At 37.1% G+C, this 72,089-nt stretch overlaps 2 protein-coding genes across 3 annotated transcripts in view; both read right to left on the reverse strand.

Moving 5' to 3' along the window:
* Positions 1-8,712: 8,712 nt before the first annotated feature.
* Positions 8,713-58,393, reverse strand: GDPD1 (glycerophosphodiester phosphodiesterase domain containing 1). 2 transcript variants are annotated; one of them, XM_078437370.2, is made up of 10 exons: positions 58,132-58,393; positions 44,917-44,959; positions 32,140-32,275; positions 29,775-29,820; positions 23,248-23,366; positions 22,659-22,748; positions 17,064-17,197; positions 10,728-10,787; positions 9,476-9,527; positions 8,713-9,036 (listed from the first exon to the last, which is right to left on the reverse strand). In XM_078437370.2, exons 1-10 carry the CDS (start codon positions 58,271-58,273, stop codon positions 8,914-8,916), a joined length of 945 nt encoding a protein of 314 aa, XP_078293496.1. In that variant the 5' UTR covers positions 58,274-58,393; the 3' UTR covers positions 8,713-8,913. The 2 variants fall into 2 exon arrangements, with proteins under 2 accessions (XP_078293496.1, XP_078293497.1); XM_078437371.2 differs by lacking the exon at positions 58,132-58,393 and adding an exon at positions 56,512-56,592.
* An 8,404-nt stretch (positions 58,394-66,797) lies between these two features.
* SMG8 (SMG8 nonsense mediated mRNA decay factor) overlaps positions 66,798-72,089 on the reverse strand; it is a 5,916-nt gene continuing 624 nt past the window's right edge. The window contains exons 1-4 of the mRNA XM_060647749.3: positions 70,931-72,089; positions 70,015-70,160; positions 67,921-68,793; positions 66,798-67,496 (exon numbers count right to left, since the gene is read on the reverse strand). The exon at positions 70,931-72,089 is cut by the window's right edge and continues 624 nt beyond it. Coding sequence (XP_060503732.1) covers positions 67,299-67,496; positions 67,921-68,793; positions 70,015-70,160; positions 70,931-72,089 — 2,376 coding nt within the window. The 3' untranslated portion in view covers positions 66,798-67,298. The remainder of the gene's footprint in view (positions 67,497-67,920; positions 68,794-70,014; positions 70,161-70,930) is intronic.

The raw sequence follows: 72,089 nt of genomic DNA on the forward strand, positions 1-72,089 counted from the left end.
TTATTTTTAAAGTTGATTTATTTATTTTGAGAGAGAGAGCGTGCACAAGCAGCAGAGGGGCAGAGAGAGAGAGAGAATTCCAAGTAGGCTGTGTGCTGAACCCAACGTGGGGCTCAATCTCATGACTGTGAGATCATGACCTGAGCTAAAATCAAGAGTCAGACTTTTAACTGACTGAGGCACCCAAGCACCCAAGTATTTCAGTTTTAAAATGCATATGAAGGGCTGCCTGGGTGGTTCAGTCAGTTAAGTGTCTGGCTCGGGTCATGATCTCCCAGTTCATGATCTCCCCTGCATTTGGCTCTGTGCTGACAGCCCAGCCTGGAGCCTGCTTCAGATTCTGTGTTTTCCTCTCTCTCTGCCCCTCCCATTTGCACTCTGTCTCTCCCTCTCTCAAAAATAAACATTTAAAAATATAAAATGAATATGTGTATTTTTGTTTACACAGTATACAGCTTTATGACCTAATTTTTCCGCTTAATAATATCTCATATCAGTAGATATAGAACAGTAATATGATAACATTGTATGTATCTATAATTTATTTAACTAGTTCCTTAATGTTGCATGTTTAGATTGTTTCTAATTTTTCACTCTGCAGATGTACTGTTAGGGCACTTACCCTGTTATTTTCTTAGGATGTTATTCTTAAGAAATGTATTTAAAGATAGTATCAAGTCGATTCTCAAAGTGTTCTGCCAATTTATATTTCCGCCAACAACTCATGAGTGCCTGTTTCTCCATGCCTTTTCATCATAGCTTTCACTCTTGCCCATCTAAAGGGTTGGACATTGGTATTTCACTCAATGTTGTTTTATTTTTTATTATCTTAACATATTTTGGGGGTGCCTGGGTGGCTCAGTCGGTTGAACATCTGACTTGGCTCAACTCATGATCTCATCGTTTACAGGTTCGAGCCCCACGTCGGGCTCTGTGCTGACAGCTCCGAGCCTGGAGACTGCTTCGGATTCTGTGTCTCCCTCTCTCTCTGCCCCTCCCTGACTCATGTTCTGTCTTTCTCTTTCTCTCTCTCTCAAAAGTAAACATTAAAAAATAAAAAATAAAAATTTTGCAGGCGCCTGGGTGGCTCAGGTCATGATCTCCCGGTTCATGAGTTGGAGCCCCACATAGGGCTCTGTGCTGACACCTCAGAGCCTAGAACCTGATTCAGATTCTGTGTCTTGCTCTTTCTCTGCCCCTCCTCTGCCCATGCTCTTTCTCTCTCAAAAATAAATAAAAACATTTAAAAACTATTTTTTAAAGTTTTATTTATTTAAGTAATCTCTACAGCCCACGTGGGGCTTGAAATCACAACCTTGAGATCAAGAGTCATGTGCTCTTCTCACTGAACCATCCAGATGCCTCTTGCTCAATGTTTTATTTATTTATAATTTTTACTTTTTAATTTTTTCCCAAATTTTTATTTAAATTCTAGTTAATTAACATATAGTGTAACATTGGTTCCTCAGTAGAATTTAGTGAGTCATCACTTACCTATAACACCCAGTGTTCATCATAACAACTGCTCTCCTTAATACCCATCACTCATTTAGCCCATCCACTACCCACCTCCCTCCATCAATCCCCAGTTTGTTCTCTGGGGAACAAGTCCTAAGTCTTCATGAGTTGGACTTAACAAATCCTAAGTCTCTTAGGATTTGCTTTCCTTTCTTTTTCCCTTCCCATATGTGCATCTGTTTTGTTTCCTAAATTCCACATATGAGTGAAATTGTATGGTATTTGTCTTTCCCTGACTGACTTATTTTGCTTAGCATAATACACTCTAGCTGTATCCATGTCGTTGCAAATGGCAAGATTTCTTTCTTTTTGATGGCTGAGTAATATTCCATTGTGTGTATGTATGTATTATGTATGTATATGTATACTTCTTCTTTATGCATTCATCAATTAATGGATATCTGGGCTCTTTCCATAGTTTGGGTATTGTTGATAATGCTGCTATATACATCAGAGTGCACTGTACCCCCTTTGAATCTATTTTTGTATTCTTTGGGTAAATACCTAGTAGTGCAATTGCTAGATCATAGGATGGTTCTATTTTTAACTTTTTGAGGAACCTCCATACTGTTTTCCAGAGTGGCTGTACCAGTTTGCATTCCCACCAGGAGTATAAGGTTTCCTTTCTCCACATCCTTGCCAATATCTGTTGTTTTCTGTTGTTAATTTTAGGCATTCTGACAGGCGTGAGGTGGTATCTCATTGTGGTTTTGATTTGTATTTCCCTGATGATGAGTGATATTGAGCATCTCTTCATGTGTCTGTTAGCCATCTGGATGTCTTCTTTGGAAAAATGTCCATTCATGTCTTCTGCCCATTTCTTAACCAGATTATTTGTTTTTGGGGTATTGAGTTTGATAAGTTCTTTACAGATTTTGGATACTCTATCAGATATGTCATTTGCGAACATCTCCCATCCTGTAGGCTGCCTTTTAGTTTTGTTGATTGTTTCCTTCACTGTGCAAAAGCTTTTATCTTGATGAAGTCCCAATAGTTCATTTTTGCTTTTGTCCCTTGCTTCTGGTGACGTGACCAGTCAGAAGTTGCCAAGGTCAAAGAGGTTGCTGCCTGTGTACTCTAGGATTTTTATGGTTTCAGGTCTCATGTTTAGGTCTTTAATCCATTTTGAATTTATTTTTGTGTATGGTGTAAGAAAGTGGTCATTCTTCATTCTTCTACATGTTGCTGTCCAGTTTTCCCAACACCATTTGTTGAAGAGACTGTCTTTTTTCCATTGGATATTCTTACCTGCTTTGTCGAATCAATGTTTTAATTGATAGGTCTTTGACTACTAGGGAGGTTAGACATTTTTGTTGCCTGTTTATATTTGTGGATTACATGTTTATGTCTTATGTTCTTCCCCCACCCACTGATTTTTCTTGAAAAGTTTTTGACCATTAACGCTTAAGGACCTGATTAAATGAAAAAGGCTTAAAGTGGGTTAGGAAGTAAGGGAGGGAAGGAGAAAGGAAAGGAGGAAGGAAAGAGAGGTTCTATTCAAGCCTGACAGGGAAAAAGACCTTAGATCAAAGATTATAAAAGCCAATTTTTTCCCCTAGAAAACTCCTATTTTAAATCAAACCTTATATGGAACTCATATGTGAAACAGAAAGAAAAGTAGAGCAGTTCTAGTCAAATTGGGAATGTGTAACACAAAGCTATACCTGCCTCAGCCTCCTCTTAGCATAACCATCCCCATTCACCCAGCAGAAGCTGTCTAGGTCCCATCTTGTTATCTTACGATGAAGCCCTATTTCTAAATTTTAAAACGACTGGACAAATAAGATCAATATAGAGCTACTCACAACATAAGCATTCGGTGGAATAGCAACGTATTCAAACTGCTAGTAGAATACCAAACAGGAGGGGTCCCTGGGTGGCTCAGTGATGCTTTGGACTCTTGATTTCAGCTCAGGTCACGATCTTGTGGTTCATGGGATCAAGCCCCTCATTGGGCTCTTGTGCTCACAGCACGGACCTGCTTGGGATTCTCACTTTCCTCTCTCTCTGCCCCTCCTCTGCTCACAAATGCATGCTCTCTCTCAAAATAAATATTAAAAAAAATATATTGAGGGACACCTGGGTGGCTCAGTCAGCTAAGTATCCGACTCTTGATTTCAGGTCCTGATCTCATGGTTCATGGGATCGAGCCCCATGTCAGGCTCTGTGCTTGGGATTCTCTCTCTCTCTCCCCTTCATGTGCTCTCTCTCTCTAAATAAATAAGTAAATAAGCATTAAAGAATAAAATAAAATAAAATAAAATAAAATAAAATAAAATAAAATAAAATAAATACAGGGGCGCCTGGGTGGCGCAGTCGGTTAAGCGTCCGACTTCAGCCAGGTCACAATCTCGCGGTCTGTGAGTTCGAGCCCCGCGTCAGGCTCTGGGCTGATGGCTCGGAGCCTGGAGCCTGTTTCCGATTCTGTGTCTCCCTCTCTCTCTGCCCCTCCCCTGTTCATGCTCTGTCTCTCTCTGTCCCAAAAATAAATAGAAAACGTTGAAAAAAAAAATTAAAAAAAAAAAAATAAAATAAAATAAATACTGAGAAGGAACTAACATCTCTAAAGTACTAGTTTTGCAATTTCATACCTACGAAGTATACAAAACTCCTAATCTATTCCTCCAGGACTAGACTTTCCTCCAAGGACTAATGTACTTAAAGCACAGTCACTCAAATGTCTTTCTGTCATTTCAAACTTTCTGTCATTTAAAGAGCACAACATAGTCATCAATTTTACCACCCAACTGATTCCCCTCTTCAAGTTCCCCATTTTTTTGCAGCTTTGGAATTAGTACTGACTTTCCCTTCTCCTTTTAAGCTCTAGTCACTAATGCTCAATAATTCTTCCCTTCAGAGACACATAGATTCATTGTTTCCCGACTTACATTGTCATTACTTTCTTTTGGACGCTTATTGCCTCAGGCCTGGATTGCTGCAAGAAGTCTCCCATTCTGTAGACTATTACCAAATTAAGTACTAATTTTTTGTGCAATCTAGTATCAACTGGATCTGGTTAGCCTTCTGACCTGGTTTCAGGATTTTCTCTAGCTTAGGCTTATACCTTTCCTTCATATAATAGGATGTTCCAACTTTCCAAATAGTGTGTCTGCTGCATAGGAGTTAGAAAAGCTAAGTATCACCAGTGGCTTTATGAATTGTATGCTCTCACCATTCTGATCTCTTTGATTCCTGGATCTGACTGCTTTAGTTCTGATGTTGCTTTGGTGCCTGGTCTGACTGCTATTTCCATTTTCGTTTTGGTACAGAAATTATTATGTCATATTACTGCCTAGCAGTTTTGGTTCTTACTTTTAAGGTCTTGAGCTCAGCCATCTACTTAAGAGATAAGACTTTTATTCAGAACAAACTCTTCAAGCTGACATTCATGATTTTCCCTTATTTGGAACTCTTATCTATGGCAGTTCCTTGTGTATTTTTTATTTTTATTTTTGAGAGACAGGGGGAAGGGGCAGAGAAAAAGGGGGACAGAGGATCTGAAGCAGGCTCTGCCATTTTTTTTAATATTTATTTTTGAGGGGAAAAGAGGAAAAGAGAGAGGGGGACAGAGGATCTGAAGCAGGCTCTGCACTGACAGCAGAGAGCCCAATGCAGGGCTTGAACTCACAAACTGTGAGATCATGACCTGAGCTGAAGTCAACTGCCTAACCAACTGAGCCACTCAAGAGCCCCCTTGTATGTTTTTTAAATGTACCTGTCCACTGCTACTATGTTGCACACCTCTAAGCAGAATCATTCAAGTTATGAACCATTCCATGTTAATGGTTTCCCATATGTACAACTGTTCTTCAGTTCTATTACATGAGCTTCTTTCCAAGACTTGGGTCCTAGTTCTGGTACCTTGTGTTCTGTTTTGCCTTGGTAACATGCCCCATACTTAAGTCCTTCAGGGAAGCTCTCACTACTTCAATTTTTAAGAAAAATTTTTTAAAGTTTATTCATCTATTTTGAAAGAGAGCAGTGGGGGAGAGACAGAGAGAGAGTGGGAGAGAGGGAGAGAATCCAAGCAGGCTCCGCACCGCCAATGCAGAGCACAATTCAGGGTTCAAACTCATGAACCATGAGATCGTGACCTGAGCCAAAGCCCAATGTTTAACCAACTAAGCCATCCAGGCACCCCTCACACTACTTCATATTAAAACTCCCTCATGCCAATTACTTACTAAAATGCCTGCCAACTTTTTTTTAATGTTTTATTTATTTTTCAGAGAGAGAGAGAGAGAGAGCAGGGGAGGGGCAGAAAGAGAGAGAGAGACACAGAATCCGAAGCAGGCTCCACGCTCCGAGCTGTCAGCACAGAGTCCAATGTGGGGCTTGAACTCATGGACCATGAGATCATGACCTAAGTCGAAGTCAGATGTCCAACCAACTGAGCCACCCAGGCGCCCCTCATACTACTTCATATTAAAATTCCCTCATGCCAACTACTTACTAAAATGCCTGCCAACTCTTGCCCATTGCCACATACTTGGGCTACTAATGGCATACTGGACTCGACCTATAGGTGAGCCTGTCACATCTAGTGCCAGCCTTATCCCAGTAGAAGGGTCTAATCACATCTTGTGACCACTTCTCTGCCTTCCCCACTATGCTGTTCACTATGCCTAGCAATATCTACCTCAAAATGAAAGGATATTTAAGCTTGCTTAAAATGTGATGCTCCAGGGGTGCCTGGCTGGCTCCAGTTGGTAGAGCATGTGACTCTTGATCTTGGAGTCTTGGAGTTGGAGTCCCACAATGGGCACAGAGATTATTTTAAATAAATAAACAGGTAGGGGTGCCTGGGTGGCTTAGTTGGTTAAGTGCCTGGCTCTTGACTTTGGCATAGGTTTGTGGGTTCAAGCCCGCATCGGGCCCCATGCTGACACAGCCAGAGCCTGCTTGGGATTCTTTCTCCCTCTCTCTCTGCCCCTCTCCCACTCATGCTCTCTCTCTCTCAAAAATAAACAAACATGAAAAAAAAAAATAGGGGCGCCTGGGAGGCTCAGTTGGTTAAGTGTCCAACTTCAGCTCAGGTCATGATCTCACGGTTTGTGAGTTGGAGCCCCATGTTGGGCCCTGTGCTGTCAGCTTAGAGCCTGGAGCCTACTTCAGATTCTGCGTCTCCCTCTCTCTCTGCCCCTGCCCCACTCACACTCTGTCTCTCTCAAAAATAAAATAAACATGGGGTGCCTGGGTGGCTCAGTCAGTTGAACGTCTGACTTCAGCTCAGGTCATGATCTCGCGGTCTGTGAGTTCAAGCCCCGCGTCAGGCTCTGTGCTGACAGCTCAGAGCCTGGAGACTGCTTCGGATTCTGTGTCTCCCTCTCTCTCTGCCCCTCCCCGGCTCATGCTCTGTCTCTCTGTCTCTCTCTCTGCCAGAAATAAACAATAAAATAAATAAATAAATAAATAAATAAATAAATATTTAAAAATAAACATTAAAAAAGAATTAAATAAATAAATATAAATAAATAGGTAGGTAGATAAATAAATAAATAAAATGTGATGCTCCAATCAGAAAAGCAGTATTGAGATGTTATAATGAATACAAACTCTCTTATTATAGAGACTATATACTTATATTAAGTGAATTAAGGTCACCTTGACTATAAAATTAGCAAACTTTTTTTTTTAAAGTAAACTCTACCCCCAACATGGGGCTTGAACTCACAACCCTGAGATCAAGAGTCACATGCTTTACCAACTAAGCCAACCAGGTACCCCCAAATTAGCAAACTTTTAAAACATAACTTTCTAAACATCTTTACCATATTGGGTACTTTATCTTCTACTGGTTGACACAAAATATATGCTTGCCCTATAATATGAGCTGCTCGGAATCATAACAAAGCAAAATTCAGAACGAAAAAATAACAAAAAGAATCATATCTAAACAATCAAAATGATCCCTAGCAACCATAACCATAAATTATAGTAAGCACAAGTAAAAATGACTGATTTATTGGATTACCTGCCCAAGTTATTGTTCAAATGCCAAGAAGCAACTTTTTACCATAGAGTGTTTCCGTATTTTCTTTTGTTTTCCTTATTCTAGAGAGAAATATCAGGTGTGTTTACTCATATTATCAATTTATCACTTCATTAAATTCTGCCCCCCCCCAGAACCTATAAAATCTATAAAGCATATTTAGAATTACAACTGCAAAAAAGCAATGAAGAACCCTTATTTTGTTCTTGTAAAATTTTATTCCAGTTTAAACAAAAAAGCAAAATGTTATTTATGTCATCCAGAGACTGATGGGAGTATAATCATCCTTCATAGCTGCTGACAACTCCAAATGAGAGATGTAATCTAGGTAAAAGGCCCTTATTATTCCAGATTATATTTACCTCCCAAAGAGGTCATGAAAATTAGTCAAAAAGATTAGAAACAGATTTACATGAAGTCATATCAGAAAAGCTGAGAAAGTGATGCCTAATGCTTTGAGAAATTGTTTCCACTTAATATTCAGAAGACTAAATCCTTAAAGGTCAGGAACAGGTGGTTTATACCATAAGTATTAAATCAATGATGTGTACTTTCATCAGTTTTATAGGTTTATTAAGATTCAAGATGTTATTTAAAATCTAGATGTAGGATCAAACAGTTAGTCATTGCCAAAAATGGAAAATTTACACTTCTTTAGAGGAAACATAAATATATGACTATTTGGATCTTGTCTTAATTTACATTTAATAATTCCCATTTTAATGGTTACCAAAAAGAAAGGACATGGTAGCACTGCTACACTGAAGATGATTCCGAGATTCCATTAACAACAGCAGCCAAGAAATTTAATTGTCTACAGTTTTTACTTCTGATCAAGTAATAAAATTTCAGTTCTTTGAGTTTGCCTTCTGTTAACAAAGGACAGCTTGTCAAATAACTATATCACTGATTTCTAAGCTCTCCTCCCACTTTTCTTTCCTCTTTATTCAAGATGTACCTGGAAATAATGAGACAACTCAGAATAGCTGTAGTGGCCTTCAGTAATTTTGCTTTACTAATTAGTTGATCTTATTCCAGTGAAGGCTAATGTCAAATTTATCCAAAAGTCTTTGATTTTGGAATTACTTATAATAGTAGAACAATGCATCATATACAGAACTCTTGATCAATAATCTTCTACTTCCAACTCATAACCAGTTATCTTTCTAAACAAACTATTTACAAATGTAAAATATGTAATATTGTTTAAAATAAATATACAATATATAGTTTCTACATTCTCAGACAAGCTTAAAAATGAGGTAATAAAAACTTAACTGATTAAACCTTTACCATTCTGGAAATGGCTTAGGGAAATGATGGCAAACTTGTTTTGTTTTGTTTTGTTTTTTTTCCTTAGGTCTCTTCAGGTTTTCTTTGAATGCTTCTGAGTACCTCCTTCTCTATGCTGAAAAATTATGTAAAAAATCCTTAAGTTTTGTTGGATAGTCTGTCATCACCCCAGTTGCTCCCAAATCAAAAGCTCGTTTGTATTCTTGTTCTTCATTTAATACCCAAATATACACCTGAAAATTAGAAGCGTGAGAAGTATGAGAAGAAATGTTAAAATAGAAAATTATTTTTATAATAGCATTTATACACTACAATCTCAGCAGACCTAGAAATGACCTATTAAACCTGTAATTTTAAAAAGTTATTGAACCCTTTAAAAAAATTTTACTTTACTCATTAAATATATACTGTCCCACCCTTTAGCTTCAGCTAATCTCACCTATATACATAAGTGGACTCCAGTTATTAAAATGCCAATGCTTTCTTGTTAAACATAAGGCAGAGCTTAAGGTTTTCATATGTGAACCAGTAAAAGCAGCAGCAGCAGCAGCAGCAGCAGCAGCAGCAGCAGAGCTGGGCCCAAATTAAGTCAGTTAAAAGTGCCTGTCCTTTACACTTGTGTTACACTGATGAGACATATTGTTTCCAAAATACATCATTCCAGAAACTTACCTGAATGCCTCTGGCAGTGAGGTGGTCAAACAAGGCTTTTCTCATTAGTAAGCTAGAAAAGAAAAGCAGAACAAATTTAGTTATTTCTTAGTTCTAGTGAAAGACCATAATTAGTCTTTAGAACTAAATTAGCCTAACATTTAGAATTTATAATTCTGATTTAAAGCAATGGCCTCAAGTAATAACTACTGTGGATATATTCATGTCCTAACTGCTGGATCTCCTTTCACTGTTGGCTGCTTGCTGGTGGACAACCAGAACCTCCTTTCTATTCCTTCTGTAACTAGATCCTCAGGAGACCCATTCTTATTGAAGCCGCTTAGGAGAGAAGAGGCTTCTTCACTTTCCCTGTTGACACCATAATGAGAGTCAGAAAGAGCTTGGAAGTCTGTTTCTAACTTTCCAAGTTAAAACAAGGTAGTGAATTTGGGCCAAGTTCTATAATATCATAATTTATTTACATAATGGATTGGTCTTTCATGTGCAATCTTAGAAACCTAATGTTCCTTATTTACACTATATATACTGTATATATATCATTTTTTAGAGTTTGAAATAATTGACTTAAAAGTGAACTTTTAGAATACAAATCACTTGAGCATGATTGGAATGAACTATATGGGAAAGTTATACATATTATTTCTACTCTGTTTATGTCTATTAGAATGATTAAATAACAGAAACTAAACATAACAGCAACATTGTGGTATTTATCTAAAATTAAACTCAACATGTCTTAGAAATTAAAGTATCTTTTTTGAAGTAGATGCCCACCCTACAGGTGGGGCTTCCTTTCTGCTATTAAACGTTGGTGCAGATTTTTCTGGAGAAATGTGACAGTAGTCAATGTATACTTTTACCTATACTGTATTGCTATACACTTCTTTCACCACATCTTTCTTTGACTGCAGGTTACTGAAAACAGCAAACAGGTGGAAGAGAGTGGTTATATATACCAGCTCTATATACTAACTAGCTAGATCACCCTAAGCTAATCATTTACCTTTGGGTAGGAGGGCACTCAGTTTTCTCTTGAAGCTGGCTGAAACTGTCTCTCAAGATTCCTCTTACAGTTTTGCGGCTGGTAGTTAAAGTAGTTCTAAATGATTCATATACATCCACCTATGGAGTAGGTGCTCAATATGTCCTTGTTACAAATCATATGCAGAAAGCTTGCTCTAAATTATAAACATAGGACGTAATACATATAGCTAAAGCAATAACTTGTATATCAAGAAACTAAAATTCTTACATATCAGAAAGCCAGATGAGAAACTTTTGACTTCTGGACATAGTGTGTGGTTCTTTTAGCCTGAAGCAAAATAAAATTTGAAACATACATTAGAAACACAGGAAGGTATCAGTGTGATAAAATAAAATGAGTCCAAAAACAAACACAGTGCCTTGAACTTAGTATGTGCTCAAAAAAATTTTATAAAAAAAAACACAACAAACCAAAAGTAAATTAAAATAAAGTCCATTTGGGTCTCTGTTTCTATTGATTTCAAGCTATTTTTTTGCTACCACTACTGAAAGGTAAAATAATAATAATAATAATAAAAGTTATCTTTCCAGACCCTGCGTGCCTACAGCTCATGTGTCTTCTCTTTTTTGGTGAAGCGTCTTTCTCTCACTTTGCTATAACTGAGTACATGGTAGATTTAGTATATGTGCTGTCAAAGCAAGCACACATAGTATATAGTAGATGTAAACGTACAACCAAACTTTACTACAAATTAAAAGACATATGGGGTAAAAATGAGACTAAAAAGACCCTGAAAGCATGTTTTTTCTTCCCCTTTCAATATTTGAAGACCTGGGCCCTGTTCTTCTTCTTCTTCTTCTTCTTTTTTTTTTAGTTTTTATTTAGTTTCCAGTTAGTTAACATACAGTGTAATATTAGTTTTCAGGTGTACAATATAGTGATTCAACAACTCCACATATCACTCAGTGCTCATCACAACAAGTGCTCTTTAATCCCCATCACCTATTTAACCCATCCCTCCCTACTATCCTCCCTTCTGGTAACCATCAATTTGTTCTCTATAGTTAATCATCTGTTTCTTGGTTTGTCTCTCTTTTTTTCCCTTCGTTTGTTTTGTTTCTTTTTTCCCCCTCAAATGTTTAAATATTTATTTATTTTTGAAAGAGAGAGAGAGAGAGAGAGAGAGAGGGCATGAGTGGGGTAGGGGCAGAGAGTGAGGGAGAGAGAGAAACCCAAGCAGATTCCCCACTGTCAGCACAGAGCTGGATGTAGGGCTCAAACTTACAAACCATGAGATCACAACCTGAGCCGAAATCAAGAGTCAATCGCTTAACCAACTGGGCCACCCAGGTGCCTTGTTTGTTTTATTTCTTAAATTCCACATATGAGTGAAATCATATGGTATTTGTCTTTCTCTGATGGACTTTTTTCACTTAGCATAATAGTAATATGTCACCTTCTTTATCCATTCATCAGTGTATGGACATTTAGGCTGTTTTCCATAATTTGGCTATTGTAGATAACGCTGCTATCAATGTCAGGGTGCATGTATGCCTTTGAATTAGTATTTTTGTATTCGCTGGGTAAATACCTAGTAGTATGATTGCTGGATCACAGGGTAGTTCTATTTTTAATTTTTTGAGGAATCTCCATAATGTTTACCACAGTGGCTTCACCAGTTTGCATTCCCACCAATAGTGCATGAAGGTTAGCTCCTTTCTCCACATCCTCACCAACACCTGTTGTTCCCTGAGATTTTATTTTAGCCATTCTGAAGGGTGTGAGGCGATATCTCATTGTAGTTTTGATTTTCATTTCCTTGATGATAATTGATGATGAGCATCTTTTTTATTTTATTTTATTTTAATTTTAATTTTATTTTTTATTTTTTTTAAATTTAGTTAGGCATATAGTGCAACAATGATTTCAGGAATAGATTCCTTAGTGCCCCTTACCCTTACCCATTTAGCCCATCTGCCCTCCCACAACCCCTCCAGTAACCCTTAGTTTGTTCTCCATATTTATGAGTCTCTTCTGTTTTGTCCCCCTCCTTGTTTTTATATTATTTTTGTTTCCCTTCACTTATGTTTATCTGTTTTGTCTCTTAAAGTCCTCATATGAGTGAAGTCATATGATTTTTGTCTTTCTCTGACTAATTTCACTTAGCATAATACCCTCCAGTTCCATCCCCGTAGTTGCAAATGGCAAGATTTCATTCTTTTTGATTGCCAAATAATACTCCATTGTGTATATATATATACACCACATCTTCTTTATTCGTTCATCCATCGATGGACACTTGGGTTCTTTCCATACTTTGGGTACTGTTGATAGAGCTGCTGTAAACATGGATGGGGGTGCATGTGTCCCTTCGAAACAGCATACCTGTATCCCTTGGATAAATGTCTAGTCATGCAATTGCTGGGTCGTAGGATAGTTCTATTTTTAGTTTTTCGAGGAACCTCCATGCTGTTTTCCAGAGGGGCTGCACCAGCTTGCATTCCCATCGAGCATCTTTTTCATGTGTCTGTTGGCTGTCTGTATGTCTCCTATGAAAAATTTCTATTTATGTCTTCTGCCCATTTTTTAATTGGATTATTCATTTGGGGGTGCTGCATTTTAGAAGTTCTTTATAGATTTTGGATACTAACCCTTTATCAGATAGGTCATTTGCAAATATTTCCTCCCATTCTGTAGACTGCCTTTTAGTTTTGCTAATTGCTTCCTTCGCAGTGCAAAAACTTTTATTTTGATGAAGTCTCAATAGTTTATTTTTGTTTTTGTTTCCCTTGCCTCAGGAGACATATCTAGAAAGAAATTGTTATGGCCAATGTCAAAGAAGTTACTGCCTGTGTTCTCTTCCAGAATTTTTATGGTTTCAGGTTTCACATTTAGGTGTAAAAACCCTTTTGAATTTATTTTTTGTGTATGGTGTAAGAAAGTGGTCCGGTTTCATTCTTTTGCATGTTGCTATCCAGTTTTTACAGCACCATTTGTTGAAGAGACATCTTTTTTCCCTTTGGATATTCTTTCCTGCTTTGTCAGCCATTAATTGACCATCTACAGGCTCATTTCTGGATTTTTTATTCTGTTCCATTGATTCATGTGTCTATTTCTGTGCCAGTACCATACTGTTTTGATTACTATAGCTTTGTAATATAACTTGAAGTCCAGAATTGTGATGCCTCCAGCTTTGTTTTTCTTTTTCAAGGTTGCTTTGACTATTGAGGGTCTTTTGTGGTTCCACAGAAATTTCAGGTTTGTTTGTTTTAGCTCTATGAAAAATGCTGTTGGTATTTTGATAGGGATTACATTAAATGTATTGATCGCTTTGGATAGTATAAGCATTTTAACAATATTTGTTCTTCCAATCCTTGAGCCTAGGATGTCTTTCCATTTGTTTGTGTCCTCTTCAATTTCTTTCACCAGTGTTTATAGTTTTCAGAATACAGGTCTTTCACCTCTTTGGTTAGATTTATTTCTAGGTACCTAACTGGTTTTGGGGCAATTATAAATGGGATTGATTCCTTAACTTCTCTTTCTGTTGCTTCATTATTGGTGTATAGAAATGCAACAGATTTCTGTACATTGATTTTGTATCCTGTGACTTTGCTGAATTCATTTATCAATTCTAGCAATTTTTTGGTGGAGTCTTTCAGGTTTTCTATATAGAGTATCATGTGATCTGCAAATAGTGAAAGTTTTACTTCTTCCTTACCAGTTTTATTTCCTTTTGTTGTCCGATTCCTTCCAGTACTATGTTGAATAAAAGTGGCAAAAGTTCACATGCCTGTGTTATTCCTGACCATAAAGGAAAAGCTCTCAGTTTTTCCTCATTTAGGATGATATTAGCTGTGGGTTTTTCATATATGGCCTTTATTATGTTGAGGTATGTTCCCTCTAAACCTACCTTGTTGAGGGTTTTTATTAAGAATGGATGTTGTACTTTGTTAAATGCTTTTTCCACCTATTGAAATGATCATACGATTCTTATCCTTTCTTTTATTAATGTGATGTATCACGTTGTTTGATTTGCGAATATTGAATGTAGACCCTGTTTTTTTCAATTATCTTTTCTACTGAAAAAGCGTACTTGACCTTTAGACCTACACTGAGTTCCTCCTTCAATTTCCTCAATGCCTAGAGCAGCACAACTACCTGTATCATTAATTTGGCATTGTGCCCATAGCAAATCTCTGGTTAGCCTCTCTCTACTATGAAGACTTCCCAGCTTCTAAGTTTAACAGCACACAGTGATTTTCATTCTCCCCAGATCTTCACTTCTTGTTTCCTTTTTAACTCCTCCTGACTATACTGTTAGAATATTTGAGTCTCCACACTTAAATTCACTTTTTTCTTTCTCTCTGAATTCAGTTTTTATTAGAAGCTCTCCAAATAAAATCCTCTTTTCTTTAACTCTAGCCTAGGTGGGAAGAACTTGTTGCAGTTTTAGGAATCTCTGTTTTTTAGTATCTCAAACATTAATCAGCTCATTAAACAAATTATTATGTTGTCTTAGAAAGCACCCACTGCCATCCATCAAAGAAAAATTAAAACACACACACACACACACACAATATTCTACTTTGTCTTAACCCACAATTAGTTTTTAGAGAAAAGATTAATTCTATGAGTTTGTTCATATGTCTGTATTTCAGTAATACCTACTTCTAAAATGAGCATGTGCACATAATTTAGAGAGTACAATAGTTCATGCCAGGCCAGAGGAAAACCTAAGTACTTTAGGAATAAATGGTTAGGAATCATTTTAATCCAGCAAATTAAAATGGTTTCTTTGTAGGCAAGAAGTGGTTTCTGTTTTGTCTGATAAATAGCTACAAAGACTGCCCAAAAATATAACTGGGAACAGATAAAATAAACATGCTCATCACAAAGAAACTCAAATTGGAAAACAAGCATGAAACATAGATGCTAAATACAAAGGTACCAACCAAACTGTTTTTCTTACCAGTATTTCCCAATCACTGCTGCACTAATGTTCAGTTTGACTTTTTAAAGTTCTGTTTGGGGATGAAAAAAGTTTCCATGCAGGTGAGATCACATTTAATTTTTTTTTTTTTAAGTAATCTCTAGGCCAAATGTGGGGCTCAAACTCACAACCCTGAGATCAAGAGTTGCATGCTCTACTGACTGAGCCAGCCAGGTATCCCAGGTGACATCACATTTAAATGATCTCCCCAGGAGTTCCAAATTCCTTTGTCATGACTCTGATTATTAGAAATTTACAGCTAGAAATCACATTCTCTTGGTGCAGGATTATGAGATGAAGCTGTCTTTCTCTGATACTGATGATAAAGATAATGGAACAATAAAAGCTATCATTTATTAAGTGCTTATTATCTGCCAGGAGGTGCTAAGTGTTTTACGTATTTTTATCTTTACAGTAAATGAGTGCGTGAAAAGCAAGGCTTTGTACCCAGGAGAAAGATTATGTAAATATAGAAGTATCTATTATAAACAAACACTATCCTTTTCTTTCTCCTATTTCCAAGAGGTTTTTTTGGTTGTTGTTATGGTGGTAGTAGTTGTTTTTCTTCCTCAGTGTATTAATACTAATGGTGAATTTGGAGTTTAATGGAATTTCCACTTCCTATTGTGATGAAGTATAAATACATTAGGGAAGTTGGAGGACAATTGCTATTATAGGTTAACATAAAAGCTTCAACAATTAAGCTCAATTCTTTGTATCTGACTTCTGGGTACACAGGCCCATAAAGTTATTGATACCTGAAAAGGGTCCAGATTAAATATTTATAATCCTAAATTGTTCATTTTAGAAAAATATGTCTTAATTATTTCAAAAGGCATTATTAATGTAGGCCAGTTTATCAAACATGTAAATAACTACAGCAATCTATTCTTTTTTTTTTTGAGATTTTATTTTTTAAAGTAATCTCCATACCCAATGTGGAACTCAAACTTACAATACCAATATCAAGAGTCACATGCTTAGGGCACCTGGGTGGCTCAGTTGGTTGAAACTGTGATCTCAGGTCGTGATCTTGCGGTTTGTGAGTTTGAGCCCCGAATTCGGCTCATTACTATCAGCGCAGAGCGTGCTTCAGATCCTCTCTCCCCTTCTCTCTCTGCCCCTCCCCCACTCATGCTCACTCTTGCTCTCTCTCTCTCTCTCTCAAAAATAAATAAAACATTAAAAAACAAAAAAGAGTTGGGGCGCCTGGGTGGCGCAGTCGGTTAAGCCTCCGACTTCAGCCAGGTCACGATCTCGCGGTCCGTGAGTTCAAGCCCCGCGTCGGGCTCTGGGCTGATGGCTCTGGGCTGATGGCTCTGGGCTGATGGCTCGGAGCCTGGAGCCTGTTTCCGATTCTGTGTCTCCCTCTCTCTCTGCCCCTCCCCCGTTCATGCTCTGTCTCTCTCTGTCCCAAAAATAAATAAAAAACATTGAAAAAAAAAAAATTTAAAAAAAAAAAAAAAACAAAACAAAAAAGAGTCACCCGCTCTGCCAACTGAGCCAGCCAGGTGCCCCTACAGCAATCTTTTATTTCACTGATATTGATATTAATGAGCCTTGATCTTAGTCCCCCTGTAATGATAATTGATGCAAACAGAGTAACCACTTACTTCAATATGATAGAAGGCATTGGGATTTCAAAAAACTGTTCTCGAATGGGCACAAAGGGCAAGAGACCAGTGAAGAACAGGCCAAGAATGAGCAGAACACGTTGTAGACTGAAGAGTATAGGAATATCTGAATTCTAAAAGACACAAACAATATGTTACTTTACAACTGCTCAATAAAGAAGATTATTTCACATCCTCAAAATTTCCAAGACTGTATCTGGACACTTGTTAAAAGTACTCCCTGAGTTATCAATATCCATCTCTAAACACACCACATTTAAAAATAGTTAGTCCTTGACAAATGGGTTAGATCTATCTTGGAGCCCTATACCATCAACTGATGATATTAAAGTTTCTCTATTCCCTAATGTCTGCATTGCAACACCACTCTGTCTGTTGGTGACAGTACTTATTATTAGAGATTAAACACATTGAATCTAACAGAACAAGATAAAGAAATGAAAATATGAAACATTCAGTAACCTTACTGCCAGTTAAAAAATATGTAACTGAAGATCGACATATATTCATATATATCTATATATAGATATATATGTATTCTTATCTATAGATATAGTTATACATTATTTAAGTAAGATATGACATTGATATGAATATCTATAGATAAAATATATTAGCACTGTTGCAAATATGTCATCTTTCAGTTACATTATGGATCAAATATAGATAAGATTTTGTAAGCTAGTCCAAGAATCAAGCCATCCTTTTAGGTTTCTACTGGAAAATATGTTCAAGATCTCAAAACTCTTAGAATGTAAGCTTCATATAGATATGCACTCTTTTTATCTTGCAAAACTGAAACTCTATGCCTAGTATACAATTCCCTGTATCCTCCTCTCCCTAGCCCCTCCTATATTTGTCTTTAAAACATAGAAATTATGGTGGAGTTGATTTTTTCTATACAAAAAATAATATATTGAAAAAGTTATGCAAAAAAGTAATTTATTTTATTATTTTATTTTATTTTTTAGCAGGCTATACACCAGCACAGAGCTCAATGCGGTACTTGAACTCACGACCTGAGATCAAGACCTGAACTGAGATCAAGTTGGATACTTAACCTACTAAGCCACCCAAGTGCCCCACAAGTAATTTATTTTACATATTAGCTTTAAATTACTCACTTCTTTATTTAAAAAAAAAAAGAGAATAAAAGAGAATAAATAAGTTTGAGCATTTCTTCTCTCTCTGTTCATATGTCTCTCTGTAATATTTTAGGCTTATTTATACACAGGTGTTTCAGCTGTAACACAATGTACAAGCCCCTGAAAAACTTGATTTCTGCAAGTTCATGCACTGAAAATAACAGAGCTTATGGGAAAAATAGGGTTAGGAGCTGACCCTCAAAACTTACACAACTTTGGACCCAGAGAACTAAAAAAAATAATTGGTATTTCTGGGAGGCATGCAAGGCTGCTGGTGGTGGGAGAGGGTGGGGTTTGGTATGCTGGCACACCACTGACATAACAGCTGGTGCCACTCTGTATCTTCTAAATTAGAATATCTGGAGATCTTGCCATTTGCGACAACATGGATGGACTGAGAGGGTATTACACGAAGTGAAATAAGTTAGACAGAGAAAGACAAATACTGTATGATTTCCCTTACATGTGGAATCTAAAAAACAAAATGAATAAACAAACAAAAAGCAGAAACAGACCCATAAATACAGACAACAAACTGATGGTTGCCAGAGGGGAGGAGAGTGGGAGAAATGTGTGAAGAGAAGTAAGAGATACAGGCTTCCAGCTATGGAATGAATAGCTCATGGGGATAAAAGGTACAGCATAGGAAGTGGAGTCAGTGGTATTGTAATAGTGTTATACGGTTGACAGATGGTGGCTACACTTGTGGTGAGCACAGCATAAAGTACTGATTTGTCCAGTCACTGTGTTGTACGCCTAAAACTAATATAACATTATGTCAACTATATTTGAACAAAATAAATAGAATTTAGGGAATGGGACCTAAGCATTAGTATCTTTATTTAGGATTTAGGATTCCAACATCCAGCCAACTTTAAGAACCACTGCATTAAGTGGGGCACCTGGGTGGCTCAGTTGGGTAAAGCATCTGACTTCAGCTCAGGTCATGACCTCACGGTTCGTGAGTTCGAGTACACTTGGGTGAACTGGTGCCCTGCATCAGGTAAACACGAGCCCCGCCTTGGGTAAGTTCCACTTTCTCTCTCTCTCTCTGCCCCTCGTGGGATTCTCTTTCTCCCTCTCTCTCAACACCCTCGTTCACTTGTGCCCTTTCTCTCTCAAAAAAGAAAAAAAATTCTCTCTCTCTCTACCCCTCTCCCCTCCCCACGCGCTCTCTCTCTCTCTCTCAAAAAACAAAACAAAACAAACAAACAAAAGAACCACTGCATTAAGTTAGAATGAATTAAAAGCCATTAAGTGGAAATAAGCTCTACATGTTTTCCTCTTACCACGGTGTGCCGCTCTTTTTTTTTTTTTTTATATTTTTAGTTGCTAGCATTTGGGAATTAAAGGACTAATGTAAAATTCTTATAAATCGTATTTTAAGAATTGTAAAAGAGGGGTGCCTGGGTCGCTTAGTCGGTCAAGCTTCCGACTTGGGCTCAGGTCATGGTCTCATGGCTTGTGAGTTCGAGCCCCACATTGGGCTCTGTGCTGACAGCTCAGAGCCTGGAGCCCGCTTTGGATTCTGTGTCTCCCTCTCTCTTTGCCCCTCCCCCGCTCACACTCTGTCTCTCTCTCTCTTTCTCAAAAATAAATAAATATTAATTAAAAAAAAAGAATTGTAAAAGATGTATGACTTAATTATATGGTATGTTCATGATATGAATGACAAATATTTTGAGACATGTTTACTATGATGTCTGAAAATGACTGCTGGAAGTTTGGAGTTTTTAAATTCTAAAATGACAGAAAGCCAGATGCTTCTAAAAAAAATTGGTGAATCAAAGGAAAAGTTCTATAATTCTGGGTCAAAAGTGGACTTTTTATTTCGAAATAATAGATTCACAGGAAGTTGAGTCTTATGTGCCCTTAGCCCAGCTTCCTCAAATGGTAACATTTGACATAACTGTAGTATAATATCACTATACTGGTATATCATTTAGACCATAGACCTTATGCAGTTTTCACCTTTTTTAAAATCTCCATTCACTTGTGCATGTGTTTGGTTTAATGCAGTTTTAACAATGTACTGATTCGTGTAACCACCACCACAGTCAAAATCCAGAGCAGCTCCATCACAAATGAGAACTCCCTCCTGCTACCTCTCTGTAGTTGCCCCCAGTCCCTGTCCCCTGACAGCCATTTATCTGCTCTGTGTGTATAGTTTTGAGAATGTTACATAAATGGAATCATACAGTATGCAACCTTTTTGTTTTGGTTTGGTTTTTGTTTCTTTAGGTTTTTATTTTAATTTTAATTCCAGACAGTTAACATACAGTGTTATATATGTGAGTTTCAGGTGTGCAATGTAGGTGATTCCAGTATGTAACCTTTTGAGGTTCATTTTTTCCAAGTGAAATGACATCAAGGATGAGGGCAGCCCAGCTTGTTGCATGTATCAGTAGTTCCTTTCCCTTTATGGCTGAATAGTATTACATCATGTTTAGCCATCTACCCACTGAAGGTCATTTTGGTTGGTTTCTAGTACTTTGCTATTATAAATAAAGCTGCTATAAACATTCATAGACAGGTTTTTTGTGCATAAGTTTTCACTTTTCTGAGATAAACGTCCAAGAGTGAGATTGCTGGTTAATATGGTAAGTGTATGTTTAGTTTGGGTACACTATCCAACTAATTAAGAGAGTGGTTGTAGGGGCGCCTGGGTGGCGCAGTCGGTTAAGCGTCCGACTTCAGCCAGGTCACGATCTCACGGTCCGTGAGTTCGAGCCCCGCGTCAGGCTCTGGGCTGATGGCTCGGAGCCTGGAGCCTGTTTCCGATTCTGTGTCTCCCTCTCTCTCTGTCCCTCCCCCGTTCATGCTCTGTCTCTCTCTGTCCCAAAAATAAATAAACGTTGAAAAAAAAAATTTAAAAAAAAAAAAAAAAAAAAAAAAAAAAGAGAGTGGTTGTAGTATTTTACATTCCCACTGACAATGTAGGAGAGATCCAGCTTCTCCAAATCTTCTTCAGCATTTGCTGTTATCACTATTTTTTATTTTAAGAATTTTTAAAAATTTTTATTTATTTATTTTGAGAGAGAGAGAGAGCACGCATGAGCAGGGAAGGCGCAGAGAGACAGGGAAAGAGAGAATCCCAAACAGGTTCTGTGCTGTCAGAGCTTAATCTCATGAACTGTGAAATCATGACCTGAGCCAAAACCAAGAGTCAGAGACTTAACCAACTGAGCCATTCAGGCGCTCCTATTTTTTATTTAAAAAAATTTTGAGTGGCTCAGTCAGTTAAGCCTCTGACTCCTGGTTTCAGTTCATGATCTTGCAGTTCATGGGATCAAGCCCACATCAGGCTCTGCACTGACAGCACCTCCCCTACTTGCTCTTTGTCTCAAATAAGTAAGTAAATAAATAAATAAAAATGTAAAACTTCAATAATACAGTCACTTTTAATGACATGTGAAAATACCATTAGATAATGATGAATTATGGAAAAATATTAGTCCTAAATTCTCAGGAATCTGAAGCCATTTGTCCCAATGACTACTTTGTTTTCTCCTTTTGTACACAAGTTACCTTGGGATCTCAGAGAACCTGTGGCACATAAATAAAACTTACTTGCCTTAATGAGGCCTTCAACTGTACTTTTAATTGTAGTGGTGCCAATTCTGGATCTATGTTTTTACCTTTTTTGTGAGGAAGGAGGGCCCTCCCCAAAGAAAACTTTGTATTTTGAATTGCTACTTATGTCACAATATTTCTTCTGTACTATCACTTGTATTTTGAAAGAGAGTCTTTAATGCTTAAGGTTTTTTAACATTTTGAATTTCATATTCTCCTAGTTATACTTGCTATAGTATATAACTATATAAGCTATACTTATAGAAGCTATAGTACAGAGCTAAACTTGCTTATAGAGGCTTAGCAACCATGTCAAGATATATCAAATTAACTTTTTATAGATATATTTTCTTTAAACAGAAAGATCTCAGTAGGTGGATGGCCCTACTTTTATATACCACCTGATAATTATGATCCTGGATTAATTTGATTAATTCTGTTTGGAGGCAGGGAACAGAGAAGCTTGAGCTATAGAGTTGAATGACTAAATACTTTCCTCAATTCAAAATTACACAGAAAATTTCAATAACCGAACCAAAAAAACAGACATTAAAAGATAGGAATCATATTTTGTTTCATAATGTACATAATAAAGTGTTGGCAAACAACTAATATTAGCATGTGAAAATAAATTCTGTGAGCCAGCCCAAGTACATAGAGCTTAAACTGTAAGGTCCATTATTTCTATTAAATCCATTATCTCTATTAGTAAACTTCTGGCTAGGTGCCTCTACCCAGTACCATTTGTCTTTGTATGAGGCTTTGAAATAAGGTAATTTAAAAAATTATTACTGTAAGACTATGTATAGATATACAACAGCAAGAAAGATCTTTCTGTATCATTTTTGAAGCTTACCTCTTTGTAGCACTTTTCTACAATTTCATAACTGGCATTGCCCCACACTGTTATGTGTTCTCGTCTGTACTGCTTCACCAACTCTGAAACCTACATGTGAAAATTCAAAAGTTGATGCATGTGCCTATTTGTAAATCCATTTACATTATTTCACTTTACAAATGGGTTACAACTGACTTTCTGCTAGTGAGTCATATAAACTTTTGGACGAATATATGAATCCAGATTATTTTATAAAATATAAGCAATTACTTACATTTTACCATTATATGATTTATCTAAGAGAGTACCACTATTTAGTCATTTGATATAAACTACCAACAAAGCAAGTTAAATCTGAAGAAGTTAATTGCCAGAACAATTGGTTCACAGGAGCTCACTTTTATGCATGACTGAGACAAAACAACTCACTCTGAAAATAGGCTTTCCTACAGTAAAGTAATCTCTTCTACCAGGGCATTATTTAAAACAATACTGATCCCTAGAGTATCACATTTCCTTAAACAGTAGCAATCTATGAAGTCACCTACTCTAGCCTCATTTAGTTTGTGAAATACAATACAGTCAGAAGAGGCAATGCCTTAAGTACCTTCTTAATCAGCACATTGTTGTTGACTTTGATATCGATGTTAATGGGAGTATTAGGAAAGGCCTCAAAAACTTCCTTCAGTAATGGGATTCGGTTATCTTTTCCTTCACATTGGCATGCTGAGAAAGCAAGATTTTTAAAAGTATTTTTAAAAGATAACTTTCACTTTTTTGATGATTAGGAAAAAAAGATAAAGTATTGTTTTCACAATAGTATGTATTCATAATAAGGCATTTACAAAATGATGAAAAGTATGAAGAAAAGAAAAATCATCTAAAATCCAACAACTTAGATATAAGCATTGTGACCATTTTTATCCTATGCATAATTTTTTAAAGGTTTTATTTTTAAGTAATCTCTACACCCAACATGGGGCTTGAACTCACAACCCCAAGATCAAGAGTCACATGCTCTACTGACTGAACCAGCCAGGTGCCCCTTCTATGCTAATTTAATAAGAGTTATAATAGCGTACCTACAGACCTTAATCTGATCTTTTACATAAGTAAAAAAATAAATGTTGCATGTTCATACACTATATTTAGAATTATGATTTAAAATTTTTTTCATTGAACTTTTTGAAATAACTATAGATTCACTTGAAGTTATAAGAAAAATAGAGATCTGTGCACCTTTTACCCAGATCTCCCAATAATAACCTCTTGTAAAACTATACTACAATATCATAACCATGACATTGATAGTGTTAATCCACCAATCTTATTCTATTATTTTGAGAGAGACAGAGAGGGTGCGAGCAGAGAAGGGGCAGAGAGAGACAGAGAGAATCCCAAGCAGGCTCTGTGCTGATAGCATGTGTGGCTCAATCTCAAGAAACTGAGAGATCATGACTCAAGCCGAAATCAAGAGTCGGGCACTTAACTGACTGCGCCACCCAGATGCTCCTTAATTATTTTTTTTAAGTTTTATTTATTTTGAAAGAGAGATAGCATGAGCAAAGGAGGGGCAGAGAGACAGGGAGAGAGAATCCCAAGCAGGCTCCACATTGTCAGCACACAGCTCAATGCGGGGCTCAAACCTACAAACCGTGAGATCATGACCTGAGCTAAAATCAGGAGTCAGAAGCTCAACCGACTGAGCTACCCAGGCGCCCTGTCCCTTAATTATTTTAATTTAACCATTCCCCCAGAAAGGTAACAGAGTTTACCACTTCCAAAATATGGCAGTTTGGCATTAGGATTATTTTGAACGTAAGGCAACTGAGATGAAACAGATATGAGAAAATCTCGGTCCTTTCCCATCTGCCTAGAAACAAGACTTAAATTTTTCCACAACGTAATCACCAACAACCTTAGACCCTTATCAGCACCACAGGACTCCACAATACAAACTGTTGACTAGCCTTTATCTTTCCTTATTCACCTTTATATCCACCTTCCCACAATTTGCCACCCTAGAAACTCAAAATCCCTTTTGTCTTGTCATTTCTCTGAAAATGTATTGGATTTGTTTAAGATGCTATATAAACTCAAGTTCTAGCCACCTTTGAGTTACTCATCCCTGAGGTTCTCCATGACACACACATATTAATAAACTTCTGTCTTACTCTTGTTAATCTCTCTTTTGTTACAGAGCCTTGCTGAGAACCTAGAGAGTAGAAGGGGAAAAAATGTTTCCTTCCCTATACCCTGCTAGTGGACACTGAGGTTGTTTGGAAAGTTTTGCTAAGCTATCACCACTGAAATTTTCAGAGACTGAGAATATATATATATATGTGTTCAGGCAAGGGAAATACATGCTAATTCAGTAATAAAGAATTGTATCAATACAGCTACTCAAAGAAAATTGAGTCACAAAAAAAATAAGAAGAGGATTTTTTAATCATTTTTTACATTTCCTGAGGGTTATTTTCTTAACTTTTTCCTTAATCTCTTTTGCCTTGAATCATTTACATAATATACTATACATGCTATATTAAGTAATTTTTAAGTTTATTTATTTTTGAGAGAGACAAAGACAGCACACAAGAGGGGGAGGGGCAGATTGAGATGGGGGTAGGGGATTAGAGAGAGAGAATCCCAGGCAGGCTCTGCACTGTCAGTGTGGAGCCCAGTGCATGAAATCATGACCTGAGCTGAAGTCAGACGCCCCTTTGCTATGCAAGTCTTATAAAATTTCCTCTTCCCTCTGAAACTGCAATTCCACTACCATGTGAATAACAAAATGGTAAAAGACCTTTTATTTCATCTTTATTGTTCAAAGAAGTGTATCAACAAAGTAAATTAAATCTATGCCAAAAAGTGAAAAAATTATCCATAATAAAGGCTCATATGAAAAGTCAGCATGTAAATGGGGGAAAAAAGGAAAATGTGTTACTGTTTTGTCTGTTCTGTATTCCATTCTTTTTGTCTTTTTACTACTCCTTGTAATTCAGATGGTGGGACTCTGGGTCATACTGACTAGCCTCTCAATCATTTGGCTCTGCCTCCTTGGCCACAAAGAGAGCACATGAACTTTAAGCATAACAATATGAATACGGGGAGAGGTCTCCTGAAATCCTCAGCTGGATGGATCATGTGCTTTTGATGTTGTCAGAGTCCATCCTCATGTGTAGAAGGTGTGCCTTAAGGGGGGCCTGGGATGAGCACTGGGTGTTATACATAGGGGATGAATCACTGGAATCTACTCCTGATTGCACTATATGTTAACTATTTTGGATGTAAAGTAAAATAAATAAATAAACAGATAGATAGATAAATAAATAAATAAATACATAAATACATAAATAAACAAATAAAACAGTCACGTGATTAACTGTCTATTGTAACAGTGCAAATATAGAGCATTTCTATTGCTACATTCCATTTAAACAGTACTGTTTTTTAGTTAAGTAAAATTTTTCATAGCTTGTTAAGGGTGAAAAAATTAATTTAGCAGTCAAAAGAATTGCCATGGGCATTAGCTATTCACATGAAGGTAAGGTTGCAAGGATCAACTTAGAAGTCAAACAGACAAAACTAACTTTGGAACATTATACAATAAGAATAATATTGCATCTAATAGTGGGAGAAACAAGGAAATTAGGGGAGCCTGGGTGGTACAGTCAGTTAAGTGTCTGACTCTTGATTTCGGCTCAAGTCATTATCTCACGGTTTGTGGGTTCCAGCCCCACAATGGGCTCTGTGCTGACAGTGCAGAGTCTGCTTGGGACTCCTTCTCTCTCCCCTCTCTCTTTGCCCCTACCCCACTTGCTCTCTTTCTCTCAAAATAAATAAATAAACTTAAAAAAAAAAAAGAAAGAAAGAAACAAGGGGATTTAAGTTACATTAATAACTAAAAAAATGGGGGGGGCACCTGGGTGGCTCAGTCAGTTAAGCGTCTGACTTTGGTTCAGGTCATGATCTCATGGTCCGTGAGTTCAAGCCCCATGTTGGGCTCTGTGCTGGCAGCTGAGAGCCTGGAGCCTGCTTTGGATTCTGTGTCTTCCTCTCTCTCTGACTCTGCCCTATTCATGCTCTGTCTCTCTCTGTCTCAAAAATAAATAAACATTAAAAAAAATTTTTTTAAACTAAAAAAAAAAAAAAGAAGTATGTTAAAGTGATGTGAAAATATTTAAATTAATGCCTCAGCTAACACAGAATATAGAAAATGAGTTGGGGAAAGAAGTTTGTCCCCAGTATTGTTCTGGGCAGAAGATAACCACCTAGGAAATACTACAAAAAGGGAAAGAGGAAAACTAGAGTGACAGGCAAGGAGTAAGCGATAGGATGTGCTGGGTGATGGGATGAGTGAAGTAGCCTCTTATAAACATGCAAGAACTTTTAAAGTGATCATTCTGACCAACCTAGACTATCCAGAATGTGTATTTTCCATGAAAAAAAATCCACTTTCAAGTTAGCAGGATAGATAAGAACAAACCCTTTGGTTAACACATTTTTATATTCTTTCTTTACATTTATTTTTTAATGTAGCCTGTGGTAGACCAAAGCACCTTTACCATCTCTGGTAAAATTGTGAATCACAAAGAAAGCAAGAGGCCTAAAATCTGTATTCCTCTGAGAGTTGACAGTCTCTCTCTCTCTCTCTCTCTCTCATATTTAAAGAAAAGTAAGCCAGAATTCTGAGGAGGGGAATAGGACGCACACGCACACACACAAAGGAACAACTATCTACCTAATCTGAATCAAGTACTGTATATTAGCCTAAATGCAGTAAATTTCACATGTAAGGCATTCTTAATTGTAATATGAACTGAATGTAATATGAATGAAAATTAATTATCCTTTTTAGCTGTCTGAAACTTGAATGTACATGGCATTGCTATTAATAAGGCATTAGAAAAGACTTTTAGGGCACCTGGGTGGCTCAGTCAGTTAAGCATCTGACTCTTGATTTCAGCACAGGTCATGACCTCCCCATTTGTGAGTTTGAGCCCCACATCTGGCTCTGTGCTGACAGCACCGGAGCCTGCTTGGGATTCTCTCTCTCCCTCTCTCTGCCCCTCCCCTGCTCGTTCTCTCTCTTAAAATAAATAAATAAACATTAAAAAAGAGAGAGAGAGAGAGATACTCTTTAGGAATGCCTGGGTGGCTCAGTCGGTTGAGTGTCTGACTTTGGCTCAGGTCATTATCTTGTACTTCATGAGTTCAAGCCCTGTGTGGTGCTCTGTGATGACAGCTCAAAGCCTGGAGCCTGCTTCAGTTTCTGTGTCTCCCTCTCTCTCTGTACCACTTGTGTTTTATCAGTTTGTCTCTCTCTCTCAAAAAAATAAAATAAATAAATATTTTTTAAAATTAAGAAAAAAAAAAAAGATTTTTTAGATGGCGAGGCCAGATAGTACAGCTGAACACTGACCTGGTTAGATGAAGGCCTAGTTTCAAGTCCTACCTCTGTCATTTATTTGTTGTATGCCTGCCCTTAATCAAGTTAATTTACATCTTTATGCCTCGGTTTCCTTATTTATAACAGGAGGAGATAGAATTATATAGTCTCAAAGGTCACTGCATATTCAAATATTTTATGACTTTATGAGAAAGGTATATAAATAAAAACTTTAAAAAAAGAAAGAAAGGAATAAAACCTGAAAAAAAAGTAAAAACATTTTTCCTCTCAAAGGATCTTTTAATCTTCGTGAGGTTTTGGCTTTGCTCTATAAACATAAAAAAAGAAACAAAAACAAAAAACAAACAAACAAAACACTTCACTTACGAAATGTTTTTAACCTTCACAAATCCACAATGGACACAAATATTATATAATAGCTTGGCAAGTATAATCCTGTTAAATTACAAGAATGAAAAAGTGTTTACTCAAACCAACCCGGCTTAATGATACTTGGAAAGTAAAATCAAACCATTTTCAGATCGAAACATCCTTCAGAGATAGCTAATTTAAGCAATTTTCTGATTTTTACTTGGCTTTCTTAAATTTTCCAACCAAACGGAAATTACACTGGCCAGTTTTAAATCTAGGTCACAAAGTAGTTACATTTCTTTTTTAATATTATTATCAATAGATCCTTGACATTTAACCAAGGTTTTAACTAAATGCAAGCCATTCCAGGGGCATCTGAGTGGCTCAGTCGGTTAAGCGTCCGACTTCGGCTCAGGTCATGATCTCACGGCTCGTGAGTTTGAGCCCTGCGTCGGGCTCTGTGCTGACAGCTCAGAGCCTGGAGCCTGCTTCATGTTCTAGGTCTCCCTCTCTCTCTGCCCCTCCCCTGCTGATGCTGTCTCTCTCTGTCTCTCAAAAATAAATAAACATTAAAAAAAAATTTTTTTTTTAAATAAATGCAAGCCATTCCATACAAAGGAGCATAATATGTACCATCTTGTAGTTTTACTGAGTTACATTTGAATCATTCAAAACATGAGGCTGAATTGTGATAGTGTGGGTCCCTGTACCTGCTTAGCAATCTTTATCTCCAGGTGGTCTATTTTCCATTCTAACAAGTCTAACAAACTGGGCCAAGGGACATGTTCCTTTGTGAGAAATATTCCCTCAAAAGAGAGAAAACTGCTATGCTTGTGATTAAAAAGTGACAATGACCAGGAAATGGGTGGTTTATTTGAGTAATAGAATTCTCTTTAATAATTTAATATAGGGAGCAGTGAAATGACATAAAATCAAACGTTACAGAATCAGTAATGATCTGAAAGGGGTCCTTTTCAATGTCTTTTCACTTATTGTTTTTGCTTATGATGGATTATTACTGCAAGTTATAGTAATCGTCTACAATTTGAAGCTTTAGAAATGCAAAGCATCCCTAATAGTATCTGGGTTTCTTATAATTAGTATTCAGGCTTTTTTTTTTTTTTTTTTAAGTATACAGGCTTAAATTACCTGTACATAAATTTAAATAGAATGAGCCAGTTAAATCTCTAGCCTTTATCATCTTAGGGTCCAGATTTCAGATCTGTAGGTCTGAAAGAGTAGGTACTGAGGGCAGTACTTTTAGCTGGAATTTACTATGACAAGAGAACACACATGTATATCTAATTCTCAGTATAAACAAATACCAAATACACTTTAATGTAAATGTTTAAGCTGCAAATGGGAAATATTACCTCTTTGAAATGTGACATCCAGTTTGCCAAGGTAAGGTGGGAGTTCCTTTAAAAGATATGATTTAAAAAAAAAAGTTAGCTCTCAAAATTTAAAAGTATTTAAAAAATTTTTTTAAGTATTTTGGTGTCTTACATTAAGATAAAGATATGCTTCTTCAAAAAATAAAAGAATAAAACATTACCTATGTTTACATAGGGCACTCTTTAGCAGAATATCCCAAACAGCAAATCAATCATAGAACTACTTTCTTTCACAACTTATAAGAAAAGAAATCTGTACTATTTAATATGGACCTTTTCTCAATAATAAATATACAAATATCTCAGTAGATAAGTGTCAAGAATAGACAATTTTAAACAATGACAATCAAACAAAAGAATCTTTAAACTCACAAATAAATAAATGCTAATTAAAATTAAAAGTTAGGAAATTTTTGTTATAATATTCAATAATGGTAAGGGTACAGAAAAACGGGAATTCCTCTATTATCACATTTTAGAACTCTCTTGTTTTTTTGTTTTGTGTTTTTTTTAATTCTTACTTTGTTTTTAGATAAACTCTACGACCAACATGGGGCTTGAACTCATGACCCTGAGATCAAGAGTCACATGCTCCACCAACTGAGCCAGACATGAGTCCCAGATTTTAGAATCCTTAAAACACTTTTTTTAAGTGGCATTTTATTTTATTCTTAATTAATTAAATTAAAAAAAAAAAAAACTTAGAACTAATTCAAATGCCCAACAAAGAAGAGGAATGGTTAAAAATAACTCCATATCCAATCAAGGGAATAACTGCAGTCATTTAAAATGCTGATGAAAAATAAGCATGGAATCTGAAAAGGCTAAATACCAAACAATTCCAACAATATGACATTCTGGAAAAGGTAAAACTATGAAGACGATAAAAAGATCAATGGTTGCCAGGGGTTGGGGGGCAGGAAGGATGAACAGGCCAAGGATTTTTAGGGCAGTGAAATTATTATGTATGACACTTGTAATAGTTGATACATATTATTACACATTAAAACGTACATGTCGTTATATGTTAAAACCTACAGAATATACAACATTAAGAATAAACCCTACTGGGGTGCCTGTCTGGCTCTGTTCGTTAAGCGTCTGACTTCAGCTCAGGTAATGATCTTGTGGTTTGTGAGTTTGAGCCCCACGTCAGGCTCTGTGCAAACAGCTCTGAGCCTAGAGCCTGCTTCGGATTCTGTGTCTCCCTCTCTCTGTCTCTCTCCCACTCAAAAATAAATAAACTCTCTCTCTTTCTCTCAAAAATAAATAAACATTAAAAAAATAAAAATAAACCTACTGTTACCTATGGATTTGGGGTGACAATGATGTGTTAATGTAGGTTCATAGATTGTACCAAATGTAACACTCTGGTGCAGGATGTTGACGGGGGGGGGGGGGGGGAAGGTTCAGAAGTTAGTGGAAACTCTGTACTTTCTGCTCAATTTTGCTGATAACTTCTCTAAAAACTAAAGTCTATTAAATGAGAAAGCATGGAAAAATGTGTATCATGCCATAATGTTAAAGTGTTTAAAAACACAATATACATAATATACAGTAGGATCATAACCATGTAAAAAACATACAAGATATACATACAGATAGTATCCTGTTAACGTAAGTTTTCTTTAGGTGGTAAAACAAAGCATTTATTTTTCCCATCCATTTATCAGTCTTTACTATAATGGCATGTAAACCACTAAAATCAGATTTCCTATCCTTGAAGACTAAAATTAATTCATATATTTAATCTGATCAAATAAATTGTAGAATACTTCAAGCAAGTTGAATTTTAGTAGTTTTACATTTGAAGACTTTGGTAATTTTGTTAAAATATTTATAAAAATAAGTCTCCAAAATGTATCCACAGGTGTCTGTAGTAAGTACAAATCCTCACTGGAAATTAGAATAGTTTTCTTTTTTTTTTTTTAATGTTTATTTATTTTTGAGAGAGAAGGGGAGAGAGAGAGAGAGAGAGAGAGAGGGAGAGAGAGCATAAGCAGGGGAGGGGCAGAGACACACACACACACACACACACACACACACACACACACACAGAATCCAAAGCAGGCTTCAGGCTCTGAGTTGTCAGCACAGAGCCCAACACAGGGCTTGAACCCATGAACCGTGAAATCATGACCTGAGCTGAAGTTGGATGCTTAACGAACTGAGCTACACAAGTGCCCCTAGAATAGTTTTTAAAATTTTCTTTGACATTCATTATTTAATCACTATCATTTATTTTTTATTATTTATTGAAACACTATCTGGCATTCATTGTTTTTAATAATCTTACAGGCTCTAGTATCTATTAGATAGTAGTTTATCATGCATTGTTACTTACACAGTACTTGAGATCAGAGATGTTTACATTGACTCCAGTTGATCTCTTTAGATTCTCATCATGTGACACTACAACTTGTTCATCTTTTGTGATATGGCAGTCCAATTCCAGCATATCAGTTCCAATTGTAACTGCACTGAAGAAATGCAAAGAATAATGACATTCTGAAAGTTAAGTAAACTTAACTTTGTCAGATGTAAAAATTTGGAGTTATAAATCAAATAGCAAAAAAATCTCTTAACGCTAAAATTTCTCTACACTGTCATCTACTAGATTTATTGATGTGAAAATATTCTAAAGTAAACACATAACAAGAGAATCATGTTACCCCTTTCCATAACCCGGTATCCATATTCCTGACAACCCAGTATAATGGAAAGAACACTGGATCAGGGGGCACTTGGCTGGTTCAATCAGAAGAGCATGCAACTCTTTTTTTTTTTTTTAAGTTTATTTATTTATTTTGAAAGAGAGAGAGAGTGGGGGAAGGGCAGAGAGAGAAGGAGAGATAGAAACCAAAGAAGGCTCCATGCTGTCAATGCAGAGCCTGATGCAGGGCTCGAACTGACGAACTGTGAGATCATGACCTGAGCCAAAGTCAAGAGTTTGAGCCCCACATTAGGTGTAGAGATTACTTAAATAAAAACTTAAAAACAATAAAAATAATAAAACACTGGATCAGAAGTTAAAAAAAGTCTGGATATCAGTTCCTGCTTTGCTATGAACTTGCTGTATAGGGGTACCTGGGTGGCTCAGTCGGTTAAGTGTCCAACTCTTGATTTCCACTCAGGTCATGATTTTAAGCCCCATGTTGGACTCAGCACTGACAGTGAGGAACCTACTTGGGATTCTCTCTCTCCTTCTGTCTCTGCCCCTCCTCTGCTCATGCACTCTCTCTCTCTAAACAAATAAATAAAGTTAAAAAAAATCAACACACAAAAATCAGTTATGTTTCTGTATACTAACAATGAACAATCTGAAAAGGAAATAACAGAACAATCCATTTACAATAGCATCAAAAAGAATAAAAAATTCTTAGAAATTAACTTAACCAAGGAAATAAGAGACTTGTACAATGAAAACTACAACACACTGCTGAAAGAAATTAAATAAGATACACATACATGGAAAGACATCCCATATTCGTGGATTAGAATGCTTATTATTAAGATACATTGATCTACACATTCAATGAAATTCTTCTAAAAATCCCAACGATTTTGCAAAAATAGAAAGATCCATCCTAAAATGCATATGAGAAGCACCTGGGTGACTCAGTCAGAAGAGCATGCAACTCTTTATTTCAGGGTTGTAAGTTTGAACCCCGCTATGGGTGCAGTGATTACTAAACATAAATAAATAAACTATAAAATGCATATGAAATCTCAAGGAAACTCAAAGAGTCAAAACAATCTTGAAAAAGAACAAAGTTGGAAGACTCACACTTCCTGATTTCAATATTTACTACAAAGCTACAGTTATCAAAGCAATATGGTGCTGGCATAAAGACAGACATATAAATCAATGAAACAGAATAGAGTCCAGAAATAAACCCTCTCATATACTGTCAAATGATTTTCAACAAGGGTACAAAAGACAATTCAATGAGGAAAGGATAGTCTTTTCAACAAATGGTGCTGGGAAAATTGGATATCCACATGTAAAAGAATGAAGTTGGATCCTTACCTAACACCACATTGAAAAATGAACTCAAAATTGATCAAAGACCTAACCATAACTCCTAAGAAGAAAAAAACCTTTAGAAGACAACATACAGGAAAAGCTTTACCACACTGGATTTGGCAATAATTTCTTGGCTGTGACAACAAAAGCACAGGAAACAAAAGAACAACAACAACAAAAAAGACAAACTGTACTTCATCAAAATTAAAAATTTTTGTGTACCGAGGATGGTATCAACAAAGTACAAAGGTAGCCCACAGAATGAGAGAAAATATGTGCAAATCATCTACCTGATAAAGGATTAATATCTACAGTATATAAAGAACTCCTTAAAAAAACCTCAACAACAAGAAAATAACCCAATTCAAAAATGAGGAAAGGAACTGAATAGATATTTCTATAAAGAAGACATGCCAATAAGCACATGGAACGAAGATAAACATCACTAATCATTAGGGAAATCCAGTCAAAACCACAGTCAGAGGGGCACCTGTCTGGCTCCACGGGAAGAGTATGTGATTCTTGATCTCGTGGTCATAAGTTCAAGCCCCATGTTGGGTTAGAGATTACTTAAACTTTAAAAAAGAAAAAAAAATCCCACTATTTCACACACTTTTGGAAGGAAGGAAGGAAGGAAGGAAGGAAGGAAGGAAGGGAGGAAGGAAGGGAGGAAGAAGGGAAGGGAAAAAGAAAAAAAAAAGTATTGGCCAGAATGTGGAAAAATTGGAACGCTTGTATACTGTTGGTGGGAATATAAAATGGCAGTTCCTCAAGACAACTAAACACAGATTTACCATATGATCCAGCAATTTCACTTCTGAATACACAAAGAAAAAACTGAAAGCAGGTACCCGAAATATTTATACAACCATGTTCATAGAAGCATTGTTCATAATAGTGAAAATTAGGAACAACTTAATTGTCTATCAGCTGATGAATGGATAAACAAAATGTGATATACCTACAAAGAAATATTATTCAGCCTTTAAAAATGAAGGGAATTCTGGGTAGCCTGGCTGGCTCAGTCGGTAGAGCATGAACTCTTGATCTTGGGGCTTGAGGTTTATGTTGCATGAAGAGATTATTTAAAAATAAAAAAAAAAAAAATCTTAAAAATAGGAAGGAATTCTGATATATGCCACAACATGAGTGAATCTTTAAGGTACTATGCAAGGTGAAAAAAGCCAAAAATAAAAATACAAATATTCAATGATTCCACTTATATAAAGGTACTTAGAATAGTCAAATTAATAGAAATAGAAAGTAGAATGGTAATTACCAGGGCCTGGGGGGAGAAGGTAAGGGAGTTATTAATTGAATGGGTCCAGAGTTTTGATATGGAAAGATGAAAAAGTTCTGGAGATTAACAGTGGTGATGGTTGCATAGTAATGTGAAGATTAAATGATACTGAACTGTACACTTAATTAAATGGTAAGTTTTATGTTGCGTATATTTTATCATGATAAAATAAAATTTTAAAAATTGGGGAAAAAAGAAAAATTGAAAGGATCAGATCAGACAATCTCTAAGTTTCCTTTCACATCTAAGATCCTATCACTTTTATAAAGGGTATATCACAGTGGTTAAGAGCACAAACACTGAGCAAAAACAGGGTAATTATGTGAGGTGATGGATGTGTTAATTAACTTGATTGTAAGAATCCCTTCACAATATATATACATATCAAATCATCACACTGTATATTTTTTTGATGTTTATTTTTGAGGGAGAGAGCAGGGGAGGGGCAGAAAGAGAGGGAGACACAGAATCTGAAGCAGGCTCCAGGCTCTGAGCTGTCAGCACAGACCCCGAACGGCTCGAACTCACAAACTGGGAGATCATGACCTGAGCTGAAGTCAGACGCTTAACCAACTGAGCCACTCAGGCACAGTGGTTAAATACCTTAAATATATTATTTGTCAATTATACCTCAATAAAGTGGGGGGGGGGGGGGCGGGAAGTATAGACACTGGAGTCTGTGTTCAAATACGGGGTCTGCCACTTACTTGGGCAAGTTATTTAGCTTCTTTATGCTTCAGTTTCCTTGTTCCCAAAGCCGTGATGACACTATCAGCTCTCTGTACCTCCTTACAACGTACCTTACCTTCCAAGCAGCCCCACACTCTTTAAATACTCCCTTTGCCTGGAATGCCTGGGTGGCTCAGTCGGTTAAGCATCTGACTCTTGGGTTTTGACTCGGTCATGATCTCATGATTCATGGGTTCACATCTGGCTCTGCACTGACAGCGCAGAAGCTGCTTGTGATTCTCTCTGTGTCTCTCGCTGTCCATCCCCCATGCTCACTCTCTCTCTCTCAAAAATAAGTAAATAAACAACAAAAAAGAATACTCCCTTTGCCTGAAATGCCTTTTGCAGAAAGACAATATACAATAAAATAATAGACACAAACTTGAACAGGCACTTCACAGCTGAGGATTTCCAAATGGCCAGTAAGTGTATGAATAGATGTCCAAAATCAAATGTCAAACAGGGAAATGTAAATTAAAACCAAAATGAGATAGCATTACATATCCACTAGAATGGCTAAAATTAAACAGCCTGACAATAAATTAGCAAGACAGTGGAGCACTGGAATCCTCATGTATTGCTGGTGTGAATATAAATTGGTACAATCACTTTGGAAGGTATAAATATAGACCACCATGTGATCCTGCAATTCCACTTCTGCTAAGTATATATCTGAGAGGGATGAATGCATTTGGCTATTAAAAAACAGATAACATTACTTCACACATCATGGGTGAATCTTACAGATATAAACTGAAAAAAGAAAAACCTGACACAAAAGTATAAATACTGTATGATTACATTTATGTTTTCAGGAACTAGCAAAATCAATTTATCATAAAATAATAGAAATATAGAATAACAGAAATTGAATAATGGCTATCTAGGGGCAACAAGTTGGACAAGTGTCCAACAAGTGTGGACTGGGAAAGGTCACAAGGACACCTTTAAGGGTGCTATAAATGTTCTGTATCTTTATCTGGGTGGTGGTTACAAAGGTACATACATACTAAAATTCACTGGGCCAGGGCCTCCTCGGTGGCTCAGTCGGTTAAGCATCCAACTTGGGCTCAGGTCGTGATCTCACAGTTCGTGAGTTCAAGCCCCATGTCAGGCTCTGTGCTGTTAGATCAGAGCCTAGAGCCTGCTTCAGATTCTGTCTCCCTCTCTCTCTGACCCTCCTCTGCTTGCTCTCTCTCTCTCAAAAATAAACATTAAAAAAAATTCATCAGACTATATACTTAGATTTTGCATTTTATGGGATGTATATTTTATACAACACAAAACAGTTTTTTAAATGTTTATTTATTCCTTTTTGAAAGAGGGAGAGAAAGAGAGAGAGCAGGGGAGGGCCAAAGAGAGAGGGAGACCAGAGACAGAGAATCCCAAGCAGGCCCTGTCCTTTAGCCCAGAGCCCAATATGGGGCTCCAACTCATGAACTGTGAAATCATAACCTAGATCTAGTTTACTACTGTATTCCTAGTGCCCGGACACAAGACCTTGCACAGCTGGTACTCTGTAAGTTACTTGTTAAAAAACCTCTGAATGTGTAAAATGCCCACATAGCACTTTATGTACTAATCATCGCGGGTGACACTTCAAGATGAAGAAAAAGTAAACATGGGTGAAACAGGGAGAAAGTTCTAGAAACACTTTTTTAAAATTCAAGAATGGAAAGAGTAGAGCTGTGGTGAGCAGAGGAGGTGAGAAGACACAAAAGTAGATAAATTATGTTTGTGCAATATATTCCCATGCACTTAAACCACAAATACCAGTGGTTCATAAGAGGTCAGGTCTCTACAACTGTATATTAAATTCCTAGAGGAAAGGCCTATGTCTGTTACATATTTTCTAATGTTCACGATGTAGGGCATATTGTAGGTATCCAACGCATTTCTTTCTTCTTTTTTTTTTGATAGAGAGAGAGAGACAGTATGAGTGGTGTAAGGGCAGAGAGAGAGCAAGACATAGAATCTGAAGCAGGCTCCAGGCTGCCAGATGTCAGCACAGAGTGCACCCGACACAGGGTTCAAACTCACAAACCACGAGATCATGACCTGAGCTGAAAGTGGACACTTAATGGACTGAGCCACCAAGGCACCCCATTTCTTAATTTTTTTTAAATGTGTGTTAATTCACTTGGTTAAAAAAGAAAGAATGAGGGACACCTAGTTGGCTCAGTCAGTTGAGCGTTGGACTCCTAGTTTTGGCTCACGTCATGATCTGTAGGTTCAGGAGTTTGAGCCCTGCATTGGGCTCTGTGCTGACATCACGGAGCCTGCTTGGGGTACTCTCCCTCTCTGCCCCTGCTCCACTCATGCTCTCTCAAAATAAAAGAAAGAAAGAAAGAAAGAAAGAAAGAAAGAAAGAAAGAAAGAAAGAAAGAAAGAAAAGAAAAGAAAGAATGAAGTCATGGTAAGTGGAATCCAGTGGGACCTAGATTAGAAGATTAAGATCCTTGGCCATCCCAGATCTAATGATTCTAAAATTATGTAGCTGCCAAAATTTGCCTTTGGAGTCAACCACTTACCCATTTTCTCTGACTTCACTTACCTCTGATGATCCACTCCAATTAGGATCCCATTCCCAATTCCCATCCTAGGGGCGCCTGGGTGGCTCAGTTTGTTAAGCATCCGACATTTGATTTCAGCTCAGGTCATGATCTCATGGTTTCTGGGTTTGAGCCCTGCATCGGCCTCTGGGCTGACAGCCTGCAGAGCCTGCTTGAGATTCTCTCTCCCTCCCTCTCTGCTCCTGATTGTATGCACGTGCTCTCTCTCTCTCTCAAAATAAATAAATAAACTTAAAAAAAACAACAACACCAATTCCCATCCCAAAGGCCACTTGATGCCTTATGCCAAAATCTCATACTGCTCCCCTACTCCTCCCTAATTAACACTCCTTTTCAGTGTCCTAATTACTACTAGTTGTTAGGAGAAAAACAAACCTGGCTCCTTAATGTAATTCTTACTAAGATGTAAATAATTACCTTTATGTGTCCTCTTCTAAAGGATATCCACCTTTAAAAGAGAATATTTGTTTGTCAATTGTGTTTGCTAGAACCACAAATGGATAAAAATAAAATCCAAAAAGAAATAAGCAAACAAAAACAGATTTTAGGTTCATAGAATTACTTTTCTGTATTTTTAAATTTCTTTAAATGTTGTTGTTATTGTGTTCAGTTTTTTTAAAAAAGAATAAAAAATGTAGAAACTGTAAGCAATATATACAGCCAGCAAACAGTTTTGAAATAAAACCCCAAAATCCTTTATATAACTAAAAAAAATTGCTACTACTAATTTTTGGGCTTGTACATATCTTCCTTTCTTTTTCTTTTCTTTTGTTATTTTTTTCTGAGTATGTGAAGGGAGAGTAAGAGCAGAGACTATATTTTCCTGTATTAAAAAAAAATTATACCTTCTACCTAAGAAATCTAAGTATTAAGCTTGCCATTAGCTGAAATGTTGGCTATTTTTAGAAATGTTTAGGAATTCGTATAAAAAATATTTTCCACTTATTGTATGCTTATCTCTTATTAATAAGCTAATAAAAATTCAGAGCAATAGTAAGTGCATCCAGGACAATTTGTAAATTATCCTAATAAAATTATCCCAAATTTGATACAGAAATAGCTAGAAAATAGCAAGAAAAAGGAAATTTTTTTTATTACTTTGGCCTTCAAAATTTTCCATAAATAACAATATGCATCTACTTCAATTGAAGCACTAGATATTTTATAGCTGAATTTCTTTCTTTTTATAATATAGCTGAATTTCTAACAAGCTGATTACAAACATAGAAAAAAGGAAGCCAAGGCTTCAATACTACCAGAAAAAGAAATAAAAACTCTAGCTCTAAAAGATATGAAATTACTTGAAATTCCAGAGAAACAATACATAACAACTTAAAACAGACCCTATATTAAGGAATTTATTTGAATCTCTTTAATTCCTCACAACATTGGGGTTTATTATTATTTCCATTTCATAGATGAGAAATTAGTACTGTATTAATTAGATATTCTGAAAAACATAGCATGAGAACCAGGTCACTGATTAATTACTTTGACTGCCTGCCAACTTACACTTCCAGCTATTGCTAAAACAATTTGTTTCTTACTTTTACCATTCATGTTAATACCATGGGAATCAAATTGTCCCGTGGGTATTTACAAAGGCGGCCTGGTTTAATAACCTAGTTTTATTACCTCTTAGGAGCCAGATTTTATATACTCAAGGGCTTAGTAAATGTGTGTGTGTGTGTGTGTGTGTGTGTGTGTGTGTGTGTGTGTGTATTACAGTTCCTTAGTTTTTGGTTCTATGCTTATTATGGATGGGGTTCTGTCTCCTTCATCTGTCTTCTGTTAATATTCTGCTTTGTTCTTAAGTTCCCCATTCCATGTATCATTTGGTAAGCAACTGGTAAGTCTATTAGCACCAGAACTAGGTGTTAGGGACTGAGAGATCAATATGGAAGGATTCTTGCTACCAAAGGAATCACAGAGGAGCTATATTCATAACCTAAGGTGTTTGTGAAAGCATTTTATAAACCACATTACAGGACGTTTTGTAAATTGTGAGATGCAAAAAATAAAGACAGAAAGAAAAAGCAAGCAAGCAAGCAAGGAAGCAATTGTGAGATGCAATTATTTCTTTGTCAGTCCTAATTACTTCTTTAGCCCCACTATAATGAATTAATTTTCCATACATTCTTAAAGGTCCTTTCAGTTTCCTAGACATATCTTGTCTGCATAGCCTCACATCTTAATCTGAAATATTGCACATTTTTTCCGCTTTCTTTCTTTCTTTCTTTCTTTTCTTTCTTTCTTTTTTTCCTTCTTTCTTTCTTTCTTTCTTTCTTCCTTTTTTTTTTTTTTTTTTTTTTTTTTTTTTGACTAATCTCTGCACCCAATGTGGGGCTCAAACTCACAGCCAGAGATCAAGAGTTGCATGCTCTACCAACTAAGCCAGCCAGGCACCCAAACACTTCACATTTTAAAAATAGCTTCTTCCTCTGTACCAAATGATAACTCTTCTAGTCCTGGTATCTTTTCAATTTTCTGGTGAATCTTTTTTTTTTTTTTTTTTTTTATTTTTGGGACAGAGAGAGACAGAGCATGAACGGGGGAGGGGCAGAGAGAGAAGGAGACACAGAATCGGAAACAGGCTCCAGGCTCCGAGCCATCAGCCCAGAGCCTGACGCGGGGCTCGAACTCACAGACCGCGAGATCGTGACCTGGCTGAAGTCGGACGCTTAACCGACTGCGCCACCCAGGCGCCCCTCAATTTTCTGGTGAATCTTAACCAGGCTTCCCCGACCAACTATTTATATTTTCTTTAATATCTTCTTCTCTTCACTTCTGTGTCATAATATATATGCTCTGTAAAGTGTATGTCTACACATGCACATAAATAAGATCTAAATTTTAGCTGTTCATTATATTTTTACTATCTCTCTCTCAACTACTTATCCTATCAAAGATATACCGTACTTAAGCACAGTATCTATCTTTTGCCGGTTATATATTATAACTCCTTTTAAATATACTGTACCTTGAAAATAGTATGTTTACATGATTTTTTCTTGCTGCTCATGAAGCAGCTATTTAAAAAAAAAAAACAACTCCTAGCAGTTAAGAACTAATAGAATATTAGTTAAGGAACTAACAGAATATTTCTAAATGAAAACAAAAGTATTGATTGATAGCAAGAGCACTGATACATACATAAGATAAAACAAAACACAAAAACCACTACCAGCAACAAATCTTAAAAAGAGGTTAAAATTAAGCTTATTGGGGAAAAGACAGTCTCTTCAACAAATGGTGCAGAAAAAGTGGACAGCTACATGCAAAAGAATGAAACTGGGCCACTTTATTACATCATACACAAAAAATAAAGTCAAAATGGATTAAAGACTAAATGTGAGGCCTGAAACCATAAAACTAGGAGAAAAACCTAGGCAATAATATTTTTGACATTAGCCTTAGAAACATTTTTTCTAGATATGTCTCCTCATACAAGAGAAACATGAGCAAAATTAATCTATTGGGACTACACCAAAATAAAAAGCTTCTGCACAGCTAAGTAAATAATCAACGAATCTAAAAGGCAACCTACTGAATGGGAGAAGATTTGCAAGTGTCATATCCAATAAAGGGTTAGTATCCAAAATATGTAAAATATGATGCAACTCAACACCCCCAAACCCAAATAATGCAATTTAAAAATGGGCAGAAAAGGGGCACCTGGATGGCTCAGTCGGTTAAGCATACAACTTTGGCTCAGGTCATGATCTCGTGGTTCACGAGTTCGAGCCTCAGATAAGGCTCTCTGCTGTCAGTGCGGAGTCCACTTCAGATTCTCTATTTCCCTCTCTCTCTGCCCATCGCTCACTCATGCTCTGTCTCTCTCTCCCAAAAATAAATAAAACATTTTTTAAAAAACGAGCAGAAGATATGAAAAGACATTTCTCCAAAGGAGACATACAGATAGCCAAGAGACCCACGAAAAGATGCTCAACATCACTCATCATCAGGGAAATGCAAATAAAAACTACAATGAGATATCACCTCACACCTGTCAGAAGACAAGTCACACAAGAAATGGGGTACCTGGGTGGTTCAGTGGATTGAGCATAAGACTCTTGGTTTCAACTCAAGTCATGATCCCAGGGTCGTGGGATTAAGCCCTGCATCAGGCTGCATGCTGAGTGTGGAGCCTGATTAAGATTCTCTCTCTCTCTCTCTCTCTCTCTCTCTCTCTCTCTCTCAGGCTGCATGCTGAGTGTGGAGCCTGATTAAGATTCTCTCTCTCTCTCTCTCTCTCTCTTTCTCTCACTGCTTCTGCCCCTCTTCTCCACTTGCTCTCTCTCTCTAAAATAAAAAAACAAAACAAAACAAAAACCCCACAAGAAACAAGTGTTGGCAAAGATGTAGAGAAAAAGCAACCATTGTGCACTGTGGGTAGGAATGCAAATTGGCACAGCCACTGTGGAAAACAATATGGAGGTTCCTTAAAAAGTTAAAAATTACAAATAAAATTACCATATGATCCTGTAATTCCACTACTGGATATTTACCCAAATAAAATGGGTAATTCAAAAAGATATATGCACTCCTATGTTTATTACAGCATTATTCACAATAGCCAAGATATAGAAGCTACCCAAATGTCCATCAACAGATGACTGAATAAAGATGTGATACACACACACACACAACACACACACAACACACACACACACACACACACACACACACACACACACACACAGTGGAATATTACTCAGCCATAAAAAATAATGAGATCTTGCCACTTACAACATGGATGGACCTAGAGAGTATAATACTAAGTGAAATAAGTCAGACAGAGAAAGACAAATACCATATGATTTCACTCATATGTGGAATTTAAGAAATAAGACAAATGAACAAAGAAAATAAAAAGACAAACAACAACTAAACATAGTAAATGTAATGTTGTATCTATCAAGTAAAAACCACCTAAATCAGACATTCTTTGAACATCAAAAAACTTACCAGACGATCACAGTCTTCAAAGATAAAATTATTTACATTCCATCTTTATAAATAACTTATTATACAAATACAGTATCCTTAGGAATAGTTTATTCTAACCAAGTATTTTAATGTTATAAATAAGGGTGGTTGGTAAAAATTTAACCAAAAATATGGAGAAAAACTTACAAAACAATATACTTTAAACATAAAGAATGCTTAGAATCACTCAAAGTTATAAGCATTTATCCCCCAGATATTATATATATCACTACATCCCAGGCATCAAATATTTGATAAATCATAGTATATTGGGTACATACCCAATATGCATCTCAGTGTAAACTGTACAAATAAAGTGATTCGTTGATTTTTTTTAACTTAGAGTAATTTAAATGAGTCTGGAAAGGTTTTTCCACAGACAGGAGGAAAGTTTTTGCATTTTTAGAGATGTAAGAGAATTTGGGGATTATAGACAAATGCACTGTATTGTAGAACAGGAAGAATAAACAATGACAAACACAGGAAGACAGGATTTAGATGAAATAGAATATGGAAAACCAGTACATTTGGACCTGATAACAGGAAAAATAAACTCTAAGGTGTTTTTTGTTATTTTTATTTTTAAGTAATCTCTATGCCTAAAGTGGGGCTCGAATTTACAGCCCCAAGATAAAAAGTCACAAGCTCTACTGACTGAGTCAGCCAGCCACATCTACATTTTAAGGTGTCTTTGAATGATGACAAACAGAAACAGAACAAAAACTTAAGCCAAATTCTCCTGATTTCTTAGCCCCATTTGTATGCATAAACATGGCTGAATAAATATATAAGAAAATATTTTTCTTACTAAATATGGAAAGGTAATGTCTTCCATGGGGTTTAACTTTTCATATTCCCTGCCTTATTTTCCAGAGAAAATAAAACAGTGTTTTCACCATTACCATAGACTGATGATGATCATTTACTCTAAGACAAAGAACAAGGTATCAATCAGCTTTCATTCCTGTCTCTCCTGCTGCTTCTCTGTGAGATGCCCTAAAAGAGATCTATGTGAAATATGAATAATTGAAACACTGAAAAAAGTTTATCTTATTCAGAAAAATAAGATCAGCACTCATAAAGCTTCAAACAAGAAAGACCAGATTATAGGTTCAGGTCTGTAGAAGAATTACAGGGTAGACACATAACCCTATTCATAAGCAGCAATCAGTGTTAACAGTTGTTTCATTTTCTCCTTTTCTCTTTCTCTCCAAGACTAATTAGCATTACACACAGTATGTTCCTTGTTACAAATGTCTTCTTTCAGCTTTAGAACTATAGTATCTTTTGATTACCCACAACTCTGATCTAGTTTTTCAGTTATGCAGAAGCCAAACACTCTTTGTAACACTTCAGACTAGCTAAATTAAAAAAAAAAAAAAAAAGCAATTTTAATAAAATAGAAACAACTGTCACAAGTGGATGCTATGTGTATACTATCTTCACTTTGTGAATCTTTATCATAAAGATAAACTGTAAAAGAATACCTTTTTATATACTTACTGCTGAAAGGCTGCCATTGTATTCTCCAAATTTTCTCCAGCACCTGTGAAAACATTCCATTTAAACTTCATTTACTTAGCTAATTTGAACTTTTTATTTTTCTAGAAATTCACTTTAATAAGATACATCTAGTGAATCTTGATGTCTATATACTATGAAGACATCATAAGTGTTTGAAAGAATGTAATGGTATTTTGATTTTTTTTTTATTTTTATTTTTTGGCTGCACCAGGACGAATGAAAGATTAAAACAAAGCCACAGCAACACAGAAAGGTTAGAAGAACCTAAACATGATTTTTAAGCTACAATATCTTGACAGAAGAGGACTCGGTACATATACACCTCCTCAGAAAGGGTTAAACTATCTCTCCTCTGCACGCGCATACTTTATTACGCATTTCTCTAATAAAGACATTTATTATACTACAGCATAAATTATTAACCTGGCTCCTCCTTTTCCTCAGAATTAACTGAAAAGAAGTGACTGGTTTAATCACCCTGGCTGAAGGCAGTATAGGGTAGTAGTTGAGGGTGGAGTTAGGATCTTTGTTCTCAAATTATTTGATATTTGCATGACCTTGGTAAAAGCTACATAACCTCTCAGTGGCTGAGCTTCTTTATAAAAATGAGGGGCGCCTGCTGGCTTAGTCAGTGGAGCATTGACTCTTGATCTCAGCGTTGTGTGTTTGAGCCCCACATTGGGGGTAGAGATTACTTAAAAAAATATATAATTAAAAGATTTTTTTTTAATTAAGTAAATTTACCCTCAACGTGGGGCTCAAACTCAAGACCTAGATCAAGACTCACATGCTCTACTGACTGAGCCAGCCAGGTGCAGCCTCCCTTGCCGCACCCCCTCCTGCCAAATAAAATCTTAAAAAAAAAAAAAAAGAATGAGGTTAATGATGGCACCTGTCTCATAGGATTGCTGTAATTAAATGAATTAACACTGTCAAGTGCCTATGTCAACAATTTTAAAACATGATAGTTTTCCCCTTTTTAATATCTCTGAAGCTAGGGTGATTTTACAATGGATGGTATGTACTAGTTTATTTGACAAGATTTTTTCTTAGCAGCACATTAAAAATGTGCACTTTATAACTAATGGCATTAGGTTCAATGAAATACAGTAAAACCCTGGTTTGCAAGCATAATTCATTCGGGAAACATGCTTATAATCCAAAACACTCATATGTCAAAGTAAATTTCAAAGACCACTAGCTCAATTGTGACATTCAGTGTCATGTACTACTCGTATTGCAAGACATTGCTCATTTATCAAACTAAAATTTATTATAAATGTTTGCTTGTCTTGCAGAACACTTGCAGAACAAGTTGCTCACAATCCAAGATTTTACTATAGTGAAAATTCAGTAAAAGTAAAGGATCACTGCTATTATTATTACTAGTAATTAGTGCTTGGTGAATGTCCATTGACTAATGAATGAATAGTATTGCAATAACAAAAAGGACACAGTATATTATATATACTAGGCAAAATCAATTAACATAACATGCTAGCCACAAGTTTTAAAATATTTTAAAACTAAAAGATTTCAGTATTACTAATTAATGGAATGCACAGGTCAAATACTTAGGAAATATTTTTCCAAATACTTCAGAAAACAATTTCTTCTTAACAAAAAGAAACACTTCAAGTTTAGGGTACTGTTCAAGTATTACCATTAACATGTTTTACATACAATACCGTCTGGACATATTTGTTTTTTATTTTTATTTTTTTTATTAAAAAAATTTTTTTTAACGTTTATTTATTTTTGAGACAGAGAAAGACAGAGCATGAACGGGGGGAGGGTCAGAGAGAGGGAGACACAGAATCCGAAACAGGCCCCAGGCTCCGAGCTGTCAGCACAGAGCCCGACGCGGGGCTCGAACTCACGGACCGTGAGATCATGACCTGAGCCAAAGTCGGCCGCTTAACCGACTGAGCCACCCAGGCGCCCCGACATATTTGTGACAGTATTAAAATATTCTTCTTCTTTTATACTGCTAGATTGTATTTTTATGACAACCTAACTAATAATCAATGGAAACACAAGGTATGAAGAAATGAATATATTAACCTAATGTTCTAAAGCTCCATAGTTTAGCAGAGAGAAAAGAATATCCATATGAAAAAAGCTACTTTGATCTTAGGTTCTCTTAGTTACTAGAGTTGATGCAGATGAAGTAAATAGGAAGATTATAGGTTTTTTTTCAAAAGTAAGTGCTCTTTTGGGGTGCCTGAGTGGCTCAGCTGGTTAAGCAACGGACTTGTGGTCATGATCTCATGGTCTGTGGGTTTCAGCCTTGTACTGGGCTCTGTGCTAACAGCAAGATGCCTGCTTGAGATTCTGTCTTTCCCTCTCTCTCTGCCCCTCCTCACTCGTGCACACAAGCTCTCTCTCTTTCTCAAAATAAATAAACTTTAAAAAAAAAAAAAAAAGTAAGTGCTCTATTGAGGTTAAATGACTTTTATTTTCTTTCATAGATTAAATGACTTTTAAAAATCTAGCTGGTGTGGGGCGCCTGGGTGGCTCAGTCAGTTAAGCGTCTGACTTCAGCTCAGGTCATGATCTCACAGTTTGTGAGTTTGAGCCCCATGTCAGGGTCTGTGCCGACAGCTCAGAGCCTGGATCCTGCTTCGGATTCTGTGTCTCCCTCTCTCTGCCTCTCCTAGCTTGTGCTCTATGTCTCTCTCTCTCTCAAAAATAAACATTGAAAAATAATAAAAAATAAAAATCTAGCTGGTGTTTGTTTTAAAAACTATAGAGGGGCGCCTGGGTGGCGCAGTCGGTTAAGCGTCCGACTTCAGCCAGGTCACAATCTCGCGGTCCGTGAGTTCGAGCCCCGCGTCAGGCTCTGGGCTGATGGCTCAGAGCCTGGAGCCTGTTTCTGATTCTGTGTCTCCCTCTCTCTCTGCCCCTCCCCCGTTCATGCTCTGTCTCTCTCTGTCCCAAAAATAAATAAAACACGTTGAAAAAAAAAAAAATTAAAAAAAAAAATAATAAAAAAAAATAAAAACTATAGAAATATGTTATATTTGGATAATCAATATTCAAGAACAAAGCACTCTAGAATATGACCAAAAAAGACAAGAGTGCTCTAAAATGGTTATTAGTAGGTTAAATAAGTTAAACTACTGACTGCTTTTTGCGCCAAAAAGGAATTTAAAAGGATACAGAAGCCAGTTTGAAAAAGTTCTCATTGGCCAAACCAGGGACAATGTTATCACCAAAATAATGACAATAATCATCAAATAAAGCAGAATATGTTGAACCCACTCCCGAAAAAGAAAGAAAACATTGAGCCCATTTTACTAAGTACACTGAAAGTCTGATGAAGAATGGGATACACACGTAGTTTCAAAGAACCTCCCTACAAAAATACTTATCCATTACAAAGAAAAAAGGAGTAATTTCAAATGGAAAAGTTTGGCAGACACCAGCTTCCCTCTTCATCAAGAGATCGAAGTAAATAAATATCATTAGCCTTCAAGCTGACTTCCTGTGTCTTTCCATTTTCTTTGCTTTTTGGCACAATAAAGCAGTTGGTAGTTTAACTTAACAAATCAAATAGCAGTTATCTCCAGGTGGCTGGAATACAAGTGATTTCTTTTCTAATATGCATTCTTTTATATCTTACAATCCCTCTACAATGAAAATGCATTACTTTTAAAATAGTTGGGAGAATCAAAATCTTAAGCACATGGCATATATGCTGAAACCTGGAAAATTCTCTTCACCACAGCCTCCCAATATTTCTTAACCTTAATACCAGAATGAATTCAATTCTCAACTCCTTCATGAAGTAGTACTTTCTTACCACTTCAGATTACAATGATTCTTTTTACAGTCCAGAGTTACTGCCTTAAACTGTTCCCAACCATTTCAGTCTCAGGATTCTTTTACTGAGTACCTCAAAGAGCTTTTAATTATGTGGATTATATCCATTAATAATTACATATTAGAAATTGAATATTAAAAAATTGTTTAAACTTTTTTTAAAAAAAGTAATCTCTATGACCAAAATGCGGCTCAAACTCACAACTCCGAGATCAAGTCACATACTCTACCGACTGAGTCAGCAAGGGGCCCACACTATAAAATTTTTAAATTTGTTTACCTGAAATAACAATAAATCCATTACATGTTAACAAAACATTTTTTTGTTAACATAACATTTTATGAAAATGAACTCTCTTCCAAAAAAAAAATGTAATGATAAGAGTGACATTGTTTTACATTTTTGCAAATCTCTTTAATGCCTGGCTTTATAGATGGCAGATCCTCATATCTGCTTCATACATGTATATCAACCTTCACCCAGATAGGCAGTTGGAAAAGAAATATTCTTTTTTTTTTTCTTTTTTTTTTAAATTTTTTTTACATTTATTTATTTTTGAGAAACAGAGTGAGACAAAGCATGAGCGGGGGAGGGGCAGAGAGAGGAGACAGAGAATCTGAAGCAGGCTCCAGGCTCTAAGCGGTCAGCACAGAGCCTGACGCGGGGCTCGAACCCACAAACTGTGAGATCATGACCTGAGCCGAAGTCAGACGCTCAACCAAGTGAGCCACCCAGGCACCCCAAGAAATATTCTTTTTTGATACTGCACCAAAATTTAACAAGTGGTAGTTTCTTAAAAGTTAGTTGCAATATGGAATCTGAACCATATGAATGACGTTTTCATACTCTATTACATGAAAATCCATTGGTCCATCTTGAACTTTGAATGGATCTTTCACCCATGCATACTTTTATACCATGCATTGGTCTTTTGGAAAATACGAATTTACTGAATCATGCTGCTCTTCTAAATGTTCACATGTTTTATTACACAATAGGTTTTAATTTTTTTTAATGTTTATTTATTTTTGAGAGAAAGAGACAGAGCACTAGTGTGAGAGGGGCAGAGAGAGAGGGAAACACAGAATCCGAAGTAGGCTCCAGGCTCTGAGCTGTCAGCACAGAGCCCTATGTGGGGCTCGAACTCACAAACCGTTGAGATCATGACCTGAGCCAAAGTCAGACACTCAACCCAACTGAGCCACCAGGGCACCCCTATACAACAGATTTTAAAGACACATTTGTTAAAACTCATCTCATCAGGAAAATCTTTAAGAAAGCTATGAAGCTTGCAGTGGAGGATACAAGTTCTCTAAATTTCTAATTTTTGCTTGAAAACTCAAATGTAATCATTGGCACTGCCTTCAGACAAGGCAGCTAGCTTATTTTTTTTTCTAATGACAGACTCATTTTATAATTTTCAAGAGCACATCTGCCAAATACTCAAGTCTGAATAACCAGTTTTAGTTTTTCAAGGCTAATTCAGCTCAAAATTCAAATGATCGCACAAGTAAGTGCTTTTCCTCAAGACAACCACCATCATACTTTGATATGCAACAAAAGTGTTTTGTGTGTGTACTTCCAATTTGTCACACAAAATATTAAAAGTTATGTGTACTTGAGGTGCCTGGCTGGCTCAGTTGGTACAGCATGTGACTCTTGATCTCAGGGTCATGAGTGCAAGCCCCACACTGGATGTAGAGTTACTTAAAATAAAATTAAATTTAAAAAAAAGATATTTGCTTAAAAAAAAGTCATGTGTACTCAAGGGTTGAAATTTAATAACATAATTTTTATTAATGCATGAAAGATATTAAGTGAAGTTGCTTTTAAAAAAAAAAAACTGTGAGTCATTGTATTTGGGTGATGGGTTCGTGGAGTCTTAATATGTTTGTATGTTTGACTTGAAATTATCTTTTGGTTTGGGGTTGGGAAAAAATAGGATAGCGATTCGGTACTCTGAAATACATTTTCCCACAGTTAATTTTTACTAATATTTACATTCAAAGTCTGCATGTTTGTCTTTTATGTCTGCTTTCCATATTAATTTTAATTGTAATTCACTAAAACCTAACAGTTTGAGCATGAAAACATTGTTACTTACGATCTTTGAATTTGTAAGTTTCTGAAATAGCTAGAACTAAATAAAATATTGAAAAGTCCATCAAGATATTAATAATTCGTAGAAGCTATCTATACACGGTGCTTAGCACTTTACATATTGTTTCATTAAAACTCCACAACCAGAAAAAAATTGGATATGGTCATATAGCCAACAAGGGGAACTACAATTCAAACATAAGCCATGATTTCAGATCCCATCCTTTTTACCACTATGTGGCAGCTTCTATGCTGCCATTCATAGAACACCTTTATTTCAGTTTTACAGATAAGTTGTTCATATTGATCCTTACTCCCATATTCTTCTATTTGGTATTTGTTTGTAAAGCTTGAAGATAAATTCCACAGTGATAATACCCACCAATTACTTGTTAGATTCATATGGTGAAAGCCTGGAAGAGTAACTAAGGGGCTAATTAAAAAGCATGCCATTCCTCTCCAAGGAATTATTTGGTGGTAGCTCTTCTTTCATGAAATTTTTGAATTCCTTTTGTTTCCAGTTAGCATATCATTTATGGAAGCACACTTGCCAGTAATTTTTCTTTTCCTTCAACAATCAGTTTAAACAATGCCTGGTTTGTGGGGTGCCTGGGTGGTTCAGTCAGTTAAGTGACCAACTTGGGCTCAGGTCATGATCTCATGGTTCGTGAGTTCGAGTCTCACGTCGGAGATTGGAGCCTGCTTTGGATTGTGTCTCTCCCTCTTTCCGCCCTCTGCGCTTGCGCTCTCTCTCTCTCTAAGTAGCTAAATGTTAAAAAAAAATTACAGGGTGCCTGGGTTGCTCATTTGGTTAAGCGTCAAACTTCAGCTCAGGTCATGATCTTGCGGTTCATGGGTTCCAGCTCCATGTTGGGCTCTGTGCTGACAGCTCAGAGCCTGGAGCCTGTTCCAGATTCTGTCTCCCTCTCTCTCTGCCCCTCTCCCACTCTCTCTCTTTCTCTCTCAAAAATAAGTGAACATTAAAAAAAAGTAAAAAAAAAAAAATCTGACCAGCTCAGGTCATGATCTCACAGTTCGTGAGTTTGAGTCCCACATCAAACTCTCTGTTGTCAGCACGGAGCCCACCTCCAGATCCTCTATCTCCCTCTCTCTCTGCCCCTTTTCCCCTCTCTCTCTCACTCTCTCTCCCTTTAAAAAAAGAATAAACATTAAAAATAAAGGAAATAGCATTCTGCAGTTGCACCCTGAAACATGTTTCATATCAGGATATCAGTTCTTTCTCTTCACCTCTTGTTCCCTCATTCCCTTGTCCCTATTTCCAGGGAATCTTCTTCACCTTTCAATGAGGTGTTTTTTTGTTTTGTTTTTGTTTTTTGAAGTTTATTTTTTTAGTAATCTACACCCAACATGGGGCTTGAACTCACAACCCCGAGATCAAGAGTCGTATGTTTTAACTAAGCCAGCCAGGTGCCCTTTCAACAAGAACTTCTTTCTCACTCATTTACTCAACTGGCTCACTCATTCCTACTGATGCCTTATTAATAATGGAGTCATTTATCAGTTACTTAATAGTACTTTCCTGTTTAACAAAGCAAACTAAAATATACTTATTATTGGCAATGGCTGAACGATCTGAATACAATACCAAATTTTCTATAATGATATTTTTTATATTTAATTTTTCTAAATCTGAATACAATTTAAGATACATATCTAGGGGCGCCTGGGTGGCTCGGTCGGTTGAGCGTCCGACTTCGGCTCAGGTCATGATCTCACGGTCCGTGAGTTCGAGCCCCGTGTCAGGCTCTGTGCTGACCGCTCAGAGCCTGGAGCCTGTTTTGGATTCTGTGTCTCCCTCTCTCTCTGCCCCTCCCCTGTTCATGCTCTGTCTCTCCCTGTCTCAAAAATAAATAAACATTAAAAAAAAAAAATTCTTTAAGATACATATCTATATATTATATATATCTTAAATCTGAATACAATTTAAGATATATATCTATTATATATATCTTAACAATTTAAGATATATATCTATTATATATATCTTAAGATATATATCTTACATATATATATATCTTAAATTGTATTCAGATTTAGAAAAATTAAATATAAAAAATATCATTATAGAAAAATTATTGGTTACTGGTTGGCTCAGTCGGTTGAGCATCCGACTTCGGCTCAAGTCATGATCTCGAGGTCCATGAGCTCAAGCCCCGAGAAGGACTCTATGCTGACAGCCTTGAGTCTGCTTCAGATTCAGTGTCTCCCTCCCTCTCTGCCCCTCCCCCATTCTCTCTCTCTCTCTCTCTCTCTCTCTCTCTCTCTCTCAGAAATAAACATTAAAAATGTTTAAATAAACAAAGGAAAATTATTGAAATTATGACGAGATACACAACAAAAACCACTTATAATTAAAGAGAGCATACATGTGGTAGTTAGTTGGTAAATGCTGCCTATCAATATACAATTTGAATATCAATATACAGATTTGAATATCTTATGCTTTTGTGCTATTGATGTGTTTAATTTTTCTTATACCTGTAAATACATATTTCACTAGTTTTTTTCTCCTTGAGATACAGAAACAATTCTGCAGTGTTCCAGGGAACCCCTATTGAGAAATGCTCTTAGTATATGCCATCTCCAGTCCTTACAAGCTGTTTATGCTCTTATGTAAGTCATATATACTGTTTCCAAGGTGAACTGTAAATGTTGAATGAACAAATGAATTTAGAAATGGAGAAGGAACTTACTTTGTTGTTTGATTTACTGAATAATTTCATTTTTTAAAATGTTTATTTTTGATAGAGAGAGAGATACAGTGTGATGGGGGGAGGGGGGGGTGGTACAGGGAGAGAGAGAAGGAGACACAGAATCCAAGCTGTCAGCACAGAGCCCAACGCAGAGCTCAAACTCTTGAACCATGATATCATAACCTGAACCGAAGTTGGAGGCTTAATGGACCGAGCCACCTAAGTGCCCCCTGAAGTGAGACTCTTAACCAACTAAGCCACCCAGGCACGACCAGAATGCTATTTCCAACGACACTTTTGAGACTCAAATCCATGCTTCAATTTCTTCCTTGAACAACCAATTAAAGTTTAGGACCCAGCAGCAGCCAGTGCCCAAGGGCAAACTAATCACTTGCCAAAGCATTCTGTGGCAGGATACCCAGATAGTGACAGTACTCTGCCTCAAGATCAAGGGTAAAAGATTAGGAAGGTGGAGATTTGATGGGTTGGTCATTTTTTTTTTTTTTTAAATTCTCTGGCCATTGAACCATAATAAATAGACTTTTTTAAAAAGGGCTGTTGCTTAATTCAGTTGACTCACAGAGACAGATTAAGGAGTATTAAAGCAAGTTATCTCCCTACTTTCCTACAATCGTATCTCTATCCAACTCAGTCGGCATCTGAAATAAATGTAAATACATTATGATTCAGAAAACATGTATTTAAAGGATATACTTCAAAATGTTAACAGAGATTGTGTTTTGATAGTAAAGTCTGAGGAATTATTTTTTCTTTTTTCATTTCTAAATTTTCCAAATTTTCTACAATGAACGAGTTACTTATGCAATTGCAAAGAACATTAATAAAATTCATATTTTTATGGAGAAATTAAGAAAATGAACTTTGAGAGTATTTCTTGCTCTCCATTTAATCCGAAGGGTGTATCTTTGATCTTATTGGTTTTTCATCAATACATTGTAGTTATAAAGGGTGTTCTTTGGTCAAAAATTTAGTAAACACATGGGAGGGATCTAGCATGCAGTAGATAATTAGCAAACAATAAGCTATTATTTTAATTGTGTTAAAATCTGTACTAGAAGTGAGAGACAGAAGCACTAATAAAATCTGAAACCTGCCCTTGAAGAACTCAGTCTAGAAAAGAAACCAGATGTATTAACATATCCTATTACAATATAATGTAATACAATGTATGCTTTAAAGAGGCAAGAATAAAATAAGCCTACAGCATTTAATTTTTGAAACCTTAATTTCCTCTTTCAAGGACAATCAATCTTAGTAAAAGGCAGTATGTTCACTAAAACTTTGAAAACAGAAGTATAGGGTGAGTTTATTCCTTCCCAATCAACTCAGTTACTGCAAAATACATATGTGGATCTCTCGTATCCGTATTGGTATTTCTAAACAATTTCACACTTTTCAAAGTGCATTTTATTTATTTTTGATTTTTTTTAAGTTTATTTATTTACTTTTGAGAGAGAGACAGAGACAGACAGAAAGAGACAGAATGAGCGCGCGGGGTCAGGGGCGGGTTAGAGAGACAGGGGGAGAGAGGATCCCAAGCAGGCTCTGCATCATCAGCACAGTGTCTGATGCAGAACTCGAACTCACCAACCATGAGATCGTGACCTGAGCCGAAATCAAGAGCTGGCAGCTTAACCAACTGAACCACCCAGGTGCCCCAAGTACATTTTATATACCTAATCCTCATAACAACCTAAAGACAAGCAAAGCAAACAGTCCCCATTTATAAATAAGGAAACTAAGTCTTCTTCCCAAAGCTAACTAGTGGTATAGATTCAGAATCTGACCCAGGTGATAATGCTTTTACAGCAAACATAACATAGAACACATTAAGGGTTACAAGGTATGGCAATCACGGTGTATATACTTTGTACACATATTTTGATCAATGTTTTTATTTAACTTTGAGAGAGAGAGAATGAGTGGGGAGGGACAGGGAGAGAGGGACAGGGAAGGAGAGAGGGAGAGAGAGAGAGAGAGAGAGAGAGAGAGAGAATCCCAAGCAGGCTCCAAACCGTAAGTGCAGAGCCCGATGCGGGGCTGGAACTAACTAACCATGAGATTATGACCTGAGCTGAAACCAACAGTTGGATGCTTAACTGACTGAGCCACCCAGGTGCCCCTTGATCAATGTTTCAATCTTGGAATGGTCATACATCTAGTTTACATGAAATATCAGGTATTTGAAGTTAGGGTAAGAGAGAATTAGCCCAAATGTTAGTAATACACACAAGGAGACTAGTGATAGCTATTAGCAGTGTCCAAGACAAATTTCAGACTCCTTCCTCGTCTATTATTTTCCAGAAATTTAGTATCTTGAGTTACAAAGCATTTTTTAGTAAATATGTCCTCTATTCACTCTAAATTCAATTGTATTATTTGGTGCACATACTCAACAAAAGCACTAACAACACAGGAACTTACCACATTGCGTTAGGACCGTCATATAAGCAAACAGATTAAAGTCTGCAGATATTTAACAAGATTCTCATGACAGTTTCAGCTATATGTCTTTGAATATACAAATACTGATGCCATATTTACAAATAATGAATGGAAAATTCTATATAAAGGGTGAAATTTAAACAACTGAAATGACTTAATATCTAGAGAAAAATATTTTTAAAGTATTTCCAACAGTAAATGAGCATTGGAAATCCAGTTTATCCTGGTTTTGATACTGGTTTTGCTCATCTAGCACATTTTAACCTCAGTAGAGTACTGATTTTTTTTCACCTGTAGAATGTCACAAAAATTCAAAGATTAACATGTATTTATTCTAAAATAAAATCTAGACCATCCATAATGACAGTTTAGATAGCTTTTTAGAGGATCTAGTTTTGTTTTTGGTTTGGGTTTTTAGTAAGCACAGTTTCCTTTTTCTTTTTTTTTAAATCAGTAAACATGGTGTACCTGGCTGGCTCAGTCAGAAGAGGGTGCAACTCTTGATCTTGCTGTCATGAGTTCAGGTCCCACACTGGGTGTAGAAATTACATACATACATACATACATACACAAACTTAAAAGAGAACAAGCAACTATTTTAAAAAATTATATCAGTAAACACAACGGTAGTATGTGTACTGCCTATCTCCAAAATAAAAGGACTACTACCATTGAAAATTGCTTCTACGGCAACAATTTAAACACTAAAAGCTGGTTTGGGGTTTTAATGAGTGAAGGTACATTAGTGGTCATGTCATCCTATAGTTTAACTATGTATCTAATTAAAACAGATAAACCAAATAAGCAATAACATGGCATTTTGCTGGTGAGCCGCTTAAAACCTCTGATGCTTTTCATGAGTAAGGAGACTAGCATAACTATTGAAGTCATTCTTTAGAACTGTTTTTAACATAAAATTGTACAGATTATACAGAAGAATGGTAATGTATTTCTGTGATATTTAAAACTGTATTCCTGGCCAATTCTTGTTAAAAAAGGTGTTATGATACTACATCAAGTTTTAGACTGTAAACTCCTAGAATTTACCGTTTCAAGTTATTAGACTGTAAATTCCAAGCAGTTTTAACCTAGTTTAACATTCAACTCTTAACAGTTAAAATTAATTGACTTAATCCAATTTCACAACATTTTACACATCATGCTTGAAATGAAATAAAGACACATTATTCTACAATAACGAAGAAGCAAAGATTTGGCCTGCTGTTTGGTAAACTACAGGGTGGACTATCTAGGCTCCTTTGTAAGATACTTTTCCAAGAAACAACTTCTTTTTCTTTAAACAAACACAGTCCTATCATAAACGACATCATCTTTTCGTCTTTAGGAAATCCAGGTGTCATTGCTGAGGTGCAGGGTGGGGCTAAAAAAAAAAAAAACCAAAAACAAACCCAAAACTGGTGGAAGGCTTGCAGCCTTGGGAACCAGGATGCTCCAGTTTCTGTCCCAGTCCAGCCCAAACTCGAATTGTGACCTTGGGAAGTGTCCCCAGGTCAGTGACTCGGTTTCTCTCTTTTCTTAATTATCAGTGCTCTGAGACGGGGGTAGGGGTGGGACCAGCCCCAAGGCTGCAGCACGGTCCAGGTTCACGCAGTTCCTCAAACCTTGAAGCATGTCGTCCCGGATCTCCCTACAAGCTCAGCCACTGGTTCCGCTCGGAGCAGTCCATTCAGGTGCCCCAGCTGGGTACCCCTGGCTCTGCCCGGCGCTCCCCCCACCCTCCTGGTGCCTCGCTGATAGGAAGGGACCTTGCGATCATCCTTCCATCTGCCGAGAAACGCTCCATCTGCCCTTATTTCTCACCCTAGTCCTTCCTCCTTCACAGAATCCCTGACACCGCTGCACTCGAGAGATCTCCCGCCTTGGTCTAAAGACCCCTTATCTTTCCTCAGACCTCCCCGTCACATCGCCTTCATCTCCAGAAAACCCTCTTTCACACACCCCATTCTTCCTCAAACTCTCACGTATTTCCACCCGCCTGCCTTTTGCGGAGCTCCAAAGGACCCTAAGCTCTAGTGGGGAAAAGAGCCTCCCCCACCTCCGCCATCGGGATCTGGGGACCCCTCTCACCTCCACGGTGAGAGATGTGTTTACTGAGGAATCGCTGCTTCTTTCTCGGGTGCAGCAAGGTCGGGTATTTGAGCAACAAGAATGAGGTCACCAAGTACCCTCCTAGGGTGGAGAGAAGGTAAAAAGCCGCAGTGGACGACATTTCAGCCACCGTGTGGGAAGTCTCCCACCTCCGGGCCCTCTGAACTCCGCTGCGGCGGTCGCAACGGCTGCGGCGACGGCGGCAGCTGCTCGAGGTCTGCTCGCCCCCAGCCGGTGCCAGCGGTGCAGCGCACTTGTAGGCGCCAGCCCTCCACGCAGGCGCAGCCGGACCCCAGCGCCTGAGCAACAAAGGGGCTGCGGTACGCAGGCGCGCTCCGGCTGCTGGGTAGGAGCCTGCAGAGTCCGGTAGTGAGTATTTGTCACCTAGCCCTGTGGTAGACCCAGAGCACTTCAGAAAAGCTCCAAACTGAGGCGAAAGCTTGGAAACCTGCCAGTGTCTTTGCCATCACTCATGCCGAAAAGGCTAGTCAAAGATAGCCTTCAGGAAGGCCTGACATAATTAGAAAATACGCATCAAAAAAGGAAAGTTTCCAGGACACATCTTAGCCCCTACTCTAGGAAGTGCAAAGAACTGTTACCAATGGAGGAGTTAAAGCTTGCTAAAATACATAATAAACTCACCTATTTATCTAGCCGAGATAGAGCTTTCCCTATTGTCACACTTACATAAGACGTACTAGTTTATCAGTCAAATATTTGAGGGACAGACTCTTCTCTCATTTCACTGAATATGCAGTCCCCATGCTTTATACAGGATAGGCAGTCAAGAAATATTTGTTGACTTGCAAGTCTATTCACAATAAGACAATGTTGACAAGGTTATAGGTTATCACTTAAAAGTTTTACAAAGACAGGAAACTCAATTCCAGAAGGCCCAACTAGTTTTCCTCTCACCCATACTTCCAGGTTTATATAAGGAAAATGTGGGACAAAGGTCGGTGGCCTCATGCCGGAGGGCAGTGAAGGTCAAGTTGATCACAGTCTTAGAGTCAATCCTGGGTGGGGTCTAGTTGGCGCAGAACTGTAGCTGAAAAAGATTTCTGCATCAGTTTACCACCACACTAGTCTATTCCTTTTTTTTTTTTTTTTTAACTTTTTAAAATACTTATTTTTGAGAGAGAGAGAGTGAGACAGGGTGAGCTGGGGAGAGCCAGAGAGGGAGACACAGAATCGGAAGCAGTCTCCAGGCTCTGAGCTGTAAGCACAGAGCCTGTCAAGGGGCTCGAACCACGAACCTTGAGAACATGACCTGAGCCTAAAGTCAGAGGCTTAACCGACTGAGCCTCCTAGGCGCCCCTATTTCTTGATGTAATATCAAAATATCCTGAGACGTGATAAAGCCTTTATGGAAAAAAAAGAACTAAGTATAAAAATTTCCAAATATAACCACACTTTTTAAGTTAAAACATTTTAGGGGTGCCTGGGTTGAGCTCAGTTGGTTGAGCTTCTGACTCCTGGCTTCGGCTCAGGTCATGATCTCGGGGTTTCATGGGTTTGGGCCACGCATCCGGCTCCGCGCTGACAGTATGGAGCCTGCTTAGGATTCTCTGTCTCCCTCTCTTTCTGCCCCTCCTTTCCCACTATACATATAATTAAAACACTTTAAGGAAATTCATGAGTTGCAAAATACTGCCTTGTTAAGAATTAAGGGGAGTACTTAGGGCTGCCAAATTCTATCCTACAGAGAATATACACTGGTTGCATATATATATTTGCATATCTCACCTGAAAGCAACTTTTCTCTAAATTCGATTATTACTATTTTTGATGAGTATAGACCCATGTATATGATAAATATTTTCTGGAAAAAATATGTAACTAAGAATATTTAACCTTCAAGTATAGAGTTACCTATGGCTTAGTAGCTAGAGCTCTGGACTTAAAACCCATATACATAGCTATACCATTTGCAAGCTGAGTGACTTTGGGCATAGCTGACTGACTTTGGGCATATTATTTAGTTTAAGCCTCAGTTTCTACATCTGTAAAATGAGGATAGTAGTATCTAACTTCACAGGGGCATTTTGAGGATCTAATGAAGTAAAATGAAAGCACTGAAAGTATCCTGTGTAAGTAAAGCATTATGTCAGAAGTAAAAATAGTTTTCTCTAAAATATTACCAAAAAACTTAGGAAAAGTACATAGAAATATCAAAATAAGTAGCCAAGCAGGACCACATATACTTCATTGGAGGCCCAAGAAAATTAAAATTAATTAAAGAACAGGCAAGCAATAATAATAATAGAAAAACCTCTTTTCAAAAAAAATTGCACCAATATGACCAGAGATGTCTTTCAGGATAAAGGAGTCAAATTTACAAGAGACACCAAAGTTAATAAGATATTATTTAAATCAAGAATGGAAGGGGTGCCTGGATGGCTCAGTTGGTTAAATGTCTGACTCTTGATTTCAACTTGGGATTTTCTCTGTCCCTCTCTCTCTGCCCCTCTCCCTTGCTCTCTCTCTCACTCAAAATAATTAAATAAACTTAAAAAAAAAGAATGGAAATTAGTACAATCAGTTGTCATAGGGGAGAAAGTGTTAAAAAATAAAGCATATCAGAAATCGCTGACCTGTTTCATCATAAAGAAAAAACTGATGTCTGTAGAGGTTAAGTAGTTTGCCTAAGACTACACACCTAGTGACTGACGTTATAAAGGTCACCAATCTTAATTCACTTCAAGGGATTGGTTGGAGAAGATAGTATTGATCTTCTGAAAAATAAAAGATTAATGAATGATTCCTTAGGTTGTCATTTCAATCCCATCTCCAATTGCACTGCCCAAATCATTAGTGCACTAGATAGCAGATGCAATTGCCTAGGAATATATATCACTGGGATCAGAAGGCATTTACCCGAGTTCTGAAGGAACCCATAAATTACGTTGTGATACTATTTAAAATAAGAAAACTGGTGATTACATTGGTAGACTGCCGTCAAGATTCCCAGCTATGACAATGGGAATGTGATACTAGGCTAGAACATGGTTCAACTTTCTGTAGGGCAATTTAGCAATATGTATCAAAATGCAAAATGTGTATATCCCTTGCCCCAACAATCCAAGGTCTAACAGTTTATTCTGCAAAGAAAGCTTCACAAGTATTATTAAACAGGGTATGAATGCATCATGATGTTCCATCATTGTTTGTAGGAGCCCTAAGTCAGAAAGAACCTAAATATCAAATAATAAAAGACAGACTGTAAATCATTTGGGAAAATGATGCAGCCATTAATGACATACTTTCATTTATTGACAGGAAAAATGGCTGCCACATGTTGTTGAGTGAAAAAAAGTACATTACAAAAGAAGATGTACTCTGCAATTATTTAAAATTGAATACATATTTGCATGTGCATAAATGCATAGAGATGTCTAGAAGGATATTCACTAAAATGTTGCAAGTGGTTGACAGAGTACTAGCAGAGCAACAGAATTTCAAGTAATTTATTCTTACCTTTAAACATTTTTAAAATAAGGGATATAGTGACTGCATACTGGTTTTACAAAAACATCTAAGATATATTCAAAAACAAAACAAAAAACAATGTTTTAAATGGGATTATAAATTAGGTAGTCTTACTTTTATATTGAGAAAACAGCTGGGATAAAATCAAAGATAAAAATCACTGAAAATTCAAGTACTGTACATATAACTTAGTAGGAAAAAGGGAGTAATAATCAACTGTTGTAACATAGTCCTCTAAGAGTGGAATAAAAAGGAAGCATAGGATATAATTTACACCTTAGAAATTAGTCTTATACCTATTCAAGCAGAAAATGATTTTTAGGGTGCCTGGGTGGCTCAGTTGGTTGAGCTTCCAGCTTTTGATTTTGGCTCAGGTCATGATCTCAGGGTTCATGGGATTGAGCCCTGGGTCAGGCTGATAGCACAGAGTCTGCTTGGGATTCTCTCTCTCCCTCTCTCTGCCCCTCCCTCATGCTTTCTCTCTCTCAAAATAAATAAACACTAAAATAAGTAAATAAATGAATAAACCACAGAAAGATACAAGAGGAAAGGTACAAATCAAGTCTACAAAACTGCTATACATCATGGTGCTTACTGCAGTGTTTTGCAGGCACTAGGCACTGTTTACCTGATTATAAAAGGTAGGACTAAAACTAACCAAAATTTATTCACCATCTCCAAAACTATTAGAATTATGGTATACCTTTAAAAAGTAAATTCAAGATAAATTATAGTTATTATCAACAATATTTATGTGCCAGAGCGCCTGGGTGGCTCAGTCAGTTGAGCGTCAGACTTCAGTTCAGGTCATGATCTCACCGCTTATGGGTTTGAGCCCCCTGTTCAGGCTCTGTGCAGACAGCTGGAAGCCTGGAGCCTGCTTTGGATCTGTGTCTCCTTCTCTCTCTGCCCCTCCCCCACTCACACTCTGTCTCTCTCTCTCTCAAAAATAAACATTTTAAAAAATTTATGTATGTGCCCCTCTATTACTCTTCAGAAATACCCATTGTGATAAATAATAATTATCTTTTTCATTTTAGAGAAAACAATACTCAAGAATTAAGTAAATTGTCCAGGTTTCTTAAGTGGTGGATTTTTTCTTTCTTTTTCTTTTTCTTTTTTTTTTTTTTTTTTTTTGCTTCAATTTAGTATAGTACTATTTTATACAGGAGAAAATCTGGAACAAAAGATGGTATAATATAAAGACTCAGGGGGCGCCTGGGTGGCTCAGTTGGTTAAGTGTCCAACTTCAGCTCAGGTCATGATCTCGTGGTCCATGGGTTCGAGCCCCGCATCGGGCTCTGTGCTGACAGCTCAGAGCCTGGAGCCTGCTTCGGATTCTGTATGTGTCTCTCTCTGCTCCTCCCCTGCTCACACTGTCTCTCTCTTTCTCTCAAAAATAAATAAACATTAAAAAATTTTAAAGATTCAGTACAGTTTTAAACCTTTTTTTTTTTTTTTAACGTTTTATTTATTTTTGAGACAGGAAGAGACAGAGCATGAACAGGGGAGGGTCAGAGAGAGGGAGACACAGAATCTGAAACAGGCTCCAGGCTCTGAGCTGTCAGCACAGAGCCTGACGCGGGGCTCGAACTCACGGACCGTGAGATCATGACCTGAGCCGAAGTCGGCCGCTTAACCGACTGAGCCACCCAGGCGCCCCTCAGTACAGTTTTAGACAGAATCAAGATTCATAGTCTTAAAAGAAACTACGAAGCTTTGGTGGTATCAAGCCAAATGTTTTTCTGACATTGAAAACTCACCCATTCATATGTCTTAAGACCAGAGTCATATATTCAGTTGGAGGAACTGGCAGTTTTCATTCTTATATTTTTTTGAAAAGGAAGAGCACAGCTTTAAAATTAGAGTTCTCAATTTAAATTCTGACTTTGCTACTCCCTAGGTATGTGACCTTCAACAAATTATTTAACCACTTCAACCTTCAATTTCTTGGTCTATAAAATAGGGGTAATATTTATCTTGCAATATTTTGAGGATTAGAGGCAATGTAGACAAAACGTGTAGTAATATCCTAACAAGTGGATATTCATAAATAGCTATTATTATTGTGTGCCATTCAATAAAGAGTAGCTATTTTATTCTTGTAAATCAGGCTTTCCTAGTCCCACTTTTCTAATTTCTTTGTTTTACTTTTTCTTGGAACTTGTTTGCTTTTCAACTAAGATACAGATTTCCTGTTTAAGTAGTACAGAGGAACCTAACTTTAATCCAACATGTGAAGCCATTTTAAAAAATCAGAATAACATAATACACATGACAGAAAGATTTATCATATTAGTTCTTTAAATAATAAGCACTCCTTGAATAAGATATAATTTACTTCCTAAAATTCTATGCAACTTTTCATAGGCACATCACAGGATATCCTGTGAAGTCCCTCCTGACCTAGTGATTCTTTAAAAAAAAACAAAAACAAAAACAAAAACAAAACAATTTAGGGGCACCTGGGTGGTTCAGCTGGTTAAGTGTGGGACTTTGGCTCAGGTCATGATCTCTGGTTTGTGGGTTCCAGCCCCACGGCAGGCTCTGTGCTGACAGCTAGGAGCCTGGAGCCTGCTTCAGATTCGTTGTGTGTGTCTCTCTCTCAAAAATAAAATAAACATTAAAAAATTTTTTCAAAAATCAATTTCAGGGCAACTGGGTGGCTCAGTTGTTTAAGTATCTGACTCCAGCTCAGGTCATGATCTTGCCGTCTGTGAGTTCGAGCCCCGCTGACACTTGTGTCAGGCTCTGTGCTGAGAGCTCAGAGCCTGGAGCCTGCTTCAGATTGTCTCCCTTTCTTCTGCCCCTCCCCCACTCGAGCTTTCTTTCTCTCTTTCAAAAACATTAAAAAATTTTTTTAAAAATCAAAAAATTTGAAACATCTGCTTATATCTCCATAAAAAAAAGAAACAACTGCTAAGCAAAGCACAATGCAAGAGCTGCTACAGAAGAAACATAATTTCTTTAATAAAATCATCATTTTTGAAGTTTGCTGACTAAGGTTTGTATCAGTAATGAGAAAAGCAGTAAGTGATACAAACTGCATAGTCCACATTTCTCTAATGCAACACTCTATGAGCCAATTTATGGATAAAAACAAACCTGCAGAAGTTCTGCAACTGTTTTTTAAGCAGGCTATAAATAGAAATAGCATACAAAGTTTGTTTCAGAAGTTCAAATTAGGGTGGCTTCTGCAATTAAAAATCATTAAGGAAAATCACTAATTTAAGCAGGAATATAAAGTTTTTCCATATAGAATGACATCAAAGAAACAAAGGAAAGAAAAGGCAAGAGTTTGCTCTTTTGACACCTAATTTTTCTTACAAACTACTTTGTTACGGTTTCTTTAATCTACCAGTTTATACAACTTGTTATTCAAGTCTTAGATGCTACTAAAAAAACAAAACAATTATTAATATAGGTCCTACAGAGCAATCTAGTTATATTTCCAAATGCAGTAGCCTATTTAATAAAACCAACCAAGAACCATGCTTACTACAAAAGCAATTGTGATTGTTAAAACTGATATACAAGGAATTATAAATTAAAAGGATGAAAAATAAAGATGGGATGCAAGAAAAATGTAGGTTAATTTTCATATTGGCTCACATTCTCCTTTAAAAAAATTTTTTTTAATGTTATTTTTTTGAGAGACAGAGCGTGAGAGGAGGAGGGGCAGAGAGAGAGACACAGTATCTGAAGCTGACTTCAGTCTCTGAGCTGTCAGCACAGACCACAAAAATCATGACCTGAGTCAAAGTCAGATGCTTAACCGACTGGGCCACCCTCACAGACTCCTTCTCTTAATTGAACTATAATAAAATGGGCATAAAAATACCTTTAATTAAGTCACAGTTCTAAATTGGCTATTACATTTTCTCCCCTAACATCAAAATCTAAATAACTGCTTTACGTTGGTAGCAAGATGTATTAAGCAAATGCTGTATTTCATACATATTGAGACTAAAATCTCCAATTCTTTTTACCCAGTATTTCAAAATCAATGTTTCCAGGAAAATATAATCAATTACACTACAATTTTGGTGTGTTCACTTATTCCGTGTATTTATTTAATTGGTGATAAATTAGCATCATGTTGAGGCTGGTGAAAGTTAACCATAGATTGATAGGCTCTCTATCATTTAGTCGTTGTTTCACATATAAAAATTCTTACAGGGTAACTTTTTATTTAAAAAAAAATTTTTTTTTAACGTTTATTTATGAGACAGAGAGAGACAGAGCATGAACGGCGGAGGGTCAGAGAGAGGGAGACACAGAATCCGAAACAGGCTCCAGGCTCTGAGCTGTCAGCACAGAGCCTGAAGCGGGGCTCGAACTCACAGGCTGTGAGATCATGACCTGAGCCGAAGTCGGCCGCCCAACCGACTGAGCCACCCAGGCGCTCCCAGGGTAACTTTTTAAAGGGTAAAGTGTGTATTAATATTTTGGATTAAAAAGTTTTACTTCAGGGGCACCTGGCTCAGTTGGTAGAGTAAGCAATTCTGATCTCGGGGTTGTGAGTTCAAGCCCCACGCTGTGTGTAGAGATTACTTTAAAAAAAAAAAAAAAAAAAAAAAAGGCCTTAGTGCGCCTGAGAAGCTCAGTTGGTTAAGCAGCCAACTCTTGGTTTCAGCTCACATCATGATCTGATGTTTTGTGGGTTCAAGCCCCATATCAGGCTCCAGGCTGGCAGCATAGAGTCTGTTTGGGATTCTCTCTCTCTCCTCCTCTCTTTCTTTTGCTCTCACTCTTGCTCTCTCAAAATAAATAAATAAACTTAAAAAAATAATAAAGCCTTAAAAAAAAGTATTAGTTCAGATAGCATTCCTTTAAAATATGCTGTCGCATCAGTCCAGGAATAAAATGGCAAAAACAAAACAATTTGACTCAGGTACCAGAATTGTGAGCCAAACAACAGGGCTTTTTTTGCAATTAATCCTCATACTTTTGCCAGATAACCTACTGGATCATCTTGTTTTGAAAATAATTTCAGAAGCAGCATCTTAAGGAAAATCCCAGCTAAAACATCATTTTTTTAACCAAAACAAAATTTTGGTTCAACATGATTAGGCAACATTCAGTTATGATAGAAACATGTTTTATTATGGACAGTGAAACAGAAACAAAAAAAAACCCCAAAGGTATCAACCAGATATTTATGTCCTTTTCTGCAAGAACCAATGTTTATTAAGAAGGTACAGGCCTGTTTACAATAAATATCAATAACATCATGAAAGAGTGGAACTATTGTATCAATACTGAACTCCTGTAACCAAAGCACATTCTGTATTTAAGGAAACACAGCATACACGTACCAAAACAAAAACAAAGAAACAAAATGAAAAAAAAAAACAAACCCATACACAGCAAAATCAAACATCAGCCTTAAAATGGAACCAGCTATAGGGGCACCTGCGTGGCTCAGTCAGTTGAGCATCGACTTCGGCTCAGCTCATGATCTCATGGGTTGGGTTCAAGGCCCATGTCAGGCTCTGTGTTGACTCAGAGCCTGGAGCCTGCTTCAGATTCTATGTCTCCCTCTCTCTCTGCCCTCCCCTCCCCACACTGTCTGTCTCTCCTTCAAAAATAAATAAACATCAGAAAAAAATATTTTTTTAATTAAAAAAAAAAAGATGGAACTGGCTATAAAACACTTATTGTGTTACTGCTTTAAGAACTCCACGGAGCACCTTGTAACTCATTAACTGCACGTTTTCCTTAGGAGGGAAACAAGGTCCTCTCTCAGTCACATATGCATAAGGAAATCTCAAAACCCAGAGGCCATCTGGTGGAAGAGTGATTTCTTGTTTTTCTGGGTAGAATACCGGACATGGTGGTGGGCCTGGTTGAACCTGAAAAGTAAAGGCAATATACTTATTTTTGCATTTTTCATTAAGAAATACCTGAAAGATAAGTGCCTAAACAAACAGTAAATTCTAAGAGCATATGAGATTAAGTAGGTAATAGGTAAACTAATCATATCCAAAATTACATTGAGTCTCAAATATTATCCTATTTTTCTACAGATTTTTCTTTTTTTTTTCTATAGATTTTTAACTTCAAGTTCTGCCTTTGAACTAAACAATGTGAATTGATGGTGTGAACTGAGAAATACACCCGCAATTTATTTTTCAAGAACTAGATTAGGTATAAAAGGTATTTAAGATTAAGACCTGTTTAATGAAATATTAGATATTATCCTGCACTTTTTAAAAAACAATCAAAACAAGCATCAGCATTTTTTGTCTGAAAACAGAAAAGGGTCATATTTCTTACCTGGGGCATTAGTATTATCTGCAAAGGAGCATCAGGAACTACAACAAAAAGCCTCATAAGTTGAGCATAATGTGGTTTTAGCCCTCTACCCTGAGATGATGACAGAATATATAAGGGCATATCACTATTCAGGGCTTTTAAAGCGGACTCCTTTGGCCCACTTCCCATTACTTTCATTACTTTGTCAGGTCCTGAACACATAAACCTCCGACCTCTAGAGTCTTCATATTCAAAGCCCACAAATGCTCGAGCTATGTCATCTCTCCGTCTTCCTCTTCCCATTACTACTGCACTTCTCTTTCCAGGAATAGCTTTATTTGGAGCAGGCCAAGAATTTGTGTCTAAGTCTCCTTCATCTTCAGCTCTAGTCCTGATGACAATGTCCCAAGGCATAAGATAGTTTGTTCCTGGAATGAAGCCTTGTTGGTCTAAACCTGTATGAAAGTTGTAAGACTTAGCAGGGCCTAATTTAACCAATGACCAGCTGGAGAATTTGGGTAGTAGACCTTTAGGGCAATTTGAATGCAGCATGCCTGGGAGATACTCAACTGTGGATGCCTGTCTATCAACCAAGTTTGGTCTCTTCTCAGTTTTTACTTCTCCTTGACCATGAACTTCTGGATTATCTCCTCCTGCTTGTGGATCAGCTGGATAGGTACCTAAACTATCTGTGGACTGGCCTAAACTCAAAGCTAAACTCAGGCTTGTGCTCTCTCCTTGGGTTTGAGGTTCTTTTTCTTTAAGTTTATCAGCATCTGCATCTGGAGGGGCAGGAGAAGATTCATTTTTGGCAGGAGCAGGATCTGGAGTACTTGGTTCAAATACTGGGAAATTGATATGATCCAATTTTCCACAACATTTTTCTTCCAGAAGCTATGGAGGAAGAGACAAAACAAAACAACTCTGTGACCTTTTCATTTAAAATAACAGATTCTTGGGGCGCCTGGGTGGCTTGGTCGGTTAAGCGTCTGACTTCGGCTCAGGTCATGATCTCACGGTCCGTGAGTTCGAGCCCTGCGTCGGGCTCTGTGCTGACAGCTCAGAGCCTGGAGCCTGTTTCAGATTCTGTGTCTCCCTCTCTCTCTGCTCCTCCCCTGTTCATGCTCTGTCCCTCTCTGTCTCAAAAATAAATAAACGTTAAAAAAAAATTAAAAAAAAAAAATAACAGATTCTTCACTCTAAAAAGATTAACAATTAATGGGTAAGGGGTGCCTAGGTGGCTCAGTCGGTTAAGCGTCTGGCTTTGGCTCAGGTCACAATCTCACCATTTGTGAGTCCGAGCCCTGCGTCAGGCTCTGTGCTGATGGCTCAGAGCCTGGAGCCTGCTTCAGATTCTGTGTCTTCCTCTCTCTCTGCCCTTCCCCTGCTCATACTCTGTCCCTGTCTCTCTCAAAAATAAATAAACATTAAAAAAAAAAAATTAATGGGTAAGCAAATAAGTTCATATAAAGAACTTTCCCTTGTCTATATATCACACTCAAGTCACATTTACTTTTCTAGATTTTTTTCTAACATTAAAATAAAAATGTTTATTTATTTGAGGAGCCTGGATTGCTCAGTCAGTTAAGCGTCTGACTCTTGGTTTTGGCTCAGGTCATGATTCCACAGTTGGTGAGATCGAGCAGCTGCATTGGGCTCTGTGCTGAAAGCACGGAACCTGCTTGGGATTCTTTCTCCCCCCTCTCTCTGCTTCTCCCCCCACTCATGCTCTCTCCCTCAAAATAAATAAACTTAAAAAACTTTTTTTAATTAAAATTTTTAAAAATGTTTATTTATTTATTTTGAGAGGGAGAGAGCGAGTGTGAGTGGGGGAGAGGCAGAGAGAGAGGAGAGAGAGGATCCTAAGCAGGCTCAACTCTGTCAGCGTAGACACTGTTGTGGGGCTTGATCTCATAAACCATGGGATCATGACCTGAGCTGAAATCAAGAGTCAGATGCTTAAATGAGAGAGCCTCCCAGGTGCCCCTACTTTTCTAAATATTTTGCTTCTGAAAATATGTACTTTTACTTAGATGATAGTTAAAAAAAAAAAAAAAAGAAAGGAAGAAAGAAAGAAAGAAAAAAAGGGAGGAAGATGAAAAAATCAGAGTCTACCTGATAAAAGTCATAGTTAGCTGCCTTGATATCAAAGGGATCATCTCGAGGTGCTTGTTTCCTTCCACAGTTACAGGCACCGGTAGATCGAGCTCGGCTGTTGTGATACAGCACAGGAGGATTTCTATCAGCCTCTGGTTTTTCTCCTGGAAAACATAACACTTACTGTTAATTTCACACACATAATGCAGAGTCAAAGTTATTTTATATTCTATTGCATCTAACCCCAAAATTTCTCCAAACAGTACTTTGGAAATGAGAAGAGATTACAAAAACAAACAAACAAACACCAAAAACACAAAACCTTGAGTATATACACATAACAGAAGAAGCACTGAAAATTCTTAAAATGATATACATTTTCAATCTAAAGTTTTAGATGTTTAGGGTTTCTTTTCTTTCTTTTTTTCTTTTAGATGTTTAGGGATTCTAAGTACATTTTATCATCATCATGGTGACCTTACATTTTCAATGAATTCATTTTAGTTCAACAAAAACTCCAAAATAAAAATGTTAATATGAAATTTCTGAAACTTTATACTCTTTAATAATTCTAATTTAATAATCCTCTATGGATCATCCTTTAAATACAAGAAAATAATTAGCAGTCATAGTTGTTATTTTTTTTTACAACAGGAGAGAAAACTTAAATTTGATTCAACTAAATTTCTGTGGGGCTTTTTATAATTATCAATACATAGTGAAAAGCCTCTCTTAAAACAAGAATACACGGCACCTGGCTGGCTCAGTCAATAGAGTATGCGACTCTTCATCTTGGGGTTGTGTGTTTGAGCCCCACATTAGGCATAGAGATTACTTACAAAAATAAATAAAATAATAATAATAATCTTTTAAAAAAAAAGAATAAAAACACAGCTCAGTTTTGATTTCAAAATGCTGAGAAAATTTTAGCTACCTGATTTAGGTAATGAGTGAAACTTATGTACACAGTGTTGATCAGTTAAACTCCTTTCCTCACAGAGCTGATGGCCATTGCTCCAAAACTTGTAGCAGTCCTCATGTAACTGCATGGCATACTTGTGAAAGGCTGGACCCCTAGCATGTTGACTGTATACTCGAAGAGCCTGGGCAAGCTGATTCTTATGGACAGTCATTGTGTAGTTATGAGGCAAGTTTGACTGATAGGCACTATGGGCCATGGGTAAAGCTTTTTGGCACCGGTTTTCTGAGAATTTGGTGTCAATATCCAAAAACCCTTCCAAGACTTTAATACTGCTTAAAATCTTAGATGTTAGCTCCCCAGTGGGAGATCCCAGGTCCTCCTCTTTCCCATCTATAGCTACTTCATACAGTTTTGAAGCTGCTGAGATCCACTTCTGATAAGTGGGAAGTTCAAAATGGGAAGGCTGTGGGTTCCTGCCCACACTGTCATCAAAACCTTTCTTGCTTAGGACTAATTCCACATGCTGCCATAGAAACTCCCGCAGAGTGAAATCCACTAGCTGCCCTGAAGAACTGGAACTGCTGCTGTCAATGTGGAAAGAAAGCTGCTGTCGGCTATGCTGTCTCATCACCTGGTATCGCCTGGGCCCAGAAAGGGGTGCAGGCACCAGCAAAGATTCTGGGTCCTTCACAGTACAATGACTCCTAAGTTGGTCCAGCAACATGCCTACTGGGTCCTCCTCTTGGCTTCCGGGAACTATGTACACAAAAGCTTGGTTGGCAGGCACAGTAAAGAGGCAATTGATACTCTGATTAGTTAAGACGCGACTCTTCCTAAAGATTCTATAGATCTGGTCCTCCAGGGCATGCTGCAGTCTCCTTTTGGGAGAATGTTTCTTGGGCTTGTCTGGATGAGTTGGGTCTTGGCTCCGAGGGGGTTCCACTTTGAGGGCTCCATTGAGTTGAAAGAGGAAAAGGAGTCTAGGAGGGCAAGGTCGGCAGTTTAGTTTCCAGTCTTTGCCAACTGGACAATCCTTAATGGCTGTTTTGAGGAGGGGCAGTACCTTCTGTCTCAGTCCATCAAGGGCTCTGAATACTCGATCATACGTGATGTCAAAAGAACAAGTGGGATGGACCAGAAGCAGGATGTGACAAACGGAGAAAAGGTAAAG

The sequence above is a fragment of the Panthera onca genome, chromosome E1, assembly GCF_046562875.1.
Source record: "Panthera onca isolate mPanOnc1 chromosome E1, mPanOnc1 haplotype 2, whole genome shotgun sequence".
In the NCBI taxonomy this organism is placed as follows: Eukaryota; Metazoa; Chordata; class Mammalia; order Carnivora; family Felidae; genus Panthera; species Panthera onca.

Coding starts and splice junctions, on each gene's coding strand:
- GDPD1 (XM_078437370.2), bottom strand. CDS start 58,273: ATGTCGTCCACTGCGGCTTTTTACCTTCTCTCCACCCTAGGAGGGTAC. Junction 44,960..58,131: donor ACACATCTCTCACCGTGGAG/GTGAGAGGGGTC, acceptor ATGTTTTCACAG/GTGCTGGAGAAAATTTGGAG. Junction 29,821..32,139: donor TCTCTGATCTCAAGTACTGT/GTAAGTAACAAT, acceptor TATCTTTTAAAG/GAACTCCCACCTTACCTTGG.